The sequence below is a fragment of the Quercus robur genome, chromosome 1 (assembly GCF_932294415.1).
Source record: "Quercus robur chromosome 1, dhQueRobu3.1, whole genome shotgun sequence".
Classification (NCBI taxonomy): Eukaryota; Viridiplantae; Streptophyta; class Magnoliopsida; order Fagales; family Fagaceae; genus Quercus; species Quercus robur.
The window spans coordinates 42,821,731-42,893,819 of record NC_065534.1 but is presented as its reverse complement, the minus strand read 5'-3'; the positions used below and the strand labels follow the sequence as shown (position 1 = coordinate 42,893,819).

General features: G+C 37.8%; 2 protein-coding genes and 2 long non-coding RNA genes across 8 annotated transcripts; 1 reads left to right on the top strand and 3 right to left on the bottom strand.

The window, feature by feature from the left end:
- The first annotated feature begins 14,978 nt into the window (after positions 1-14,978).
- LOC126712352 (uncharacterized) lies at positions 14,979-15,572 on the top strand. The gene has a single exon (XM_050411654.1). It carries the CDS (start codon positions 14,979-14,981, stop codon positions 15,570-15,572), a length of 594 nt encoding a protein of 197 aa, XP_050267611.1.
- Positions 15,573-15,722: 150 nt separating this feature from the next.
- LOC126690246 (uncharacterized) lies at positions 15,723-17,748 on the bottom strand. Its single transcript, XR_007644621.1, has 2 exons — positions 16,881-17,748; positions 15,723-16,294 (listed from the first exon to the last, which is right to left on the bottom strand). It is a non-coding gene; the product is annotated as an uncharacterized LOC126690246 (long non-coding RNA).
- A 782-nt stretch (positions 17,749-18,530) lies between these two features.
- LOC126690231 (serine/threonine-protein phosphatase 2A 65 kDa regulatory subunit A beta isoform) lies at positions 18,531-38,954 on the bottom strand. 3 transcript variants are annotated; one of them, XM_050385359.1, is made up of 13 exons: positions 38,830-38,954; positions 37,735-38,150; positions 37,337-37,583; positions 28,196-28,308; positions 25,795-25,874; positions 25,271-25,412; positions 25,068-25,148; positions 23,889-23,993; positions 23,533-23,715; positions 19,934-20,026; positions 19,263-19,402; positions 19,051-19,117; positions 18,531-18,878 (listed from the first exon to the last, which is right to left on the bottom strand). In XM_050385359.1, the coding sequence occupies exons 2-13, from the start codon at positions 38,125-38,127 to the stop codon at positions 18,759-18,761; spliced, it is 1,764 nt and encodes a 587-aa protein (XP_050241316.1). In that variant the 5' UTR covers positions 38,128-38,150; positions 38,830-38,954; the 3' UTR covers positions 18,531-18,758. The 3 variants fall into 3 exon arrangements, with proteins under 3 accessions (XP_050241316.1, XP_050241311.1, XP_050241320.1); XM_050385354.1 differs by having other exon boundaries at positions 37,735-38,143; positions 38,830-38,944; XM_050385363.1 differs by having other exon boundaries at positions 37,735-38,055; positions 38,830-38,933.
- Positions 38,955-68,238: 29,284 nt separating this feature from the next.
- On the bottom strand, positions 68,239-70,889 carry LOC126690219 (uncharacterized). Of its 3 annotated transcripts, XR_007644619.1 has the most exons (6): positions 70,290-70,886; positions 70,104-70,160; positions 69,619-70,000; positions 69,455-69,526; positions 69,200-69,303; positions 68,239-69,105 (listed from the first exon to the last, which is right to left on the bottom strand). It is a non-coding gene; the product is annotated as an uncharacterized LOC126690219 (long non-coding RNA). The 3 variants fall into 3 exon arrangements; XR_007644620.1 differs by having other exon boundaries at positions 68,239-69,303; positions 69,619-69,996; positions 70,290-70,889; XR_007644618.1 differs by having other exon boundaries at positions 68,239-69,303.
- Positions 70,890-72,089: the final 1,200 nt, after the last annotated feature.

The following is a 72,089-nucleotide window of genomic DNA, read 5'->3' as shown; positions in this document are numbered from 1 at the left end:
AGGGATAGGCAATGCATCTGCCAAACGCCCTTTGGGCCTACCAAAGCTCACCCAAGTCCACCACAAGATTTTCACCTTTCTCCTTAGTCTACGGGACGGAGGTAATAAGCCCAGCAAAAGTGATGACACCTTCCTTAAGAGTCATGCAAGTACAAAAGAAAGATGAGGAGAAGGAAGTCTTCATGGTAGAAAGATGTGAAAACCTGGATGGATTAGATGAAAAAAGGGAGGAGGCCCAAAAGCGTAGCAGCAGATATAGACAAAAGATGATGGAAGCTTATGGCAGGATGACCAAAGAAAGGGTATTTGTAGAAGGACAGCTCGTACTGAAAACGGCAGACCACGTCAGACGAGGTATGGCAAGACCATCTAAATTTTCACCCAAGTGGGAAGGACCCTTTATAGTAAGGGAAGCACCTACAAGTGGGTATTACCGTTTGGTCCAGATGAATGGAAAAGATCTGATGGATCCCATTAATGGCAAATGGTTAAAGTGATATTATGCCTAAGAAACATCATGTAGTTGTTCCTTTTTCCTGTTTAGTTTTTTTTTTTTTTCCTCCAAGTGATCACCCTTACAAAGGATGATGTCACAAGAAAGTATTATAATATGTTTTCACTTGTAAAAAGTAATGAAAACATTGGAGTATTAGCAAAAACATATTGTATCATAATCATAGTTATAACCATAGCAGATGTAGTAACAGATGTATCATAATAGATTACAAACCCAAAATATATAAGTCATGTCAGACTTATCAAATAAGTACTAGAGAAAATAAAGAAGTGTATTGGGTAGAATGAAAAGGGAAAGAAAATAGACATAGGGAAAATAAATAGGAAACTACACGATGTAATAAGTCTCATCAAAGGCCTAAGATAAGGGTCTGATCTCCAAAGTGGCTAGGGCCAGCAGCACCAGAAAGGAAACGCTCGCGACGTGCCTCCAAGTCTGCCACCTCCTTCTTCAAAATCTCAATATGGGCATCTATGGTGTCCACAGCAAGCTGAATCTTCTTCATAAAGAAGGCTCGAACAATCTCATGCAGGCAATCCAACAGGAACTCTATAGCAATGCCAACTCTAATCAACTCCTGAACCGCGGCCCTCCACTGCAGAATCCTCTCAGCAAACACGGTGTCAAAAAAGTTATGCTCAATATTGTTCATCACGCTCCCCAATAGCTTGAGGAAGTGCTCCCTCATGGATTGGCCAAAAGGAAATTCCTGCATAAAGTCCTCATGGCTATTGTACACTACCTCCAAATGAGAGATACAATCTCTAGTGACCCAAAAGCCATGGAAATCAACATAAGGGGGCCTAGCACCCCAGAATTTTGCAAGATCAAGGTCATTGGTCTCAAGCTAGTCAAACCAGGTGAAGAAAGCAGCAACCTCACTCACTAGATTAGGAACTGTGGCAAAACTGCTGCCAACCTCAAATCGGGAAGACGAAGGCACTTCAACAAGAATCAGACCTAGAGAGCAACATGAAACATAGCATGAGGGATGGATAAAATGAAGGAATGAATTTGTAATGGAGATTAAGGAAGATATCGGAGAAAGAAAAAGAAAGAAAGAAAGTACTGAGACCGGTAGGAATGGAGGCTATAGGTATGGCAGAAATAGGGGCTACAGGTGTGGCAGGAATGGGGGCTGTAGGCATCGCAGTGTCTGCTATAGTCTTGGGCTCCTCAGGAATATCTTTGGCTAAAGGAATTAATATACAGGATAATCAAAGAATTGCATAAGAAAGCTATTAAAAGAAAAGGAAGGAAAAGGGGAGAAGAGAAGCTCAAACAAGGGCAAGAGACACATACCCATGGCCTCAGTATTGTGCTTACCAACATCATCATCATCAGAATCAGAAACCCTCTTCTTCATAACGGGCTCATCCTTAGAATCCTCAAGAATCTCCTCAGATCCCTCATCAAATGATAAATCTGCATCGGTCCCATGGCAGAGTTGGGAATAGATGAGGGAGTAACCACCAAGGAATAGCCATCCTTCACAGCCTGAGAGAGGGCAACAAAAGGATCACTAGCAGAGATGACAAGAGGAGTAGCAGGAGAAGCGCTCCTAATCTAAGTTGCACCTACAGAAGTAACTCATTTCTGAGGAGTAGGGATCTCGGCAGGAATGGAAGCAGACTCAACAACCTTCTCAGTCTGGGCACTCTCCTCAATAGGACCAAGCTTATGTGAAGGAATCGGAGCCTCGGCAGGAACCCCCTGTGCAGCAGTAGGAGTAGAGGCTATGGGCTCGGCCATAATATCTGCCCCATCAAAGAAACCCTCCATGGGTGTACCCATGGTAGCGGAGACCTCCTCAGTCGTAGGGTGATAAATAGAAAGGGGCTCGAGGTTAGCCTGAAAATAAAAGAAAAAGAAAAGAGGAACAAAGATAGGGGAAATAAATAAGTATGCATGTGGGGTTAGCCGTAGGAATGCCTCATAAATAAATAAAATAAAGAAAAAGTAAGGTTAGAGATAACATACTCTCCACTCAATAGTGGAAGACGAAGGTGGTGGAGATGTCTTCCTCTTGTTGCCTCGAGTCCTGATAGAAGGAAGAGCATCCGTGGATGGCCGTGGAGCAACAGGCTTAGGCTTGCCTGCTGTAGGCCACTTGCTGGAATGAGAACGAGTAGAAGAGGGAGGAGAACCCTCAAGAACTATATTACTTATGGGAGGAAGGCCGCCCTCATAAGAGACAATGTCAAAGCAAGTCTCAGAAGAGTCATCACCTCTCTTGGTAGACTTAGGCTTGGTGGATCGAGACACTAACCCCTTATTTGCAAGCGTAGGAAGGTTCACCACCTTCACTTTCTTCTCCCAACCTATAGGGTACTCACCAGCATACAAATACCGTCCTTTCTGCTTTACCTACCACTCAAATATAGCATATCAACTCTACTTCCTAGCATATGCCACCACAGACTTGGTAGGAAGAAGTAACCAAGGGTTGGCAAATATAATGGCATGAAGACCATTAGCAGGAATGAGAAAAAACCCATGGCTACCCAGCAACTCCTCCTCGAATGAAGTCATCACAGCTTGCCAATACCCATGCATCACAGCTGTACAAAGACCCTTTCTTTGAGATCCCGAAATAGTGACTACCATGAAACACCTGCTCCAAAACTCGAAAGCACCAGACCCCAACAAGGGTCGAACGGAAGGTTCGGACAGAAATAGCAAACTCTAGGATGGCAAAGAAATCATCAGGTATGTCCTGATCCAGCCCAAACTGCCTCCTCACTCTATTGGCAAAATAGTGCACAAACCGAATGCCCTCGTCAGCAAGATAAGGCAACCACCCAGCATTAGTGGCTGCCAAGTATGTAATCCCCCTCTCATCAAAGGCAGTCAACAGGGTGGTGGTCCAAACAGTATTAGTAAAGGGGCCCATGACTGAATTAGCACATGTGTAACCAATGCCCAAATTCTTGTATGCTCTCCAACAAAATCCAACTCCTTTATCAAAGAACCCCATAACAGGATCCCCAAACGGATTCAACCCAACCCAACGGTAAGCCAATGGAAAGTTAGATACAAAGTGATCACAAAAATCAGTATTAACCCTCGGACACAAATGGTACTTCTACTTAGCAAAACGAACGGACTTGCACTTTGCCAAGTGCCTAGCACAACGCTCCCATAGTAGATGCTACATAGTACTGTAGGTGGAAGTGGTGACTATATGGTAGGAACCCACCTGCTTCTCATCACTCTACAAAATATCTAACTGCACATACAGATGACCCAGAAACATAGGGGCTTATGACAAACTCACCCCGGCAAATATCTTTACGGCTAATCGGAAATAAAGAGGTTTTACAGTATAATAAGGGTGAGAGCCAATGATGAACTTACAGAGCCAGAACGTAACAAAGGCCGTGCAGCGAACTACATCAGAAGCCTTGGAGAAAACCCCAACCCAATGTGACAACTTCACATTGCTGCTCATCCCTTTCTTCAACTTGGCCTCCAAGGCCTCCTCCTCGGGAGAAAGTTCCATACCACTTGGGTCCACATCACCAAGAATGGGCAACAACAGTTGATTTGCCTCATCCTCTAAGGTCACAGTGATCTCACCTCAAGAAAGGAAGAAGATATGGGTTGCAGTGCACCATCGGCGAACCAAATGACAAAGGTTGAACAAATCCCTATAGTTGGATAGGCAACACGATGAAACAATGGCCTCCAACACACCGACCTACTATAACGCTACCATTGATAGGCCAAAAATGTATTGACCCCTTTGGGAAATTAATCAATTAATTAGCCAAGTGAAATTAATTAGATTCAATTTCATGCAATAAGTGTGGTAGCACAAACAAATCACCAGCTAAGTTAAATGCAATGGAAAATAAATTTGACACGGGAGATTTGTTTACGAATAGGGCAAACCACCGAGGCAAAACCCCACCGGGTGAATTTAAGGTCACCACTCCCAAGAATCCACTATTATCAAAACAAGCGGTTACAAATAAAAGGAATCCCAATACCTAATATCAACCTACAGTTGAACCCTTACTCCAATACCCAATTGGACTTGTGATGTAGCAGCAATCTCTTCGTTCAATGCATAAATCTCAGTACGTGACTAACCAATAATGCACAAATCCCAGTACATGACTAACTCCACAGCAACCCTTTGATTATTGTAGTTGATTTGCAGCAGCTTCATGTAGAAACATCAATAAGATCTTCAATATTGGTGCAAGAGACTTTGCTTGATTACAAAACCCAAAGGCGTACAAGAAAGGTAGCAAGAACCCTTTCTTCTATAGGAGGAGGCTAGGGTTTCAAAAAGAAAACCTTATGAAGCCCTCTAGGGTTAGGTTTTTCTTTGTCCACCTCCTTTAATTAGGAGCTTAATGGGCTCTCCTATTCCAAATATGTTTACACAAACCTTGGGCTTTCCTAGTCCAATAAAGATTATACAAACCCACAAATCTTGGGTTTTCCTAGTCCTATAAGGATTATACAAACCCATGAACAAATAGCCTTTTAGAATAAAAACGTTGCTGGCTATAGTCTAAATCCCGTAAGCTCAATAGATCGAAACATGTGTCGAGATTTAATGAATCTCAAAAAATTGAGCTCCTGTCGATGAGATATCGAGACTTGCAGATTTCACTTTTCTTGAGCAGTTCTTGAGTAATCTTTACCTCTTCAATTTAACCACTTGTAATGATCATCTTGAACCTTCTTAGATTTACCCAAATACAAGTAAAGTACGTTTTTTCAAAGGATATGCCAATTACATAAAAATATGTCCTTAACAACCATGAAACCCATATCAGCCAACTCTTCATCTACCCACTCCTTCCAACCCAACAAAGTGCCTGATCCGAACTCAAAGAGAATGGGCACGGGGAGTGAAGTACCTTGGCATATATCAAGATCGGGGATTGAAGAAGCCAAAGGGGCCTAAGACACCTCTGTGTCTCAGCAGCAAATAGAAAGCCACACGCGACCCGGTATTGGAGGCAGGTAGTCACCAGGTGCCACCGGAAAATGGGTGTGAACATCGTACCACGGGTCAATAAGGGGAGCGCGCACTCACTATCGGGGTCGTGACCCCCTTCCTCGACCTCGGCGTGCTCCAATTTGAAAAGGGGAGCGTCTTCGCCCATGATTTTGGCGGCAGGATCGTCGGCGGCAATTTCCTTCCTCTTACAGCGAGAAAAACCCTGGCCTTTTGTCGGCATCATAATGAGATATTTGGTCGGAATAGATGGGTAAGAGTGTTTTGGGGAAGAAGACACGGTGAAGAGAAAAGGGAATGAAAAGACGTTCTGCACAAATGATGGAAAGGGAAAAAGTTTAAATACTAATGACATTAACGATGACGTGAAAGGATGCAATGAGTCAGCCATCAAAAGAAGCATCGTATTAATGAAGTGGAAGTTGTGTTTCAGAATAACTGCTAAACTAGAAAATTCAAAGAGACAACATTATTCACAGCAAGATTCGAAAAAACCTGCAAACAAGAAGAAGCCCAACAATAAAGAAGGGAGAGAAGGAAGAAGAATTAGCAAAGTGAGAAAAAAACCATTAAGTCCGAGTGGCGGGAATAATGGTTCACAAGCCTATAAAATAATAATAATAATGCCCCAAAGAAAGCAAACGGGCCCAAGGGAGCCCAAAGAAGGAAGTAGTAAGCCCATGGGAATTATAAGAAATGGAAAGCAAGTAAAATGGGTCAGAGGAGCCCAAAGAAAGGAATTAGTAAATGGGGTTGGTGCAAAGGCCAACAAACCCCTGAAAGTAAAGGATATGGTATGGAAGTTCAAATATGTGTATAAAACAGCCTTGAACGTTTAGACCCCCGATTACAAAATAATCAATTCAAGTTTTATGTCAAACAACTAGTGTGCGGAAAATGAACAAAAGGTATAAACAGAATTGGTAAACAATCTAAGCCAATTAAAAACACATCCACAGTAGAAAATAAAAGGCAAAGATAAAGGGAAGAGAGATGCAAATACAAGGACAACACACAATGTGTTATCGAAGAGGAAACCGAAGCCCTCGGCGGTAAACCTCTCCGCCGCCCTCCAAGTGGTCAATAATCCACTAGAAAATGTAGTTGGGATACATGAGCAGCAATAGACCCTCCAAGCCTAATCTACCCGATGTACCTAAGCGCTCCAAGCTTCTTGCTCCAACGAGATTGTGCCGAACCTTTTTCTTTTCTAGCTTACTGGATTCCACTATAATCCATAGCATCCGCCATCCTTGGCATCTTCCAATGCTTCCCAAAGCTCCAAAAACACTCAACACTCTAAATGGGTGTGGGTAGTGTTTGGATAGAAATCTCCTCTCAATAGGTATGACAATGAGAGAGGGAATGAGAAGAGACTACAAAGATTTCTTTCTAAGATTGAGTAGCTCTCTCTAATTGAGTGGGTGTTTTGAAGAAACCTCTCTTAGGGTTTTTCTTTCTGAATAGCCAAACATATTTTGTGGGAATGAGGGGTATTTATACTGGTGTGAGAATGGAATACAAAGAGTCAGTTTTTCCAAAACAGGGTTGGCTGGCGACTTGACCTCGCGACTTGACTGAGTCGCGAGTTCAAGCCGCGAGCTAACTGAATGGCCAGTCTGGATTTTTGTCCTGTAGTGCTCCAGTTAGCATGACTGTTTAGCTCCCCTGCATGCTCTATGCGTGTGCATCTTTTGGCGGCTTGCAAGCCGCAAGCCTCCCGCGAGAACCAGCGCAAGTCCCTACTTCACTGCACAGTATTGAGCATTTCTTCATACTCTCTCACACACTACCCTTACATGATTCCCACCTAAATACAGGGTTTCTAAGTGCTGTATTACAAGCAATTTTTTCATGGAATAAAGCCAACACATGGTTGATTAAATTCAACCTTACATGGTAATTAGGCCAGGGTAGCCCAAAATATGTAGCAAAAGCCCATGGGAATGTAAGAATGGGATGGGCCAAGGATGCCCAAAGGAATGTAGCGAGCTGAGGATGCCCAAAAGAATGATATGGGCCAAGGGAGCCCAAGATAGTATAAGAATTAACCTAGAAGAAATACTAGGCAACGTGAATTGAATAAAGGAAAAGTAAATGGCAGGCCTAAAGGAGGCCCAGCAAGCACAAATCAAGTGGTAACATAGTAGAAGCAATGGAGTGGCATGGCAAGAATAATAGTCAACCCATAAACCAACAATAAAGAGAAACAGGGCCGAATTGAAGAAGAAAGGGCCCTTGCCCAAGTAAGACCCAACCCAGGAAGGAAACGAAATGCAAAGAATAAAGACCCAGACTCACCCACGTTACAAAAGGTTGAAAATAAGCGGCAGAAATGCACAACGAGACCAAACAAACTCACAGGCAATGGCAAACGCATGAATGGCATACAAACCATGGACTTAATTAGGAATGAAGCATGCACAAGGCTCAGGTACCACCCACTTGTACCCAGCCAATACAGGCGCGGTGGGCCATGGGCCAAAGGTAAGAAAGGGTATGATTTGGTGGTGGGTAGAAAGGGGAAGTCTATTTTGGGATTCCCGCCTAAGCTCTTTTAGGAAAAATGTCCTGCTGGGATGACATACCACCCAAAAGAAGCAAAGATGAGCTAGAATCACTAGGTGCATGTCATAGGAGTTAGTAAGAGAGAATACCCAACCCTTATCAGGATAGGGATGCTACGGAAAGTAAGAAAACAAAATAAAACTCTTTTGTCTAGGAATGGAACGTGGCACGGCCAGCACAGGGTAGTGGTGATGGCTGAGCAGTTGACAGACTAGTCGGTGGTCTGGGAAGGACACCGACACCAGGCCAAAAGTAGTTGAGGGGTAAAACAGTAAAACTCTTCATGGTAGGCAGTATAAAAAGGCCTAAGATGTTTACAGTAAGCAACAACAAGAACAACGAGAGGCAAGCAAAGAGTAAGGAAAAACAAGTGAGGAAAATAGCAAGAAAGAAAAATAAAGAAGAATAGAGGGAATATAGGAATAAGAAAGGAAATGGAGAGTAGAGGAAAACAGAATGGATAAAAAGGGAAGTGAGGAAGCAAGACTGTGATAGGGCATGCACCAATAGGCTACTCTCTTCTCTCCCTCTCAACGGCCTACTCTCTAGCAAGATTAAAGTATTTGAGGATAAGCCATTTAGGCCCATTCTTTCAAAGTAGGCAATTCTCATGGTAGGATTTCCCCGTGAGATTGCCCACATTGGAGAGTGGTTCCCTTCTGGAACTTAAATCTGCTAAGGAACCAAGCACAGCAAACTAATCCCCCTTTTTCTTTTTCTTTTTATTGATTGATCAAGCATTGACATCATTCCTTTTTCTTTTATTATTGTCACTAACCTATTTCTGTCGTACTCATATCACTGTGTTTTCCTTACTAAGAAAGTGGTTTAATTATTGTCTTTAGCTGGCAACAAATATATTCTTCTTATTTTATTATATTATACCCTTTTGCTATAACATTTTTGTGACAGCATCTTCTATCATAGGCACGTGACCAAGATCTTAGCAAAGGGGTCCTAGCTTGCACACAAGCTAGCTTGAGGTGAGTTTCAATCAAGCTAGTTCCGACTCTCGTGCCCTAGAACTATTGGGCTACAACGCGGCAAGAAGCAGTCCAGCTTAGAAGTACAGAAAGACCCACCACAATGTGTCTCTATATGTTATATTAATTATTCAATAAAACTCCCTAAGGTGTTTATTTTCCTAACAAGTGATATCAAAACCCATGGTGGTGTAAAGCAAAGGCAACAAGGTTCCTTTCGCATTTGGACTAGGAACAGGGTGTGTGTACTTGAAGCCTTTTCGTAAATGGAGCAAGGCGAGTCCCTTTCACAGTTGAAGCAAGGAGGGTATATTGCACCAAGAAAGCCATAAAGCTAACACAAATGATCTTCAAAAAGGCCCAACAAATGAGTATTATTGCCAATGGTGCTAGGCATGCTAGACTCACATGTGAGGGGGAGATTGTTAGGATGCACCTATGAGTGAAATCTCACATTGAATAATGATGAGAATAATAAGTGATTAATATAACATAATTGATTACATACTCATAGGGCTTAGGCTTTTGGGATAAAATGTGTATTTTTACATTATATTAATTATTCAATAAAACTCCTCAGGGTCTTTATTTTCCCAACAAATAGTAGTAAGTATATTGTTCCATGATGCAAAGGTCCAAAATATGGGACAAATAGATGTTGGGAAGAGGTGCAACATAATCAACTTGAACTTGAGAAAGAAAGGGTTTCTCTGTAGCAACGTAGGTTGGCTGTCAACTTTTCTTTGCTCAGTAGAATTGGTTTGTCCCTTCTCTTTGAAGGTGCTGTTAGTGTCTCCTTGGAGTAACAAGTTTACTCCTAGGCTAGTGGGTCTTTTTTCTAGGGAATCGAGAAACAGGGAAGTTTTTTTGGTTAGTGAATTCTTTTGAAGAGAATGGAAGACCTAACTCAAAATTGGAGTCGCCTCACCCTAACTGATAGGGAGGGTCTGGGATGTAGCCTAACTTCTGTAGACAGTTTGGAGGATTTTTCCATCATTGCTAAGTTCTTTACAAAGAAAGCTCTAAGCATTGATGTTATTGCCCGAACTTTCAACCCTTTATGGAGGGCTCGCAATGGTTTCAAGATTCAAAGCTATAGAGATCATACAGTTTTGTTCACTTTTGATAACAAGAATGACATCAAGAAAATCATCTCAAGCGAGCCATGGAGCTTTGACAAGCATTTGGTTGTGATGTAGAGATATGAAAAAGAAACTCCGGTAGGTGACGTGAATCTTGACAGGGCAAGCTTTTAGGTTCAACTCCATGGCATCCCACCACGATACATGACCATGGAAGCAGCTTTGAAGATCAGTGAAGTGATTGGGGAAGTGTCTAGGCCAAAAGACTTCAAGGAGATTGATGGTGGGAACTTCCTGCGACTAATGGTGAGTTTGGATTTAACTCTACCTTTGTGTCAGGGTTGTCTTATTACTCTAGAGAATCAGAAACAAATTTGGATAAGCTTCACATACTAATGTTTGCCAAAGCTATGCTATTGGTGTGGTCACCTCACCCATGACAACAAGGACTGTGAAACCTGATTTGACAGTGAGGGAACTCTAAAACTAGAGTATAGGCAGTACAGTCCAGGATTACGAGCTTCAGCCTTCATTCCAACAAGAAAGACGGGGATGACAGTGCCGGGCTACTACACTACAAGGAAAAAAAAACTGAAGTTACCTCCCCTTTATCACTAATGAAAGCCGAAGTGACTACTAATTCGGATAAGACGCAGACGACAACCAAGGAACTGGAGGATGGTGGTCGGAATTGCACCAACGGCCACGAAGTAGGCCAACCGTTAACCCTTGATCTGATTTGTAACGTACACACAAATGTTACCCGCGTGACAGAGGTGCAAACGAATTCAGTAAGGGGCAATAATTGCGAAGATAATTTAGTATTAAAGTCAGGTGTTAATACTAAGACATTTACTGGCACACCTCAGGAAGAGTTTGAATTGCAATCAACCACTATCATTGATCAGTCCATTAGCCACACAGATTCTCAGGGATTAAATGTGCAATTAAAGGAGATTGACACTGATTTGGAAAAAATAGACATCTCTAAAGTTACAAAATCAATCCCTAACAAACTCAAATCACGTGCCTTTAATTCAACTGCACTTCACCATAACTTAAGTGAAGCACATGACTCACAGTAGACGGCTAGGGTTTCACCATCCTTTTTTGTCAAGCTTTGAGTTCTCCCAACTTGGACACGTAAAACACGAGTAATAATAGCCAATCAAACTCTGGTTTCTGAGCACCACTCTAGTAGGAAACATGAAGCTCCAGATTCAGATTTCTCAACAGATTTTCATGTCAAACGTCATCAATTTAATCAGGACGGTAGTGATGACTATCTCGAAATGGCAGAGGCTATTCAACAGCCCCGCCAATCTCAATGAACTGCCTCAGCTGGAACTGCCATGGTTTGGGACAATCACGTGCAGTTCTTGAACTCACCGACTCGGTGAAAAAATATTATCCCACCATCCTTTTTCTCATGGAAACAAAATCAAAGGATAGTTACCTCAAAAAAATTTGTTCGAAGCTTCATCTAGAGAATGTTTTCATTGAGCCGTGGGTGAACACATGGGGTGGATTAGCTCTTTATTGGAAGGAGGGGATTGATCTCAAGGTACTGGATTCAACACCAACCTACATTGATGTTGTAGTTAACCCAGGAATGGATGACGCCTAGCAATTGATGGGTTTCTATGGAAATCCAACAACGGCCAACCAGGAACATTCTTAGGCACTACTAAAACACCTCTGCCTCAAATTGGATCTACCATGGCTATGTGTGGGGGATTTCAACGAAATTACAAAAGCTGAAGAGAAGAAAGGGGGAGCCACTAGACCGGAATGTCAGATGAGGGAATTCAGAGAAGCATTGGATTTTGTGGATTTCGTGACCTGGGATTTGTTGGGTCACCATTTATCTGGTGCAACAACCAATTTGGTGGGGAGGTGACTTGGATTCGGCTGGATAATGGGGTGGCAACTCCATCATGGACACAATTGTTTCCTACGGTTCGCATTCACCATCTTTCAAGGTACATTATTTGACCATTGTCCATTATGGTTATGTTCTGATGATGAAAATGTTAGATTTTATAAGAAATCTAGGCCTTTTTGGTTTGAGGCAGTATGGCTGAAGGATGAAAGATGCGAGGGGGTTATTAAAAGAGCTTGGAGTTGTCAAAACATTGGAGAACCAGTTGGGAGGCTAATTAGCAAGGTAGAAGCTTGCAGGTCGAGTTTACAAAAGTGGAGCAAATTGTCCTTCGGTAACATAAGGCGCATGTTAGTACAAAAAAAGAAGCAGCTTGCTCAAGCCGAGGCAATGTCAATGGCCGGAGCTCACCACCATAATGACATTCGGATCCTTAGACTCGAGGTGTATGAACTCATGGTTAGGGAAGATTGTTTGTGGCACCAAAGATCCAAGGTGGATTGGCTGAAGAGTGGAGACATGAATACGAGCTATTTTCATAGTTGAGCAACACAAAGAAATAAAAGGAATTTTATTTCCAAACTTATTTTGGAGGATGGATCAGTGGTGATGGAAGAAAAGCATATTGGGGAGGCATTGGTAGACCACTTCAAATAGATTTTCAAGTCCACCTCGCCTTCAAATTTTAATCAGATCCTCCAAGGTGTTGACTCAAAGATCACTCCAGCAATGAATTCAGATCTAACCAGAGACTACACAGTTGAAGAGGTTGAGTTTGCTCTAAAACAAATGAAACCTCTAACAGCCCCAGGCCCTGATGGTATGTCTCCCATTTTTTTCAAGTCTTGTTGGAATTTTATTGGTCAGGATGTTATTGATGCTTCTTTGGCTATCCTAAATTCGAGAAATATGCCAGCTAGTCTCAATCACACATATATAGCACTTATACCAAAAACAAAAAATCCAGAAAAAGCCAATGATTTCTAACCCATAAGCCTTTGCAATGTCTTGTACAAAATTGTGACAAAAACCATAGCCAGTCGCCTCAAAAAACTACTCCACAAGTTGGTGTCAGAATCCCAAAGTGCATTCATGTCAGATAGACTAATCTCAAACAACACCCTCGTAGCTTTTGAAACTCTCCATCACCTCAAAACAAAAAACAAAAAAGGAAAGACAAATGACATGGCCATCAAGCTTGTATGAGCAAAGCATATGATAGAGTGGAATGGGTTTTCCTTGAAAAATAAATGGAAAAAATGGGTTTTGCTAATAGTTGGATCTCCCTTGTTAGTTCTTGCATCAGATCTGTGTCTTTCTCTGTTTTAGTAAATGGTAAAACTCATGGAAATTTCAATCCCAATAGGGGCGTCCGCCAAGGGGATCCGCTATCACCTTATTTGTTTCTATTGTGTGCAGAGGGGTTACATTCACTCTTACAACAAGCTGAAATTTTGGACTCAATCAAATGAGTCTCTCTTTGTAGTCCAGGCCCATAGGTTTCACATTTGTTCTTTGCCGATGACAGCTTGCTGTTTTGTTTGGCAAACCAACAAGAATGTAGCAATGTCTTGGAGATTTTGAAGCAATATGAGGAGGCTTCGGGGCAGCAAATAAACCGAGGCAAACCCCAACTCTTCTTTAGTCCCAACACCGACCCACACATGCAAGAGGAGATAAAAAATTTGCTAGGAGTGGCAGCCACTACCAATTATGAAAAATACCTTGGCCTACCATCCTTTGTGGGGAGGGGAAAAAAGCAAAGCTTCAGTTACATTAGAGAACAAATTTGGCAAAAAATACAAGGTTGGAAAGAAAGACTATTGTCACAAGGCAGAAGAGAAGTTTTGATCAAAGCGGTTCTTCGAGCCATGCCAACTTACTCTATGGCATGTTTCAAACTCCCAAAAAGCCTATGTAAGGATATAGAATCACTAATCCGGAAATTTTGGTGGGGTTTCAAGGGGGAAGTACGGAAAATCCATTGGGTGGGATGGAAAAAATTGTGCAAGCCAAAGAGCCAAGGAGGATTGGGGTTCAAGGATATTGAAAACTTTAATTTAGCAATGTTAGGAAAGCAGGTTTGGCGGTTGCTGCATAACAAAGACTCACTCTTCTACAAGGTCTTTAAAGCAAAATACTTCCCCAATTGCACTATATTAGAGGAGGGGGTGAATGAGAGGGGATCATATGCTTGGCAAAGCATTTTACAGGCACGTAAGGTGGTCCTATTGGGGTCAAAATGGAGGATTAGTGATGGAAAGTCATTTCTGATCCGTGGTGATAAATGGTTACCGGATGCATTCCAGCCGTGTGGTGTCTCCTCAGAAAAATTTTCCAAATAATAGTCGAGTTTGTGCACTTATTGATGAAGAAAACAGATGCTGGATTGAGGACCGAGTACGTGAGGAATTTCTCCCATATGAAGCAGAGGCAATCATCAGCCTCCCCCTGAGTTCATTACCCACTAAGGACAGGCTGATTTGGGCTGAAAATTAGAACGGGTACTACACTACTAAGTCGGCATATCGACTCCTTTCAAAGGCGGTAGAAGTTGTAGGTGCTAGCACTTCAAACCCAGCTGCTCACAAGCAATTCTGAAATGAGCTCTGGCGCATTAACGTGCCAAACAAATTCCGCCACTTCATATGGCGTGCTGCTACTGACTCACTTCCAACAAAAATTAATTTACAAAAATGGAAAATTATTCAGGACCCTACATGTGAGCGCTGCGGTGATGAAGTTGAAGATACCGTCCATGCACTGTAGGGGTGCCAAATGACTAAACACGTCTGATGGGAGCTGGAAAGCTGTAGAAATTTCCTATCAGAAAAATTTGCTAGTTTTGGACCTGTACCAGGAAATTCTCGCACAAAATAACCAGAAGCTGGCAGAGTTATTTGCTTATATAGGCTAGAGCATTTGGGTTAATCGGAATGCAAAGAGGGTAGGGCCATCATCCCTGCCGATGGAGAAAATATATAACGATGCCGTCAAACGTTTGCAAGAGTTTCATTCGGTACAAGTAGAACCACTGAATCAAGCAGCGATACCACACCCAACTCACTGGTTGCCTCCTCCTCCATCAGTTTACAAATTAAACTTTGATGGAGCAACTTTCCCGGATATGGCTTCGGTGGGTCTGGGAGTGGTGGCTCGTGACTCGGATGGCATGGTTATTGCTTCCCTTTCAAAACGTATCACCCTACCACCTACTGTGGAAGACCTGGAAGCACTAGCGTGTAGGAGAGCCGTCTCATTCGCAATAGAAATTGGACTCTGGGATGTTGTTTTTGAAGGCGATTCAGAGGTAGTTATAAAACATCTCACTGCTGAACAGCCTTGCTTGGCTGCATTTGGACACATTATAGATGAAGCCCGCTCCTTATCAACAAGGTTGAGAAAGGTATCCTTCTCACACACAAAGCGAAAGGGAAACACTGTTGCAGACAAACTCGCGAAGCTAGCGAGAAATTTGTATGAGCCAAAAGTTTGGTTAGAGGACATTCACAGTAATGTAATGAGCTTTGTAATTCTTGACAGAGGCATTCTGCCTCATTAATGATAATTTCTTTACAGTTTTCTTAAAAAAAAAAAAAAAACACTTGAACTTGAGAAACAATTTGAAATCTTAGTGAAAGAATAGATTTATTATGTTATTAAACTTTTCTAAACGGTCACTAAGAAAGAAGTTTCGTCAAAAGAAAGGAGATCAATCAAATTATGATAATGAATCAAATTCTATTAAATCAAACACACCATACTCATTCTAGTTGGTACAAATTTGATTTTGCTGAATTCGTCAAGGAAAGGAGATTAATCAAATAATGATAATGAATTAAATTCTATTAAATCAAACTCACCATACTCTTTCTAGTTGGTACAAAATCGACTTTCGTTTATCAACCTTGGACATTACAACTTAATTAGAGATGGCGACCCAGTCTCCAAAGCGAACAACTTTGTATGTGGTAGCAAATAGAACTATGGTGTTGTTGAGTCACAAATAGACATTTGCATGCTTCACCAAAGTAAAAGCATCCATGCTGAAAGTTTCTGCACATATTAGAAGAGTTGTGGATGGGTTGGTCAGGTTGGTTTTTGGTTTCTGCACATATGATACCTCCCCCTTTCCTCTTTCTTCTTGGTCCGCTTTCTCTCTTGCTATAGTTGAATTCACTTCTAGACCATAAAAGAGAGCACTTTCTTGCAACACTTTGCTTACTTCTCTCTCACTCTCGCTTACCCGTGCACTAGCTTGTCACCATCTTGAAGTTGTTAAGACTTGGAAGAGACCCCATTTGCAAAAGAAAAGAGTTAATGAGTAACTTTGTGGATTCTTTCCTCGTTGAAGGAATTTTTTCTGCTTAATAAGAGATCTAGAGCTACTCTAGCATTTGACCACTTGTGGGACATTTACGTTTTGCTTTTTGCTTAATACAAATTGCACTTGATTATGAATACAAAGTTAAGAGAAAGAAAACTAGAAAAGGAAAAGCCACTCTCCCAGCAAGGCGAAAGATTCACTTAACCTGCTAACCAAGCCATAAAGAATATGCTTAAAAGAGAAAATTTCACCATGTACCAGCGATTGCTTCAACAGATGTATCTAATTTCTATAGATAGCTCATAGAGGCATTTCAACAAACAGTTAATTGCATTTCAATTAGAGCCACTTCAAAAACAGGAAGACACCCACAAAATAATGAAATACAGAGGAACCCACAGATAAGTCGCACAACAATACAAAACCCACAAACAAACCCACACAATTCCATTGAAATTTTGCTCATGCAAAATTCGGCCACCCAACAAAAAGGGAAAACACACCAACACATCAAAAAACTCCAAAAAATTAAATACAACTCACAATGGTCTGCTATCAGCATCTCTCCCTCACAGCAGCGGCATCAGCTTTGTGGTAAATAGACTCTCGAAGCCAAGAAAATCACAGTGATAAGGGCTGTTCCAAAGAGTTTGTATCACTTGGGGTATTGATGAGTTTTTGTGTATTAGAAACCACGGATAAATTGGGACAGTTGGTGGTAGATGTAAAATTAAAGAGCTTCAGAAAAAACTTGGGGTATTGATGAGGAAGAAGTTGGGGGCATTGATGAGGAAGAAGAAGGGAGATCTTCTTGCAAGATACAGTTGAAGAGAAACGTCAGATTCAAAAACTATCCGTTGCTGAACGCACTGTTTCCTTAAAAATAATCTATGTTTTTTGCTTTCGGCTATGGGCCCAATGAACAGTGAAAAGGGACTCATAAATTTAAGTAAAACGCAAAAACGCAGCAGTTTTTCAGCATGTCAAATGCACGCTTAATCCAATAGAAATCTCATAACAACCTTCCAGTCACCCAACAACTTATTACACTTGTCACTACTCCCATTGGGGCTAGGAAGTAAGCCCCACAACCCAAAGTGATGAAGAACAAACTGACCAAAACAGAAGAGAAGGAAATGGTAGAGAGACTCTGCATAATGTTCACTGAACCTCCATAATATAAAACAAGTCCTTAACGTCTTAGATTTTTTTGTTATAATACCATATCAAAAAAGATTAACATAGCTCAGGTACCATGTAGAATGAGAGCAAAATTGAATTGATGTACTAGAGAAAATATAAAGAGCAAAACAAGAAGAATGAGAGGAAGGAGCAATAGGTGAACACAAAAATTCAACATGGTTGGCTACAACCGCAGCAGAAATCTTTGATGGCTAAAATTTTGCTTTTCAGTTTTGTTTTATAATAAACACATGGTAACTAATTTATAATAGAAATAAGTTAAATCCCACATTAACAATTCATTAATCGATGGTTACAATACTTGTATTAGAAGTAAAATTAGGATTTCTTTGTTAAAACTTCAAGTAAGATTGGACAACAAACTTAGCCCATAACTACAATTGGACCTTTATATCTTTAAACACGTTTATATTTCAATAAAACCTGGTTTATTCATTAAAAAGCACATTTGCACGTTGACACATTCCTTAAAAAATAAGTTTTAAATTTTAGTGTTTTTGTGGTTCCAATTAACTTAACTGATAAAATTTATTGTCAAATAAAAGATATAAGGCTCAAATCTCACCTACATCAAAAATTGACTCAACTCTTTTCAATTGAAGCAAAGACCATAGAGTTAAAATTAGTACCTGTCAAAGAAAATTTTAGTGATTTTCCCGTGCATGTTTGCACCAAAAGGAAAAAGAAAAACCAACAACAAAAAACAAAAACAAAAAAGTTTTACTTTGATATTTTTACATACATATTCCCATCAATATTCATTCTAAGTCTACACAAATTAAATAAATATAGTAAGTTCAATTTTGAACTCTTTTTTCTTTTTTCTTTCTTGGTTCTGCTTCTATCAGAGTTGAAACATACCTAAAAATATCACAAGATTTGATAGCATTCATTCAACCTCACCAAACTCATTTTTGCCAGTTGCTGGAAACAATTTCTTGCAACAAGGAGGGCCTAAAATAGGCGAACATATGCAAAACAGCAAAAACAGAAATGAAGAATGTATCTTTCTCATATATTAGACTACACAAATTCGGTAGGCACAGATGGCCCTGCATGTGAATCACATTACACTAGCACACTACCACTCAGAACTCAGAAGCACTGGGAAAAAAGATACGGCTATTTCGGCTTGGAAAAGAAATAGCACCTCCAATAAAAAAATGGACTTCCATCCAAACGTAAGTTCAGTGGAAGAAATTGTGAGAAGAATCCTATCTAGCTAGACATAATAACATGGTCAACTGACTGAAGCGCTTGGTTGGCAAAAAATCGGACATCAACATCCGGGTCCTCACTTAGCTCGACCAAACAGGGACGAATTGTCTTCTCCACTACCTGCATTATAAGAATTCTCAGACCAAATGAGGGAAATAGCAGTAAAAAATAAATACAATAAATCAAAACAACAAAAACAATTTATGTCAAAAATAAAATCATCAAGATTTTATAGACATGCAGAAGAAAATAAAAGAGCAGATCAGAAAAAATAAATGCATAAGATACTTACAGAATGATCAACTATAGGTATGAGTGACTGGAGCACCTTTGCCACATTGAACTTGATGTTCGGTACCCTGAAGAGTGAGATTCAGGCCAAGACTCAAAACACTCAACCTGATTACATCTTTTCCATTTCTTTTTTATTTTTTTTTTTTTTTTAGTGATAAGTTGGTTTACAATTTTATCATTGGATAAACAAAGTGCAAGAAACCCAAATACCTGTCCTTTGATACATTGATAACCACTGGCAACAACTTTGAAATTGTGATTTCTGAGCCCATTACTGGGGCAAGGAGGGAAATTGCACGCAGAATGGTCATTCGATACAAATAATGTGGATTGGTAATCATCTCCAAAACCTGCCCAGATGGCATGCCAACCACCGTTATTCAAAAAGTAGTAAATAAATAAAGAAACAAACAAACAATAACAAAATGAACCCAAAAAAAATTTTGTGGAAGGTATTATGACTCAAGCTGAAGGAAAAACCCACATGTCAAACTAGTACAGGGAAAAAATTAAAAAAATAATAAAAATGAAATAGAGAGAGAGAGAGAGAGAAAAGCAGCATCCATTCAGGCATTGAAACTTTGAAAGAAGTCGGCAACAGAAGTTAACTGAAATATTTCTCAATAATGGAGGAATAAAAGGTTTTTTTTTTTCGGGTTTGTATAATCCTGGCAGGAAGATACTCATAAAAAACCATTCAGAACCCTCTTGCCTCAATGCCAAGAATTATGTGCAAATCCAATGTATTTGATTGGTTTCTTTTTTTATTAATAAAATTTGTTAAGTTACTGATCAAAAAATATAGGTTTCCATGTTTCATGCTAAATGCAATCTTACGGGCATAGCCAGACATATTTAATGGACCAAGTCATTAAATAAACCTGTGGAACTATGTGCTGCATTGCCCACTCCGGGCCAAACTCTTCTGCAAGTCGCTTCAAGTTGTTAGTAGCTGCATCACGAATTGAGTAAACCTGTGATAGACACCCCAAATAATGAGCAAATCAAATATAACATGCAACAAACAATAAGAAACAAGAGATCAAGATTGATTCTTAATCACTAAAACCTTAAAACTATGTCAATACTATAAGGTGAGAAATACATTCTCATGATAAGAGTTTTAACAAGGACTTTTTTTCCCAAATGAAGCAGATAATATACAAGTTCTTCAATCTTACACAATAACATGAATAAAAAATTTTACCCTAGTCTAGCCTAGCCAACAGCAATGAGAATCATCATAGGGTCAAACTTTTTTTCCTGTATGACTTCCTAATCACATAATACAATTGCAAGATAAATAAGAATGCTATCTTTATGACTCACATCAAATCCTCCCATTCCTACTTCTAGTTTTGTCAAAATCTGTTAGTCCTTCCACCAAAATAAAAAAGGAAAAAACATCTGTAGTACCTCCAAATCAAACAAGAATGATATCTTTAGCAGGTTTCTAAATTTAAAGACGGATCTAGGGTCAGATTCTGGCATGATCTTTGGTGCAGTGACTTTAGTCTCAAGGATATCTTTATGGAGTGGCATACATTGGCAATGGCAAAAGATGCTTCCATTACCTCATACCTAAGCAGAGGACATGTTTGGGATCCTCATTTTTGGAGGTTTTCCAAGACTCTGAATTGGAAGCTGTGGATAGTTTCATTGATTTGTTGTACTCTCACCACCCTCAAGGCCAAGGTGAAAACCAGCTTTCCTGGAGATTATCAAACATTCTTTCTATGAACATTTTAAAGAACCCAGAGGAGATCACTTTCCTTGGAAGATTATTTGGAGTGTAAAGGTTCCTCATAAGATGGCTTTCTTCATCTGGACAGTAGCATTGGGTTAAATTTTGACAGTTTAAATTCTGGCATGTAAACGTGCTCTTATGATTATTGATTGGTATTTCAAGCAAATTAGTCAATACAGTACCGGTGACCGTTTCGGGATTATTGCTATTTATATATTTGTATATATATATTAAATTTTATATATATTCATGAACACATATATTTAATTAGAAGTTCATAAATTATTATGAGTATCCAATACCCACATTCTAATATTTTGCCTAATTACATGTTCACACCACCCTAATTAATTTAACTAAATGTATACTTGCATCTAATTAATAAAAAGTATAAATAGAGTTTGACAATATAACACCAGAAAGCACACATGAAGAATCAAGTAGTACATATAATAACACTTACAAAGACCTAGGAAGTAGACCTACCCCACTGAAACCTTAAGTGAAAAAAGAAAAGCAAAAGTGGCATAAAGTAAGAAATGGATAAAAAAGTGACTGGACTGGAGTGGAGAAATGTAGAAAAGAATAAAAACTAAAAACTAAAAGATAAAAGAAGCAGCAGCAGCAGCAGTGGCAGGGGTTGACGAAGACGCAGCAGTGGCAGACAAAGAGAAGAAGAAAATTAGATGCAAAGTGAACCAGTCCAATTCAAATTTACCAGCTGTAATGGGCAAAACAGATGGAAAAGGTCAATACAGGCCAGAAAAAACCAGTACATTTCAGGGGGCTTACAATTCACTACCTTGGTTGCAAGTGCAAGAGTAATTGAAAGCTATGATGCATGGACATGCCATTTTTGGCAAAGCATCCACGTGAAACACGTGTTGGACACAGGTACTGCTCTGACATGGGTACAATCATGTCAAATATGCACCCAGCAAAAAAAAAAACAAAACAAAAAACAATTTTTTTTAATCTGGGTATGGCTCAAACACAGCAGAGCAAAAAAAAAAGGATTGACTCACCTGGTAAGCACACCATTGTTGATAACCATCTTCAAAAGCACCTAGTTTCACCCATACTCTCTCCCTCATTCTCACTCTTTCTCTCTCTCTCTCTCTCTCTCTGGCTCTCACAGCATCACTCTAGGCCTTTGGCAGCCACAGATTGGAAACCAGCGTGTCCAATCGCAGCCAACCAACCATCAACCACCAAAGCACCACGCCAGTATCTCTCTCACTTGAACTTAATGAGTCTTGCTCACATCACAGATCTAGTTTTTTTCTTTTTCATATGTTAGTTTGTTGATATAATGTAAAAATATGTTGTGAGCAATTTATTATCAGTAATAGGTTTGGTTAAGAACTTAAGGTTGTTGTTGTTAATAATATTGATTTTTTGTTATTATTTATTATTTGATATTTGTTAGTGATATAAATATAATGCACATATATGTTATTGTGGACAACATTTACTAGCATTGTTATTTATTAAATTGAATTACTCGTAGTTAAAGTGAGTGCCCCAAAGCTTAAGTTATATCAAAAATATATAAAATATACCTAAAAATAAATATTAATTAATCAATTAATTGCTGTATTCTCAACCTAGGGCAAGGGCGGCGCCACCTTAAGGCTAGGGTGGTCCCAAGACCACCCTGACTTGAATTTATATATATATATATATATATAATAATTTAAAAAAATTTATTTGTCTACCCTTCAAAAAAAATTTGGGAACACCCTCAGTTTTTTTTATGCCAATAAAATTAAATTTTGCTCCATAATTTGTTCTATATTCTTTAGATGAATGATTGCTTGGTTGTCTATATTAAAAGAGATGTAGGTCGTAGCATTGATAATGAGACTATCATGCACCAATTTCAAAATATGAAAACTCGTAGAAGGCAATTGTAAACTTTATGTATTTGCATGTTTTTTTATTGTTGTTGTCGATATATGAATTTCTCTTTTAATTAGATTGTATAATTTATGCTTCTTAAGATAATTTATGCTTCTTAAGAAACATCCTGAAAAAAATACCTGGAGCTGCCACCGAGGTACCCTAATTTTTCAAAAAAATGCCATATCCCCATACCACGTACCATGGCGGTACCCATGCAACATAGATGGAGTGTCTTTGGATCACCTTCTGTTGCAATGTCCCTTGGCAATGGACTTGTATCCATTTGTGTTTACCCTGTTTGGGGTCTCTTGGGTCATGCCAAAGACACTGACGCAAATGTTGGATTGCTAGCAAGGAAAGTCTCATCGCCATAGGCATTTGAAGATTTGGAAAGCTATTCCTTTATGTGTTGTGGACCATTTGGCAAGAGATGAATAGAAGGACCTTTAAAGGTGTTGAGTGGCCTATTCATGTACTCCAGTAAATGATTTTGAGGTCTTCATACTACTGGATAACTGTCTTATGCAGTATCCTTTCCTCTTCATTTGTAGACTTTCTAGACATTCATACTTTGATTGAGTAATTCTTTAGGAATAGACCAATACATATGTTGTGTGTTTGATCTATTTCCTCTTTTGAATAAAATTATTTTACTTCTAAGAAAAATGACACACAGACAAGTTATACATACATGTCGTAGTTACCAGGGGTAGGAACTAACATTAAATTTAAGAGAGAGAGAGAGAGAGAGAGTAAAAAACAACATGAACTAAATGCAAGAAAAAAAGTTCACACATTCTACTTATTTAAACAAGAAAAAACACAAACCTTATCCTGTAACCACTGCATGCAAAGAGCACCTAGCTTGTCATCAAAAAATCCAACACCTAATTGACTTGCCAATAAAGGTATATACTCTATTATTGCTAGCCTTACTCTCCAATGTCTATCCTCAGCAAGCTCAACAATGGCTGGTAACAAGGATTGAGAGAGCAGATCAATTCCAATGACCTGCAAAAATGGCTTATTTCAACAGGACTTGAGAAAAAAACAAATGCATGCATGTTAAAATCACATGCGCAATTGTTAAAAGCACCTACAGCATCATAAGAAAGGAGACCTGAAATGCACATAAGAGCAAAAAAATTAAAAACAAAATGTTCATCTTTAAAATTTTAACAGACCTGATTCACTTGATCAAGCTTGCTAATAATATTAAGGCGTACATCCGGAAATTCATCCTTCAGAAGAGAAAGGAAAATTGGAAGGAGCTGTTCAATTGTGGCATCCTGCATTAACCAACAGAATGGGATTCAAAAGTTCAGTGCAAGTTGGAACCCAAGAGAAAGATCACATTCATATAAGCAGAAACCAGACACTTCTAACTGCCAACTAGCAGCACTAATATAGGAAACACATCAGAGAGAAAAACCTTGAAATGAAAAATGTCCAATTTCAGCATGGAACATGATGTGCATGCCAGATTTCCATTCTCCATATGAAAGCAATACATTGAAAAAGTACAAAAATGCCAATCCAAGAAAAATATACAAGGAAATGGAAGTATTTACTTCAATTATGTATCTGCTCATAAAAGTCACAGTCATCAAAGCAGACATGGAAAAAATATGTAATTGTTATAAAAAAAAGATGGGTAAGAATGTAAAATATGTCATGGTCATCAAAGAAGACCTAAGTAACTTATTCCCATAATACTAATCTACAGACTACATACCTATTCACAAGCAAAATAATAAAGGAGCACAATGAAACTGGTTATCAAAATTGCAACTCGCAAATCAAGCATAACACCAGCAACAACAAGAGAGGCGTAAATCCAGTTCACAGGACAAGGACTTCACTGACACATTTAATTGAGGATATCATTGTTTTAAATGATAGTTACTTATGCCAATTGCTCAGCTGAATTTTGGGTCTTGAGGAAGCACCAATTGTAAATGCAATCAAATTCCTATCAAAGGGAAACTGTTGGCTGTACACTTAAAAAATTGAAGCTTGAAAGCTTTTTCTTTTCATTTTCATTTCTATAACTTATATTCTGTGTCTGAAATTTGAACAAATAACTTATAATTGGTAAGGAAATTTGACCAAATCCTTCAAATCAGATATAAATTGAAAGTAGAATGTTTGACAAAATTCAAAAAATTGGACACAGCTAATTTTTTGTTAAGAAGTTCCACCTAAAAATCAAGCTTAGATAGAAGTTTAGTTCATCTTCTTGTAATATTAGAAGGAAAATGCAATAAAAATAGTCAACAGGTGTAGTTCACAATGAGCAATGATGCTTTCATTGCTAGACTAGGATAACTGCATCAGCATTTACCAGCACACAACATTCTCACCTTTCCTAATACAGGAGCCATTCCCATTATAACTGAAGCTAAAGCAGAACGAACATGCTGGGAAGAATCTGATGACAATTCCTGCAACAATCATTGCAAGGTATTGAGATTGCTGAAATAGAAGGGCTATAGGTGAGGAGTAAATTCCTATGCTAAGAGGTAACATCATAGAGAGAAGAAAATCTTTTAAAAAGCACATGTACCTTCACACAAGGAAGAATATGCTGAATTGAAAGTTCAGGATTTAATATCCGGCAAAACTTAGTTACTTTGCCAGCAGCTGCTATGCGTACTTCAGCCTCATTATCCCGAAGCAACCGGACATATGCAGGGACCAAGTCCATCCTTAGAAGATAATTGCCATAAACAAAATATTTCAGAAGAGATTACACAAACAAACATTATTGCTACACCACCACACTTAAAAAGAGAACCTTACATAGACAAAATTGCTAAACAAATTGTCTAATATATATATATATATATATTAGACAATTTGTTTAGCAATTTTGTCTATGTAAGGTTCTCTTTTTGTCTAATATATATAAAAGTAGACATTATATCAGAAATCATGAGCATTTCAGGATGATTGTCAAAGATACTGAGAAAGACAATGAAAACATGAGAACAAAATTAAAACAATACATATGTTTACATGATACAGCAGAACAATGTCAGCTACGTAGCATAAGCAAGATACCATGGTGGCTTAATAATAAATGACTACCTAGTAGGCTCAGGTCCCACAGCTTCACAAAGTTCATATAACTGATTAGCAACCATGTAACGCACACGCCAAGACTTATCCTGTTCAGAAATAACAAAGCAAATATAAGAGCTTAATAAACAAGTAAGATAAGTGCCATGTTAGGGAGCATGTTTTATCCATCATAGTAATATAGATACTTAATAGGATTGTCAAAGAAAAAAAATTAATCAAATACCTTGCTTGACGACATGAGAAATCTATCTCAAGCATAGAACGTCCTCATTAAGCATAGCATCAATAATTATGTTAAGGGAAAATAAGACAAATGAAATCTCCACATTATGCCTGGCCCTTCCTGGAGCTTTCAAAACCAACTTTGACGACAACTCAAAAGATCACAAAAACAGACCCAACAAACTTTCTATAGGGAACCCAAATTGAATGAAATACCTCATTTTTTTTGGATGAGTAAACATGTCAAAATACTATAGGAGACATGCTACTTTTTTTCTTTTCTAGGTTCAGTAACATACAAAACACCAACAGACAATTTGGAATCAAATCATCAATTCACAATTAAATTGCATTTGACTTCAATTCAATTTATTGTGATGAAATTAATTACAATAGCCATGTATCTAGCTGATAATTGAGGTATGCAATATTGGAATCCTCAATTCACTTGATCCTTTTAGGATTAGGAATAAGAGTCTGGTGATTTTTTTTTCTTTTATTTTCTGTACTAACTTTCCATGAAGTCAAGGAGAGGATATCTTATCATCGAGTTTGTCTAAGAAAGGAAGGTTCAAAGTTTGCAAGTGCTATGACATCCAGAGAGCATCAATAGGTGTTCACTTCCCATGGAGATGCATTTGGGTTCTAAGGTACCTTAAACAGTTTTTTTCTTTTTTCTTTTCTTGGGCAGCAACAATGTATGAAACTCTTACAGTGGATAACCTCAAAAACTGACATATGGTGATTGGAGCTTGTGGTCTATGTGCAAGAATAGTGGGGAAGCCAGTTGAGCATCTTCTATTGTATTGTTCAATGGCTCGAGATATTTGATCATTTGTGTTTTCCTTATTAGTTTGGATTATACCAAAGAAAGTGTATCAGATGCTAGAGTTTCCAAGATATGGAAAGCAGTTCCACTATGCATCTTATGAATAATATGGCATGAAATGAACAGTAAATTTCATGCCATTAAACAATCGTTTTACAATCCTTGTCCAATTGGATAACTACATTGGGTAGCTTCTTTTCTCGATCTCTTTGATTTGTTGAATCTCAAATTTTAATTCTTTCAGAGTTTTTACACCCAAACATTGTGTATTTGAACTAACTCCTTTGTTTTAATAAAATCATTTATACTTAACAAAAAAAAAAAAAAAATAGAGAGGACCAAAAACAAAATTAACTACAGTTTGAATATTGAATTTCATTTGATGTGTTGTGTTGAGTATGAGTAAAATAGGGATGTTTTTGGGATTTAATAAAAAATTTCTTTAAGTAAATTGAAATGAGTTAGAAGACTGAGCAAATTTGATGCAAATTGGTCCTTTGTTGGCCAATTCACATAAATTCTAATTCAATTCAATTCGTGTGTTTGGTTGGGATTACAAACACATGAATTCAATTCAGTTTCAATTCATTTTTTATTTTAAAAACATTAATTGGGCTGAATGAATTCCAATTCAATGCATTTTGATCTAATCATGGGTTTCTAAACAAAATGTGCCCAAAAATAATAGGTACCATGCCTTTTTTTGTGGGTGTCTGTGTTCTATTTTCTCTTAGCTAAACCCACTTAAGTTGAACCCTCTAGTCCTGATCTTGCAGAACCTAAATCTGAACCAAATCCTTACTAAAGAAGTTGTTGATTTTCATTTCACATGACTGAACTCAACAAAACTTGAATTCAACTAAGATCCTTAGTCTGATCTGCCTCATAAAATCTTCAATCCAAATATATACAATAAACATGATCCAGTTCCCCAATTTCCATTTTCTTCTCCTAGCAAACATTCATTCATTGTTCTCACCTGTACGTCTATTAACTGAACTTTAGCTGAAATATTTTCACTTCGATTTTATAGGGATTGAATTTCTCAATTCCTTCCACCTTTTTATATATATACTAACATAAATGTATTTAATATATATCTTCTTTGTCAATCATTCTACAATACATGTATTAATCATCCATAATCAAGGTACAAATAAAAGTTCAAAAGGTACATCACTAGTGAAATTAAATGGAACAAAACATGATTATATATGGCAATAGACAAAAACTAAAGTATTATTATGAAAATAATCAAATAGATGCTTTGCAAAACCATGCTAAACATAAAATCTGCTTAAACATGCAATATCAATTATAGAATTAGAAAGTTAAAGATCATCTCCACTGATGTACCTGAGAGAAATTTATGATAACAGGTAGAATATGTGCAACACAGTCCTGAGGTTCCAACAACTTTCCAAGAGTGGCACAACCTTCAACGGCCAATAACCGAACAGAATCTTGATCTGAATTGGATTAATTTTAAACGTCATTTACAATATTATAAAAGAAGATTAACTTGACAATATAGTGGAAAAAGTGATTATCAATTACATGTCTTCGTAAACTCTTCTGTTTAGCGGGACGATCCCTCATCTAAGTTTCATACCTTACATGTCTTTGTACATTCTTATGTTATAAGGTTTAAACTTAAAATAAAGCAGTCTGAATAACAAAGCCAATTTCAATTGTATGAGGGTTCTTCATCAGTTGCAATGTTAAATAACAATGGCAATCTCAACCTACTTGCCACATTACATGCATATGGTAATTGGTACACAACATATATCATTTGAATTTAACATTAACAACCACAGATCTTTCTTGTTGACATGACCTTAGTGACATCAATATGTTCTTTGCCCTTCCAAACAATAGGGCCTTTCTTTTTTCTGAAAAAAAATAATTATAATTCAAAAATTGGGGGAAAGAGACGATTTGAACCCTGGATGTCTCCATTGAAAGCACTAGGAAGTGTTAGTTGAGCTACAAGGCTCTTGGCAATAATTAACTAAAAAAATTTATCAAAGAAAAGTAGGAAAACATCATAACCCAGGCACACAGGCAACAGACTACAGGTAGCTAAAAAGTCAAATAAGAGTACACAAGTCCAAAAATTCAAGCATATTAGAGAACGAATGACTACTTAAGCCAGCCATCCAATCATACATTTAACACAGAATACTAACAGTTCCAACTGCAACGGCAAGTGCTCTGTCCCTTCGAACGTTACAAGTATTAAGCTCTATTTATATAATCCACATAGCACATAAAGGCATTGCACCCCAAATATCTGCTCTGCATTGCCAACCAAAACCCCCCTTCCAACACTCCAATAAGTCCAGTACACTACTAGGAATAACCCATTTTAAACCAAACAAACAAAACACCATTGACCAAATTTCTTGAGCATAGGAACAGTGGAGCAATAAATGGTCTACCCTCCACTCCACTTGAAAATACAACACCAATCTACCAAACAAAATTTCCAGTTGCAAAGGTTATCCATAGTTAGAATTCCTCCCCTAGCGGCTGTCCACGCACAAAAACAAAAACAAAAAAAACAAAAAAAAAAAAACAAAACAAAACAAAAACAAACAAACAAACAAACAAAAAAAAAAAAAAAAAAACTTTAGTGGGAACCTTTATTCTCCATATGCTCTTCCACAGAATGGATAGGGAACCCCTAGAGGAAAGAACTTTGCAAAAAGATGTTATCTTAAAATTGCCATTTGTAGTTGGGGGGGCCAGCAAATTCGGTCTTCAACACATTGTTCCTCTTCTTCTTCTTTTTCCCTTTTTTTAATCAGTAAGTAAAAGGCTTTATTAACACTCAAAAGAGAAAGAAAAATAGACAATTAGGCAGTACAAAAATTAAGCTCTCAATAATCTGCCCAAAAAATCTAGGAGATCCACCTCTGACCTAACACCATAAGCTTGCTGTCATTCAAATAAAGAACATAATAGCTGAGATTTAAGCTGGAAAGCACAGGCGCACCCGAGTCCGATATGCACAAATGCGCCATATGGTTGTGGATGCAGCTGCACACGTGTCCGTGACCATTTTTTTTTTTTTTTCAATTTCCAATTCTGCCCGATATGGTCTGAAACAGGCCCCAAATTGGTCTGATATGGGCCGAAATAAGTGTTTAAAAAAAATTAATAAAAAATTTTGTCAAAACACACTGTTTTGACATCCTAGTTTAAAGAAAAAACCCTAAACTCATCTCAAACTCTCTTTGACACTCTCCATCTCTAACACACGGCTCTCCCTCAGACTCCCTCCATCTCTCCTTTGCCTCATTGACCCAAGCTCACCCTCCCAGCTCTTCATAAAATCTCAAACCTCGGTCTCAATTGGTATATGTTTACCATTATATGAAAAAATATGCTTAGCAATATATAGAAAATATAAATAAAAATATATTTAGTAATTTATTAATAAACATATCCTGTCACACCCACACCCACTTTTTCAAAAATTTCCAAGTCGCCACACCGCACACGAACCCGAATCCACACCCGTGCTTCCTAGGTTGAATAATTGAACATTCCTTCCCCTTAAAATGAGGCAGATTCCTTTCCCCCATTTTGTCCACATTAAACATGACAGAATAGCCCCTCAACTACTGGAAAGCATCCTCTTACCACACAGCCCCTACCAACTGAGAAACAGGTCAATAATCTTTCTAGGTATCACCCAATTAAGAACCATTAGAGTCAACATAAATGCCCAAAGATCACCAGCAACAGTGCAATGCAAAGAAAAAAGACGTTTAATATCCTCCCCATCCGCTTTGCACATGACACACCAATCAGGAATAACGAATCCCCCTTTTTGCAGATTGTTAGTGGTTAAAATCTTTCCTTTCACTGTAGAACATACAAAGAATCTGACACAAGGAGCTCTCACCTTCCAAGGAAAGGAACAATCCCCTCCCCCCCCAACTCCTCAAAAATTTGTAGAAAGAAAGTACTGAAAATCCTAGAGACTTAGAAGGAACCCAGATCAATCTATCCTCCTAAGAGGAATTAACCAGACAAAATATAATTCTGTAAAAAAAAAGGTCCATGCTCTCTAACACCCAATCATGCAATGGACAATTGAAAGTGGGATTCCGTTGATTCCACCCATTAGATACATCCAAATAGTCAAATACAGTGGCATCTCTATTTCTTGCAATAGCAAAAAGATCCTAGAACCCGTTCATTAAAGGCCCATCTCCCCACCAATTATCAATTCTTATGACATGTTCCCACTTCAAATGAGGTGTTTTTCGAAAATTCAGACCAACCCTTACTAATGTAAACCCCCCCCCCCCCCCCCCCACCCTGTTTGAAAACCAGCCACCCTTTGAAATACCATATTTAATCCCTATCACCTCCCTCCACAGAGAACCTGTCTCCATCCCAAACAGCCACAATTATTTACCTAATAAGGCGTGGTTGAATAACAGAAGATTCTATTCCCAAGCTTCCCCCTTTGAAAAGAATGACAAAAATAGAATCCCACTTAACCAAGTGGAATTTATTCTCACCACCCAAACCACCACAAAGAAATCTCTTTGGATTCTTTCCATTCTATTGGCAATCAAACTCAGGAGAGGGAAAAGAGAAAATAAGTTGGGAGACTAGAGAGCGTACTATTAATAAGAATAAGCCTTCCACCCTTGGATAAATTTATCTTGTTCCAACTAGCATGTCTTTTTCTCCATATTTTCCAAAATTCCATCCCAAATAGCTTTACTCTTAAATTGAGCTCCTAAAAAAAGCCCCATATATTTCAGAAGGGTAGAAATTTTACACCCCAAATTCTGAGCTAATCTTCCGTATGACGGACATCCCCCACAGGGACCATCTCTAATTTTCCCAAATTAATTCTCAACCCAGAGACCACCTTAAAAAGAAGCAAGGTACACTGCAAGTATCTCAATTGATTCTGATTGGCCTCACACATGATAAGAGTATCATCTGCAAAAAGAAACTGAGTAATAGCATGAACCTCCCCATTACCTCTTACAGAGAATCTAGCCAAGAAGCCTCCCTATGCCGCCTTCCAAAGCAAATGACTCAAAGCCTCACAAAAATAAACAAAATCAGCGATAGCAGATCACCTTGGCGCAAACCCCTAGAACTTGCAAAAAAACCACTAGGCTCGCCATTCACCAATACAGAGAAGTAGAGAACCCTACCATGGATATACAGGAATGAATCCACTTTATTTTACCCCAAAACCATATCTACTCGAAACATACAAAGAGGAAGTCCTAATTCACATGGTCATATGCATTCTCCAAATCTAGTTTATAGAAAACTCCTAGTTTCCCCTCCCTCAAGCAACTTTCCAAACACCCATTAGCTATAATAACTGAGTCTAGGATATGCCTTCGCTGGATAAAAGCATTCTAAGCATCGGAAATAAGCTCCCCCATAACCTGCCTCAATCTATTTAACAGAACTTTGGTGAGGATCTTACACACACTGCTGAGTAAACTAATGGTCTGAAGTCCTTAACATGTACTGCCCATATTTTTTTGGAATAAGGGCAAGAAAAGCATAATTCAATCTCTTTTCAAACAACCCACTCTCATAAAAATCATGAAAAAACTTTAGGGGGAAATTGTATTTTACCATCCTAAACTATATCCCGGATTACACTTTGTACCCTAAACTATTCAAATGCACGTTTGCACCTTAAACCATGACCTTGTTATACTTTGCACCCCAATATTAATTTTACAATGACCCTTGTTACACTTTGCACCACAACATTAATTTTACAATTATGTTTGACAAAAATTTTGAGCATGTGTGACTCACAGACGTTAATTTTGCTATTGGAATACTTATGAAATGTTATACTACACAGAGGTAAGACCTTGGTTAATTTTCCACGAAAGGAAAAAGGTCAATGTGAGCATTTGGATTTATATCTTTTGTCTTTCCATTGAGTATCAAAATTAAGTTCAAGGTAAGTCTGCACTCCTTTTTTGCAATAATTGGTTATTAAAAGGCTAATATATGGCTTTCAAGTTAATTTTAATTAAATATCTAATGCCATAAGATTAACAGCCCCACAGAATTTACGAAACCACATGTTAGCTGTTAAGGAAAAGTTTTTTCTTTGTTTTCCCTGAAGGACATGTTCAGTGGCTCTTCTAAAGTCCATTTAACCATTTATATCCAAGTGGTCAAGTTGGCCATTCGTTGCAATGGTGGAGCAGTGGTGTTGCCATTGATGATTTTGATAAGAGAGAGAGAGAGCTGGGTAAAAAAATAAAGAAAGAAGCTTTTAATTGGTTGGGAAGAGGGGGTTTTTGGTCTTTTAACTTTGTGCCACTTAAACAATACACATGTGCAAGCCAGATGCTTTGAGAATATAACAGTAAAATCAAGGAAGGCATGCCACACTAGGAACAGTTTGTGGATTGTACAACCAAGTGAAGACCTAGTGAGGGCCAGAATGGAATATTATATGGGTGTAAAGTGTAACAAGGGTCATAGTTTAAGGTGTAAAACATGCATTCGAATAATTTAGGATGCAAAACATAATCCGATGTATAATTTAGGGTAGTAAAGTGTAATTTTCCAAACTTTAGAATATAAACCTTAACCATACCCCGCTCATAGTTTGCACGGCCTGAGTAATCTCCTCCTTTGTAAAAGATTGCACAATCTAGTCAATAGTGGCACTATCCAACACATTAAACTGGGCCCCATCCAATCTCGGTCTCCACTAATCTAATTCTCTATGAAGATTCTTATAGAAATCAACAATTTCATCTCAAATCATACCCTATTCTGTAGATAAATGATCTCCCACTTGCAACTTCCTAGTGAAATTATTGCATCTGTGAAAATTGGCCATACAGTGAAAGAACTTTGTATTCCAGTCACCTTCGCAAATCCAAGTTGCCCTTGATTTTTGTCTCCAACTGATTTCTTCCATCAACATAACTTCTTCATTGTTTCTGTTGATGGATGTAGAATATTGATGAGCAAAGAAAGATTGCATAGATTCCAACTCCCAATCATAACAACATCTAATGAACACCACATCCCAATGATCATTTCCATTATGATAGCCCATGTAATTTGCCACGAAAGCTTCTTTAGCTCAAGCAACATGGAAACAGTCCAGGTAGGCTTCCTTAAGAATGACCCCTCCACACCAAGAATATGTGAGTCAATTTTTATAGTTTGTTATTTCAATATACATACAATTTTTGAAATTTTTAGAATTTAGGATTTTATTTCCTTGACTTTTGTGTTTTTAAGACTTTTCTAGTCAAATTAGAGTCCTATTACAGAACTGCCTTTGAATATGCTTACAATCTGTAAAACAAAAATAAGAAGCCTATTCTCAATGAAATTGCTATCAATTTATTTTCATTCCTCTGGTGGATTCCACAATTCTTCCTTGTGGATTCAACGAACCCCTAATGGATTTAAGGGTTTGCATTTAGCAAGAACAACATCTAGCTCTTTCATGCTTTCCATTCTACATCACCACTACAAGGAGTTTTGTAACTTACATACCAAGACACCTGTGGTCAATACTCACATGGTTTCAATCATACTTCATGCTTCCTATGAAAACCAACCTAGGCAACCCATCCTACCCATCTCCCACCCCCTTCCTCAACGCACAAAAAAGGAATCCAAATAAGTTACTATACAGCCATGCCCAAGACAATGTGAAGGAAAATCAAGCATAGTTTCAACCTAAAACATGTCTTCTTGCAATCTTTTAAAATTCATGGATGAAATAAAAAGGAAAATATGATGGGTTTAGGCACATTAAATTTATCTCCATTTTGAAACTTTGTGGCACTTCTCTTTACAAGACTCCACCTGCTAAAATAGCAGCCATCTTCACCTTCTCCCATATCCCACACCCAATTGATATCGTCTCTCCTATTTATATATAACCTCAACTCATCCACCAAAGCCTTAATCTGAATAATCTGGAGTCATATACATAAATCCTTCCTTGTCATTCTACAAGATTGGTGTTCATAAGGTGTGTGACCTAGTTCTATGCTGGTCATCAACCAATTGCAACCCTCCTTTATTCAAGATTGAGGCCAGCTACATGGATCTGATTGGTAACTAGTAAATGTTCTAGAATTTTTTCTTGACCTTTAAAACTTCATATATCCTTGTAGTTGACCTTTTCATTCCAAACTCCATGCTATGACCCACCAGCTAATACTCTAATGTTCCAAAGGAGAAGATATGTTTCCATTGGAAAAGCATATGGAAGCAAAAGACCTCTCGAGTGGCTTTCTTTATTTGGAGTGTTGTTTTGGGGAAATGTCTGAAATTGACAATTTAAGAAAAATGAAGTTTGGATATTGGTTTGGTGTTATATATGCAAGTGCAATGGCAAATCAGTTGACCATCTTTTCCTTCATTTTCCGGTTGCTATGGATTTGTGGTCTATGGTTTTTTGAGTTTATTTGGAGTAAGTTGGGTTATGCCAAAGTCAATTGTGGGGCTCCTAGCTTGTTGGCAAGGTCAGTTTGGCCATCATCAAAATAGTCATATATTAATAATTGTTCTCCATTGTTTAATGTGGTGTCTTTGGAGGGAAAGAAATAGTAAGTGTTTTAAAGATAATGAGAGATCCATATCAGACCTCAAGCTATTTTTCTTAGAACCTTAGTGGATTGGCTGTCTACTTTGCGAAACCAATCATTCACTTCTTTTCTTGAATTTCTTGATTTATGTAATTTTTTAACTTGATTTGTTTAACCCCTGTACACTTCCTGGTGTACTAGGGCGTCCCTTTTTTTATATCAATAAATCTTATTACTTATCAAAAATAAAAAGAGAAGATCTATCAAATTTAAGCGGGTAGCATGTATTGAGCTAAACAGGGTTGGCTTAATTTTACTACAACTAAGTATCATTCAAAGCAAACATCCAACCATGAGCTCCAAATGGTATATTAGCGTAGCCAATGAGCTCTAACTCAAATGGCACATACTCTCCTCATAAGAGTAACAATCTAACGCTCCTAGAGTAGCATTCTTTTCTTAGACTGCCGCTTTAGGTAAGATTCTAACTACAGATAATCTTTGGAATAGGCATATTGTATTGCTTGATTGGTGCTATATGTGCAAAAGGTGTGGGGAATCAATGGATCATCTTCTTCTTCATTGTCTGATAGCATATGAGTTGTGGTCTATGGTATTTTATCTGTTTGGTATCCATTGGGTTATGCCATATAAAGTTATTGAGTTGTTGGCTTCTTGGTAAGGCAAGTTTGGAAGACAGAAATATAGATTTCTAGAGTTTTGTGCCATATTGTCTATTTTGGTGTTTATGGCGGGAATAGAATGCTAGATGCTTTGAGGACTCTGAACCGTCGATCCTTGATTTAAAGCCATTTTTCTTCCATACTCTCCTTGAATGAGCTTAGTTTTACCTTCTTGCTCTTCTTTATCCCTCCCTGTTCTAGTTGGTCATTGTAATTTGGGTTCTTAATTTTTGCCAATGTAGTACATTTCTAGTGTACTTGGGTTGGCCATTCTTTAATAAAAAGTTCTAATGTTATTTATCAAAAAAAAAAAAAAATGAATATGGTGGAGGATGAGATTGTGGGTTCACTACCCACCAGATGTGATACTTACCCAAAATAAATAAATGGTATTTTTTTATAAGTAATAAACTTCATTGAAAAATGATGTAAGAAAATACAATGGAAACAAAGCACATAGGTCATGTGCTAGAAGCAAAAGTGAAAAAACTAAGTAACAATGAAAGTACAAAAATCAAGCATATTAGGTAAAGAAATAAAAGTAACACCCATAGCATTTGCCCAATCAAACAGGGTCTAAAAGAAGAGAAGCTTCAACTCATAAATCAATCTTTCATCCCGTCAAAAGGTACGTGTATTCCTTTCCCTCCAAATGACACCCATAAGACAATGAGGGATCATTCTCCAAAGCACCTTAGATCTAAGTCTATTGAGCTTGCCTGACCAACCTGCTAAAAGTTCCACAACACTACACGAGATGACCCAATGAACCCCAAGTAGCGAACACACCATATTCCACAACTTTTGAGCTACTGGGCAGTGTAGGAGTAAGTGGTCAGTGGTCTCCTCATTCCTCTTGCACATAAAACACCATTCCACCACCACCACCACTTTTCGCCTCCTTAAATTATCAATGGTTAAAATTCTCCCCAAAGCCGCTGTCCAAATATATAAACTAACCTTTGGAGGCATTTTTGGTTTCCACAATGGTTTCCATGGAAAAGAATCTGGGTTTGGGGGTTGTGCACTTTTGGTTTCCACAACGGTTTCCATGGAAAAGAATCTGGGTTTGGGGGTTGTATATTAAATAAATGGTATATTAAAGTCAACGATGATGACAAACACAAAAAATAAAGGAATCCAAATAAAATCAAGATGATCAACACTCAAGGGAAAAAGTTCAAAACAAAAGATGAACCATTTCAAACATTAACTAGAAATTTAATTACCATCCTGCGTAAGATCCTCAAACATTGACATGATGTCAGTTTTCAGATGAGCAGATTCAACAGTTGCAGAAAATTTTCCCAGATTTGTTGCAGCAGACCTCCTAACCATAGGCATGTCATCCTGACACAATTGACTGTATATTGACCGCAATTCTGTCTTCAGCATCTCTGGGGCACTTGGGGAGGCAATATGAAACAACCCACATGCAGAGACTCGTGCTGTAAACCATTCACCAGCTGCCAATCTCTGTAACACAACAAATTAGAACTTGGAGGTAAAAGGAATAAGGTAAAATAATTATACATTGAACAAAAAGACACAGGCAAACCATTGATGGAAATAAAGATATTATACATAAGCCACCAGTACAACATTAAGCCACACACAAATATCTAACCTTCACCAGAGGAATAAACCAGTCAACCAAGTCAGTCTCTCTCATCTGAGAGCCAATTCTACACAATGACTCCACCGCTTTTTCCCTCACACAGGTTTCCTCAACAGTGCAAAGGGTCTCTAACGGTGGGAGCAAAACATGGGCATGCTCCACTCCCCCAACATATGGAATAAACACCCCCAATTCCTCTGCCATTGCAAGAAGTACCTCATCATCGTCGTCATTGTTTTCACTCAGAAATGGGATCAGTTCCTTTCTGGTTCGCTCCTCCCCAAGAGCACGGGCAATTGTGGATAGCCTCCGAATCGAGTTCAATCGTAGCTGAATGTCATCATTTTTCAGCTCGTCTATGAGCACAGCAATTGGATATAGTGGTTCTTCAACCATAGACATTGTATTTCAAATATATCTAACAACTTCAAACAATTATATTGTCAACAGCACTATACATAATGTAACCATATTGTAGCTTGTAAAATTGTTGCAAATACAATTATAATGATAAACTCCATATTTATCAAAGGAAGACTAAATTTTAAGTAAAATAGATTCTTTAACTGCAAAAGTTAAAATTATTCCAAATTTATAATTTCCCAATAATTAATCAAAACACGTAGATTAAACCAATGCTCTATTTGGTTATTAACAATTTCAGGAGAACATGAAAGTTCTACAGCCGATAACATAACCGGCATTTGTTATAAAATTGCAAGCATTTTTCTTCGTTTCTCGGTAACCAAACAGATTAAAATGGAGGAAAGATTGCAATTAGGATCGAAAATAAGAGATCTAAAACAAACCCTAGAATTCAAATCCAAAATCCGGGGAAATTCGTAAAGAGGCAACAGATAAAAGACTCGTAACGGTATCTACATTACAACGAAAACGGTATTGAAATACAAATTTCCAAACTTAAAGGTGTGATTTTTTATTTTTTATTTTCATTTTCTGAGCTGAGCTTTCTCGGGAACCAAACATAGAGCATGAATTCAAAATCAGCCACATTGAATAATTGAGAAAGGAAAAAGAAAATAAAAGATTACTATGTGAAGCGAAGCGAATCGATGAATGTGAAAATTGGGAGTGGTCTCTTACCGATCACAATGCGTTCCAGCCGGCTGCCTCTGATCCCAGTGTCCGTGGGCGTAGAGAGAGAGACATGAATCTGTGATGTGCTTGTATGGTGTGAATGAATTGCATGAAAAGCCCATAAGAGTGAGTTTGAATTGAAAAGTGGTATAGCCCATGGGCTGATTTTGGGCCGAAAAGTCTTTTTTCATTTTTTCTTTTTTTCCTTTCTTTTTCTTTTTCTTTTTTTTTTTTTCAAGTTCCTACCATGGCTTCAAAAACGAGACTTCCTAGTTGAACGGGTTGTTCTCACAATTGAATCACTTGTTTTTATGGTTTTACCGTATCGAATTAAGAAATGATATGCCTACAATATTTTTACAACATTTTTACAACAAATCCTAAGTGGCAAGTTATTACTAGTTGTTATTATTAGGGCAAAAAAGTAATCTTAGCATTAATTTGAAATTTGAACTAATAACAACTAATCACCTGTGATTTGTTGTAAAAATATTGTAAACGTAACATCTTTTTATCGAATTAGAGTCTATTTTTGGCGGACTTGGTAAAGTAGAGTAAAAAACAAGTTGTCCTAAGGTTTTTCAAATTTATAATCCTAATCCATACTTTTAGGGTACGTTTGGTTGAAAGGGTGGAAAGTGGGAGGATAGAAAATGTTAAAAGGATAGAAAAGTAGAAAGATAAAAAAGATGCAACACCCACCTTACTTAAAAAAAAAAATATATATATATATATATATATATATATATATATATTGGAGACAATACTTAAAGTTAATTTAATTGTTTTTAGAGTGAAATTGATGAATTATTTAATTTATTTTAAAGGTGGTATTATTTTATATTATTATATTTACAAAGAAAATGTAACGTAGAGAGTTATTTTATGGATTATTCATATTAAACTTTTAGTCTCATTATCAGTTAAAGAAAAGAATAAAAGATTAAAACCTATTGGATTAGAGTTCTGGCCTATCTAAACAACCTTAATTTGAGTTTAATTGGGAATTAAAGTTTTGGAAGCTTATTTAAGTTTTACGGACTTCTTGGAGGCTAAAGAGATAAGTTTTAGAGGGTTTTAAATTCCAGCTCAAGTAATAAACGTGAATTCTAGCCCAAATAGGAAATGTATTTAACGTGTAAAGCTGAATTTATTTAAGAGTACTTATTGGAGTGGGATTGATCTACCTAGACTAAATTGGAGTGTTATTTTAAAAGTATATATATATATATATAATCAACCAGTAAGTCAGCAACCCGATCTTCACCCCACACCACACTCTAGCCAAATTTTTAGAACCTTAATCTGATTTCTCCTGAACCTTTGTGAGGCCCAACTATGGAAATAGTGAGAGTTTTGGTCTCTAACTTCTAGCCATGGAATTCTAGATCTTTGTTGCCATAATTTCTCCTCTTGAGATGGAAGAATTCGTATGCCACCCTTCAGCTGATGAACCCGATCTGCACTATCACCACTAATAGCTACCCATTCTACCTTCTTCAACTATTGCCTTTTATCAATTAGTTTGCGTACTATATTTCCAAACACCACTCTACTCCACCATTTTAGCTTAATCTAACACTACTGTAAGTTTTCTTCCACCATTGCCATGGAAACTTCCACATTTTCACTCCTCCAAGCTAATCTGACCATGGCATGACAACCTTCCTTTTCCAACCAAACTTGTTCAAATCTCCAAGGTTTCTGTCGCTTAGGAGTGATACTAAAGGGAGGATAATGAGAGGCTTATGGTCTGAAGTACCACACTTTGAGTGCATAACCTTGGTAGCTGGAAACATAGAAATCCAATCATCATTTGTTAGAGCTCTGTCAAGTCTTTCCCACATCGTAGTTTCACCCATAATCTGCCTACTCCAAGTAAACTTGCTATCTACACAAAGCCAAGGGAGATCACATCGTTGACCCAAGCTTCTCAATAAATACCAAGATTCACCATGTTTATGTGTTTCAAGGGCACCATAGAACCTAGTAAACCTCCATGCATTTACCATCCCCTTATTGATAAAAGCATCAATATGATTAAAGGAAGACGTTTCCACCTAAATATCCAAGTCACCATTCCAAAGTAGGGCCAAACCCTCACCCCGATTTTCATTAGTCACACAATGATTATGCTTAAAACTCAATTTCTTCAACACACCATGTAGCCTTGCTTCATCCATCCATATCTAGGCTATAAACATGGCTATAGGATCTTGTGCCCATACTAAATCACCGAGTTCCTAAATTTTATTTTGGTTTCCAAGCCCACGACAATTTCAACATAAAATACTCATTGCCCCATGGGACTGGGAACCAGTAGCCGCGAAACCCTTTGAATTTTCCTTGTTGCCATTGGAAACCACTCTTCTTTTTTCTTTTTCTTTTTTTGGTTGGTACCTCGTGGAGATCATTGTCAGAGGAGGGGGATCATTTCTGACCCGAGAGTGGATCAAAACTGTTACCTAAGGAAAGCTCAAATCATACCAATTTTTTCCATTTTGGGGTTTGCACTTATTTTTTCCGAGTCTTTAATTTTCTATGATTTGAAATATTTAAGAGAGCACTAATTGGGGTCAAGAGATCAAAGGGAATAGGGGGGGGGGGTTCTTTTGTGCTGAAATAGATGTTGTTACAATTGGTTCTTGGTCAACTTCCACAAGAGCCATCAAAGTAGACTCCCTAGTAGGAAAGGATTCCTCAATAATACCATCACGGTCCATAAAATCATATTTCCGTAAATCATGGTCAATCCCCTTAATTTGCATATCAAATAAATCCCCAACATTAACATTTCCCTCAAATTCTATAGGAATATCTTCGAGAATTGAATTTTTTTGGAGAGAAGGTGAATTTGAAATTACCTCAATAGGGGGAGTTTCCTTATCAGTGAACTAAACTGGGGGGTCATCTGAATTAACAGTTGGAGCCACCGGGGACAAAGGCACCTCAGGGGAGAGTCTAGTGGCTTTTTCTTTCATCTTGTCATAGAAACTCGACATAGAGATCATGGTTTTCTTTGAAGGGAAAATCAATGCTGCTTAAAGCCAAGAACCAAATTGTTGAGACTCAGTAGATAAAGTACCTGCACTATCTAGCCAAAAAATCGCAATCCTTATCAGCATGAGTGAGATAACTGCACCAATAACAAATATTCAGCAATCTCTCATATTTGAACGACACCCAGTCCCTAACCTCATCATCCAAAGAGATAACTCTCCCACAACTAAGTGGTATGGACACATCAATGGTGACTCGCACTCTCATAAAAATACCATTCTCGCCATCCATGTTCCCCTAACTGAAAAAAATAAAATAAAATAAAATCCCAACGCCTTAGCAAATGCCCTCCGCTACTTCCCTATTCATGAATCTAATAGTGATATCGTGGACTTGCACCCAAAAAGTGACCAACTTGAAATCTAAATCACGAATATGCTTGACCTTATCATACCTTTGAATTATACCAAGGTGTTTATCAAAACTCCACGGTTCGTTCGCAAAAACCTTATCAGTTTCAAGCTTATTATCAAAAATAAAAAGGAGAATATTGTTACCTAAATCTTTAATCTTAAAGCCATTCCTAGACCTCTAAAGTTGTTTGAAAGTCCTGGCTACAGCTTCTATATTTAGAGTCCGCCTTGTATAGAATTTAGCCGCAATAATAAACTTTAGAACCTAGATCTTTACGTAGATGGAAGCTGCCACCCTCCTGATCAGAGAGAGACATATGACTCCAAGTTTTGGTGATACCTTCCATGACAAAAAGTATTTCCCAAACCCCAAAGAACAAAAACCCACAAGCCCTATGGATAAACAAATATTTATCCAAGGGAACAAAAGAATCCTTACACATAAGCAACAAAATTCTATAGCTCTTGGAGAACATAGAAGCACCACCTTTTGCTAGTGGACAAAGAAACTACAGGTATCAATCAATTGAATATACTTGTGGAAGTTTTTTTTTTGGGGGAAAACTATACTTGTGGAAGTTAGTAATAGGTATATGTATTACAATTATATTTATATATGACACTATATATTTTAGAATTTATATAAAAAAATGATATAATAAGATTCTAATGGAGATTAAATATAGAATTGAATTTAAATTCAATTGAAAAATACTTGTAAAATTGTGAAGTTTTGAAAGTTTATGTAGCATAGTATTATGAAGTCAACTATTAGTCGAATTTCTTTAATTTTACATAGATTATTAAATCCTATAATTTGGAAGTAACCATGTAATTTCAAAAATAACAAATTGAATCTTGAAAATTTTAACAAGTTAAACCATATACTTTCACCCAACCTATATTAAACTCTAACATAGTGTTATTCTACTTACTACAACAAAATTGACTTTTTTCAAGGGTCAATAATCCTTCAAAAAGGTATTAAAAAACCTCAAGAAAAATTATTTTAAAAATTTAATTGACCCCTGATAACCTTCAAAACTTATTCCGTCAAAAATGAAATTTTGAAGTCCTTCATGACCCTCAAAACAAGTGCTCTAATATTATTTTAAGGGTTAAGAGACCTTTAAATAACCTTATTTACCAAGGGTTAAAAGATTTACATGTACAACCCTTGATAAATAAGGTTATTTAAGGGTCTCTTGACCCTTAAAATAAGATTTTCTTTTTAAAAAAAGAAAAGAAAAAAAAAAAAAAAAAAAACCACAATCATGCACAAAAACCACATACTACAACTAAATACATCAAAAGTCCAATGTACTATAACCAAATACAAATGTAGAAGATAAATTCATTTAGCTGAAGAATTGACTTAACAGTTTTCTAAGCCACAATTCACCATCCTCATTATAAACACAATATATTGCCCCAAGTGCTTTGGTTCGAACAGTAGCATCAGGGTTTGAAGTAAAATTAGAAATGAGAGGTTCTGAACCATTTGCTTCCATGACTAGTTATTGACTGCGAGGATTGTTTTGGACAATAGTTCTTACAACTTTTGTAACCTTTGCATGAATATTTGGGTGGGAGTTTTTTAGGTAACAAAGAAGAGGAACCAAACCACTAATTGAGTGAAGATCTGTAACATATACATTAACAGCCAAAACACGAGGCATAATACTCTTGACATAACTAAAAACAAAGGATAGGAAAAGTGTGCACAACAAGTATATACAAATAACTAGCTATACAAAAAAAACCAACCCTTCAAATTATCTTTAACTCAACTAAATCAGTAGTAAGACTGTAAGATAAAGGAAAGAAAAGTGTGCAAAACAAGAATATATAAATGGCTAACTAAATTAATTTTTATCTATCACAAACATGTGAATTCACATTTTTCCCAACTGAACTCACTCATGCTCCATCCAGTTCCACCGAGAGAGTCACCATTTTTCCCAAGTAGTTGAAGGTTTATTGAATGTCAGCCACCTAAGGTGCATTCATCTATCCATAGGATGCATAAACATAAGTTAGCACATTTAATCATTGTTAGCATCATTGAGCCATAACTTTCATTATAGAGCCAAGATATCGAGCACCAAGAGAATCAAATAGCTTAATTATTTTCTATTTAACCCAACTTCTACTAGATAAACATAAATTTACTAATTCCAAATATATATATATATATATATATATATATAGTACTCCCATCTTACTCTAGCAAATCCCAAAAAAATAATACTTGCCTTGTGCATCTAGATATACCCAAAGAAAAGAAAGAAAGAAAGGGTGAGAAAACAAACCTGGAAAGGAAGCTAAGACTAATCAAAGCAAAGCTCAATAACTTAGCCAAAATCCATCAAATATCTGCAAAGCAAAACTTGTAAATTTAAAAACAACAATAATTTTCCAAATAAAGAAAGACTATTAGAAGCAATTAAAGACCCAAATTTTTCTTAGGAATTTTGTTGAGAAAAATCTAGTAGAAGCTGTGAAAGTAAACAAACAAAAACAAAAAGGTAGATTTGAATGTGGGTGGAAGAAACAGAGAGATCTGTACCTCAATGACAAGTACCTTAACAAAGACACAAATCTTAAACTATAACAATATTTAATCAATGCAAATTAATTACATAACCAAGGAAATTTGGACGTTCTACATAGCAAGGAAGGTTGTTTTGAGAAAGCTTACATTGTATGTTTCCAAGAAGTGTTCATTTCCAACTGCAACAAACTTGTAGATTCATGTGAATATTGGTGAGATGGAAAGATGGTGATACATTTTGCAGTATTATTAGCCGAAGGCCTCCTATACACACACACACAAAAGAAAAAAAAAAAAGATGGTGTACCTTGGGACCTTGATGCAGAAATCTTAACAGGACCTGCATAATATGAGCCCAATAAAATAACAATTGAATGCATTCTAGGGTTAATGATAAAAATGCATCTGTAAGTGCCTAAATAATAATGCATGTAAGGAATAAGATGACATCAAGACTTCACTTCTGGAGCACAAAACACCTTGGTTCCAACACAAGGGCCTTCTCTTTTTTCGTTTTGGAACCCCTAGAAATATCTAAAGTAGTTAGTAGATAGAAACTTCTAAGGTAACTACTCAATGTGTTGTATCTGCCTACACACCCACGCTTTCAGTAACCCAGCACCTGCAGATTGCAGAGGCATTGGGCTCAGATAAGCAATTTCTCTGTCAATCTTGCCTAAAGGAGTAGCAATTTTTCTGTCAATCATGTGTGAGATTGGAATTAACTGATGCTCATTGTTTGGCAGCTATAAAATTTCCTCTCACAACTCACGAGTTTATCATCTTTAATTGATAGAGCAGAATTTGAATGAAGGAGAGGAACATGAAGAAGGAACCAGGCCCTAAAAGTTGGGAGGCCCAACACATAAAGAAGAAAGGCTTGGTTAGTAAAGAAGGGAAGAGCCCGGTCCACAAGGAGAAAAGAATAAAGTGTTAGGCCTTAGGAAGAAAAAGAGGCACAAAGGGAAGCATGGGCCAAAGACTTAAGCAAGAGGTGGCATCCAAGGAAGCCCAAAAGGGAGGCAAGTAGGAGCTAGGTCAAGTTGCACAGGATCCACCAGAGTCAGGGGGGATCCTTGGGAAATGCTAGAGAAAACCAACTGGGACGACAACTCAGGGTGGCATGCCTATGGGCATAAGAAACGAAGGAGGTCATGTCCCATCAATCGCCCACAATTCAGAAAAAGACTACAGGAACAGATAGTGGCTTAGGAGTCAGTATCCGATGAAGGAGCCTAGGACCTCAGGTGAAGCAGGAAAGGTGGTCCAAGAAGGAAGGTGGCTGGAAGCCTTTCTGGCTTTCATCATCAACAAAGAGGAATTTGCCCATTTAGAGGAAAAGGACAAAGTATCAAGCAATAAGAGCTCTAAGGTGTCTTTTCTAAAGACCTTGGGAAAAGCATTTGGGCTTACTCAAACATGATCTCCCATAAGAGGAAGGTCAGTTGGGGGTTAATGGTTGCCAAACCTCAAAAGGGAAAATAATGAGAGAAAAAGGAAAGGACCGGCCACCAATGTTACAGACATAACATTGGTTCTTTTTTTTTTACTGAAAGGGTAGAACATAACATTGGTTCTAGTACCTAGACACCAAAAGAATGGATCAATGGCTTGGAAATACCCTAGAAGTAGCACTGTAAAAGGGGCTAAAGCTCTAGCCAAAAAGGGGATTCAGCAAGAAGCACTTAATATACTAGAAAATGCACTAGAAAGTGAGTTGTGAGTTTGAAATAGAGTGTAGAGTGAGGTACTGTGAAGGATCCTACAGAAAATACTTAAGGATACATTTGGATTCAAAGGGATTCAAATTTCACAAGTCTTGGAAGTCCAAAGACAGCTATCTAAGTTTGTGATTTTTGAACTTTATTGAACCTTGTGATATATCCCAGCAAAGTAGGACTCAATGTATTCAAATTCTTGATATAATAAAAATAATAATCTCACTCTATTTTGAGGATCCCTGATGGTCTTTTTACTTACACTCTTTTAGAACTTTCACTATTCCTTAGTTATTCATTTAACAAATATATATATATATATATATATATGTGTGTGTGTGTGTGTGTGTCCATGTATATTTGTGTTGTGGTGCCCATGTCTTGTGCACAAATTGGCTCGTAAACGGTCCAACAAAGCCCAATCCACCAACTATCTATACCATCCTTTGGAGGCCCAGGATCCCCTTAGCCCGTTAGGCCTGGGCTCTGTCCAAAGAAGGAACCCACATTAAAAGGCGACTCTACTAAGGACTGGGAAAATGAGAAGGGAGAAGAAGTCCCTTCGCGTGCATGGCTCCAAGACTACCAGCAAAGGTACTAATATGCCACCTGCAGCATCAGAACCCATAGGAGAAAATGAAGTTCTCTCTAGAAAAAGGAACGAGAGAGAAGAACCAGATCCTAGCCCTTTCAATAGGGGAGAAGTAAATTTTTTGGAGACTATGTTTTATGATGAATTAGCCCCAGATGATGAGTTTCTTATGCCAGGGACCCTAGGGGCTCTTATCTTGAAAGAGGAAGAAGGAAGCAATACCCTTGACCTGAGGGATCTCTAGGATAGAAAAAGACCGAAGAAGGAGGCCAATTCGTCAGGATCCTAGGAGTGTGTGGTTGTCTGAGAGCCTTGGGGAAGGTTGATATATCGTTTATGAAGGTACGCGGGACTTAAATGCATCCCGTAGGAGGGTTCTGGACCACCAAATTGTATGATGGCTCAAGAGGAGATCCTAGAGGACATGGAGAAGGAAGCACAGATCCTACCTAAAAAGGAGTTGGAAGAGGTAAACCTGGGGGCTGACCCAGGAAATCCTAAGCCCGTTTTTATCAGCAGTCAACTGTCAGCACAAGAAAGGGAGCAATTACTGGAGTTATTGAAGAAATATGTAGATGTATTTGGATGGACTTACGATAAGATGCCCGGCCTAGATCCTAGATTGGTGGTCCATTCTCTTAACGTTAATCCAGTAACCAAACTAGTAATCCAGCCAACTAGGATCTTCCTCACTAAAGTGGAAGCATAGATCACTCAAGAGGTGAAGAAATTGTTGGCAGCAAGATTTATCACGCCCATCTAGCATCCTTGATGGCTTTCTAATACAGTTCCTATAAAGAAAAAGAATGGTCAGATAAGATGCTATGTGGATTTTCGCAATTTGAACAAAGCATGTCCTAAAGACGAGTTCCCCTTGCCTAATATTGATCTCCTTGTAGATTTAGCCACAAAGAGCTCAATGTTTTCTTTTATGGATGCATATAGCGGGTATAATCAGATATAAATTATAGCTAAGAATGCGGAGAAAACAGCATTCAGGTCCCCAATTGGAAATTTCTATTATACTGTAATGCCGTTTGGCCTTAAAAATGCAGGAGCCATGTACCAGCGTACCATGATAGTCAGCTTCCACGATATGATGCATCAGGAGATGGAAGACTATGTGGATGATATTGTAGTAAAGTCAAAGAGCAAGAAAGGGCACTTTCAGGTCCTTGAACGAGTCTTTGAATGATGTAGAATGTACAAGCCGTGCATGAACCCACTAAAATGTGCCTTTAGAGTGTCCGCTGTAAAGTTCCTTGGTTCCTTAGCACATCACAGAGGAATAAGCGTGGATCTGACCAAGGCCACTACTATAGCAACCATAAAGAGACCCACCATGGTTAAGGAGCTCAAGAGTTTCTTGGGAAGAGATCCTATATCAGGCGATTTATACCAGGTCTGGCCTCAGTCACTCATGGACTATCCAAACTATTGAAAAAGGGAACTAAGTTCATGTGAGGAGTTGAGCAGTAGGATGCCTTCCATAAACTCCAACAAAACATGAACCATCTGCCTACCCTATAAGCACCAGTACATGGAAAGCCTCTATTGTTGTATCTGGCATCCAACTCCCAAGCAATCGAAGCACTGTTGGCTTAAGAAGGTGACAAAGGAAATGAGCATCCCATTTAATATGTGAACAAAGCTTTAAAAGATGCAAAGACAAGGTATCCTAAGATAAAGAAGGCATGCTTGGTGGTCATTTATGCCTCTCAAAGGTTGAAGCGTTATTTCTCAGCTCATCAGATTCTCTTAGTAACAAGGTCTCATCCTATAAAAACTTTCCTTCATTAGCCTTTACTAACTGGAAGAGTGACCCAATGGTTGGTGTTGCTTTCTCAATATGATATAGGCATGAGGACCCCCAAGGCTGTTAGAAGTTAGTCCATAGCAAACTTGTTGGCCTAGTTCCCAAGAGAAGAAGAATGTCTGTTGAGTAAGGAGATCCTAGGAGAAGTAGTAGTGGTGGAGCTCCCAGGCAAGAAGTGGACCATAAGGCTTGATGGATCAGCAATATCAACTTCGAATGGCATAGGGATTGTGCTAAGTTGTAAGGATGGGGGAACCATACCATTCTTCTTCAAGTTCGAGTTCCCTTGGTTAAACATTGCTGCTGAGTATGAGGCATATCTGACAGGGCTAACCATAGCCCTTAGCATGGGAATCAAGCATGTGAGAGTACTAAGAGATTCCAACCTTGTGGTTTCTCAAGTAAGGGGAGATTTTGCTCTAAAGGAGCCAAGCCTAGCATCTTATTGTGCTTGGGCATAAGATAGGCCAAAAATGTATTGACCCCTTTTGGCAAATTAATTAATTAATTACCTAAGTAAATTAATTAAGTCATTTTAACATGCAATAGCATAGTAGCACAAACAAATCACCAACTAAGTCAAATGCAGCCAAAAATAAATTTGACACAGGTGATTTGTTTACGAATGGAGAAAACCATCGAGGCAAAACTCCACCGAGTGAATTTAAGTTCACCACTCTCGAGAATCCACTATTATCAAAACAAGGGTTACAAATAAAAGGAATCCTAGTACCTAATACCAACTTACAGTTGAATCATTACCCCAATACCCAATTGGACTTGTATTATAGTTACACACTCTCCTTTCAATGCACAATTCCTAGTATGTGACTAACCAATTATGCACAGATCCCAGTACGTGACTAACACATCAACTTGAGGAAGATGTTGGCTGCAAAGTTCTTCAGTTCATCCAACAATGAAGATCAGGAAGCTCCTTGGTTACAAAACCCTTGGCGCAAAGATGCAGTAACTTTTACAAAGAATATGATGAACTAGGGCAAGAATGTCTCCGATCACAATATGCGTTGTAACAACAATTGCAACAACCTTTGCATCACACATGACTGCCCTTAAAATAATCTTTATATATTTCTAGGGTTATGAGAAAAGAATTTTGTTGAGACATCTGTCGAGCTTTAATAAACCGCATTTCTTCACTTATTTCTTGGTCAAACTTGCATGACTTCAATACTAAACTTGAACACTTGTTTCTTGAAGTTCTAAACCCTTCCTAAATCTACCAAATTACAAATAAAGTGTGTTTTGTCAAATGATTAGCCAATTTACATCACATATATCTCTAACAATTCCCACATATGTCCTAATAATCTCCTCCTTTTGGCAATCCGTGACAAAACCACAACAAACAAATGAATCGTGAGAGAAGTCTTAAATCACTAAACTTATAACCACTTGTTGGAACACAAAAAAATCTAACCCTAACATAAACTCTTGAAAAACTTTGCAAGAAGAGAGTTCATGGCAAGATAGATTTTCACAACCTAGCTTTTTGAAACACTTTAAACAAAACTCATCAAGGCATCTTAGTGTGAAACAGAAATAAAGATTACATACATAAAGAAACATGTGTATAAACAGAGAAAAGAAACAACACATGAAGAGATAGGAGAAGAACAACATACATCATCATATATATATATATATATATATAAAGATCAGTAAAATGTATGTCAATAAATGGTCACAAGACTAGTATACATGTGGCTAAAGCAAAAGAAAGAAAAAACATGTAAACCTCACTACCTCCCTCAAAATGTATAAACACTCCCCCTAACAAAAATATCCTATGCTAACTCTCCCCCTAAGTACAAGACTACTCTCATCCCAAAATTACTCCCCCTTTTTGACACGAATGACAAAGGGTAAGTCACCAAGAGGTCGTCATCTCATCATCACTGGAAGAGCTAGCAACGTCCTCATCATCACCATCATCGGATCCTCATCCTCAAAAGCCTTTAGAGAAAGAGATGGAGAAGCGGTGAAACCGCCAAGGCGAGCTTGTCGTCGTGCTATACGACCGACATGGGTGTTCACCTGACACAACTCATCAGAGAGAGTGTCAAGGCGAGCATCCATACGCTGAAGCTACACCATGATAGCCTTGAGGGTTACACCACCAACCGAGGAAGAAGGAGCAAAGGTGGAAGGAACAACAGAAGCCGCAGGATCGGTAGTCTCCACATGTGGCCGCTTCAATCGAAGCTGGGCCTCACTCCACCTAATAGAACCAGTATCTATGGCACCTAAGGTGGTACAGTAAGAAGAGTCAGGAATGGGGATGGAAAAACGGTGAAGGATTCTTGTGATAGTTAAAGGAAATATGAGCTTATCATGGGTCGTCATATCCTAATAGACATCAAGGATAAAAGTGATGAAGTGAGAGGGGAAGTCAATAGAAAGATCCTCTAAGAGGGACAAGAGAAAACAAGCACGAGACTCTGTGATAGAGTTACAGTGAGACAATGGAGTAAGAGTGAATGTCATCACCATGTTAAGGAATCTCGGACCTTTTGCAAAGCCTGAGCATGGGGTGTTTTGTTTCCTACCCCATATGGAAGGTGTTTCATAGAAGTGAGATAGAAGCTCGTCTCTGGACACAATTTGAAGACACTCACAGTCGAGGTAATCAGGATGCGATACCCTTAGGACATGTAGTACCTCGGATATAAGATTCGGGGTAACTACGGCATGTGTACCTCGAAATGTCATGGCAAACCAAGGTACATAGTTATTGATATCGTGTATATTAGAGTAAAACTCCTGTATAAACACAATAGGACACCTCAAGGGTTACTTCATAAGAGAATCCCAACCTCGAGTCTGAATGATACTAGGTAGAGGAGTGTCGGAAAAGTCCGACAAAACAACATGACGCTCCTAATGAACGCCACGTTTCTGAAAGTTCTCAAGGAAGTCCTGTTGGGCCTTCCCATCATGGAACCAAATATGAAAATGGGGGATAAAATCAGAAGAGGAAAAGGAACCAGAACCTTGAAAAGGATTCCAACCTGGAATAGATTTGCACTTAGGTGCCATAGCACAGTCTATTTGTGAAAGAGGGAAAGAGAAAATACAATCACAACCAGATATAGGAATGAAAGGATACGTATGCGTGAAACATGCATGAACATGTGACGTGCAAAATTGAAATTACATCATGGGTAAAAACCCAATCCAAACCTATCAGCACACATCTAAATGCATGAAACATTGTTAAAATGCAAGGAATATGCAATGCATGAGCATATAGAATTAAATCAAAACAACCTAACCCAAAAATTTCATAAAAATCTCAAAAATCCAAAAAAATTTCAAAAACCCCAAAACCTAGGTCTAAAATGCATGAATGCATGCAAATGAAGGGATTTAGAACAAATACCAAGTAATCTGAGCCTGATATAGGCCGAAAATGAAGTGGGTAGAGAGATTTGAATGAGGGAGAAGTGTTTGGGGTGAGAGAGGAGAAAATTTGTCGAGAGAGAGAAGTGAAAAAATGAATCTGACTTCATGTTCAGCATATAAATAGAAATCGCAGCTCGATGGATCGAGGAGCTATCGAGATCTATCGAGCACTAAATCTCGATAGAAATGAATCTGTCGAGGTGCTATCAAGGATTTGTCAATGGCAAAGACACCTCGATGGATCGAGAAGCTGTTGAGAATCTATCGAGAAGAAATCCAGAAACCACGATGGATCAAGATTGTGATAAGGTCTATCGAGAAAAGAAGAAAGAGGGGCGCGATATAGTCCATGAGATGCATAGTATGCGATTTATTTGAAAAGTCACAGAAGATATAAATCACAAGTTCTTTGTAAACTCAGAATTATAGTTCGTAGTCGGTGATGAAATTGGACATTTCATCTGCGAAGACTATAACATATTAACTAAGAAGATTTGTCTTGATCATGGAAGTGGAAACTTCTAGTTGATATATTGATATAATTTAAGAGTTAAGACATATTGAACTGGACCGCTGTGAGATTCATTATTCTCCTAATGTCTGTCAATTGAATAATAAATCTCACGACTTCTATTTATATAAACTCTTAATCCTGAGAAAATAATGGACTTGATCATGAAGTGTAAGTTGTTTTGATATATCAGGAATGAGATCTAAAGTAACGGTCAAAACCTCAATATGTTGGGCAGTCACATTTAGTGTTGATGGAATATATATTCTCAAGATGGAATTCATAGTCTCTTAACAGAAATATAAAATATTCCCTTGAGATAAGTTTATTGGGTACGGTTATTCAGAGTGTTAGGCCTAACCACTTTAGTAAGAAATTACTAAAATATATATTTATAGAATTGGATTTCATAAATATATGATGAATAACTTAAAATGATTAAACTGGATACTCAAGGATTAAGATGTAGTAATCTACAAAGTGGCAGTCTTCATTTATGACTTTGTATTACTACGAATATTTTATGAAGGGGTTGCATGTATAATAAAGTCTTGGGATATAATTTATTAATGAGACCTAGTGTGCAATTATATTTATATAGTGGTATTAAATATAATTAATGGTAACTTTGGACTTATCAAGAGTTGACAGAAAAGCCCAAGGCCCATTAGAGCTAGTGTCTTATTTGTTCCCTTTTGGTCCCACTCCAAGCCACATACTAAAACCCAATTGGAAAGGACTAAAATGCTAGCCCAATTAGATAATTAGTTGTAAAGGAGAAACATACAATTTTTTTTTTTTTTGTATGAACATGAAATGGTGTATGTGAGTGTTGGACACTCATTCATTCTCCTTTGAACAAACTCATAGAAACTGATTGAGAGACCACACTTCTTGGGCGTTAATGGAATTGGAGTGAAGATTAAAGGTGTTCTTAAGAACTTCCGATCTTTAGTTTTGAATTTCACCACACCAAGATACACTCTCTTATTCTTATATTTTGAAACTTACATAGCACATGTTATCAATTACGAATGAAGTACATTCGTTAATTATTCATTGCGTACATGCATATTTCCATCAAATGGTATCAGAGCGGTCTTCAATTTCAAATTGTATAACCTGTTTTGTGAGTTTTGGAATTAGAGGTTATAATTTCATGTTGTTAGAAGATTACATATTTAATTTTCTGCATGGTTGTTGAAACTATGATTTGATAAAAACTGATATTGATGTTATGATGTTGTTTAAATTTGAATTTAAGTATGTTAAATTGATCTTTAAGGCTATAGCATCAATGAAATTCAGTTTTGATATCAATCTCTATCTATCATGTTCATATGTTGGTTGTTTGTTCAGGAAAAACCGTAGAAAACTACCTTAGAAAATTTCTGGAAATTCGAGTTTCACAAGTTTCGATCGGTCGAAAATTGCTTTTGATCGATTGAGTGAAAGAGTGACCAATCTTTTTTAATCGATTGATATTCAATTGCTAGTCGATCGATAGAATTTGCCTTTTGATCGATTGAGAAGCGATTGAGTACCGATCGAGCCAAGCAGACGGTCAGGTTCGAATTTTTTAATTTTTTCGATCGATTAAGGGGCACAATCAATCGATCGAAACCTGGGAATTCAAAAATTTTTCTAAGTGTTTTCACATGTATAAAGAGCAAGGCTATGTGTAATTAGATTATGCATGTTTCAAAATGAAAAACCTTTCTTTTAAAACATCTAGTGGGAGAGAGATACAAGGGTTGGATTTCACGGCCTCCATTGTCGGTTCATAGTAGTGTGGAATATATACTTTGTCTTTGCCTCGAGCTTAGCATTCCATGCAGAGAGTATTTATTTCATGGTCCTACAAGATTGAAGTTCTTGGTTTATAGTGGTTTGATCAAACACCATGTCTTAGCTTCGAGCTTTGCATTCCATGCAGAGGGTGTTTTGTATCATGGTACTACAAAAAAAGCCTGTTAAGGGGATGAAATGTGGCTACACATGATTCTAGACAATGGTATACACTAGACTAAATATTATAGTATCCTCTATACTGAGTTCTTACTATTATTATTTAGAGGCCAAATGTATAACGACATATTATTAGTGTCTGATAAGAGTTATCATGATAGCATTAATAATGAGAATAGTTCTCAATCAATCATAGTATTTAATGTTCACTCTATGCTGAGGGATATTGAATATGGGATTGGGTTGTCGTTGCATATATTATATTATGGTTTCATTAAGGTTCCATACTATATGTTTATATGCTAAATTGATAATATCCAGTTTACTTATTATATTCGTGTTTATTATTTTCAGATTTGAACATGGCATCATTTAGCCCACTTGTTACTATTCTTAATCAAAACAAACTGATTGGATCCAACTATGTTAACTGGAAAAGAAATTTGGACATTGTTCTTATAGCTAAAGAGCACAAATATGTGCTTACTCAACCATGTCTTAGCTTTCCTTCATTAGATGCTCCTTTTGAGGAAGAACAACGATATGATCGTTGGCAAAAATCTAATGAGATGGCCAAGTGCTACATCTTAACATCTATCTCAAATATTCTACAACATCAAATGCAGGATGTAGAGCTAACTTTAGACATCATGCTAAGTCTGAAGGAGATGTTTGGTGAGTAAGGCCGTTCTGCAAGGCAAGAGACCATGAGGCAAATTTATAATACCAAAATGGCTGAAGGCAGTTCAGTGAGAGAGCATTGTCTTACAATGATCTCTAATCTAAATACATTGGAGGTTTTAGGTGCCGATATTGATGGAGAATCTCAAGTGGATATGATACTCCAGTCACTACCAAAATCATTCAAGGAATTCAAACTCAATTATGATATGAACAAAAAGATTTACTCTTTGTCTGAATTAATGAATGAATTGGTAGCGGTGGAAGGCATTCTTGGTACTTCTAGTGTTGATGCCAATATCGCTGAAGTTTCTACTTCTCAACCTAAGTCGAAAGGAAAAGGTAAGAAAAAGAAGAAGAAAGACTTCACCAAGCAAGAGGGTAAACAAATTGCCTTAGGGGTTGCTGATTTCCACTGTGGTGAGAAAGGACAATAGAAGAGGAATTGTCCAAAATTTAAGGCTGCCAAGAATAAGTGTATGAAAAATACATTCCTTCTTGAAATATGTTTGGTACAGAATCTCACGGATTCCTGGTGTGTGGATTCAGGTTGTACTAATCATATCTGCAATTCCTTGCAGGGGTTCCAGGAGACTAGAAAGCTTAAAGAATGGGAGTTGTTTCTTACTTTGGCTGATGGGAGCAGGATTCCGATTGTAGCTATTGGTGTTTATAATTTATGTTTTGAGTCGAGTTTTAATATTGGAAGATTGTCTATATGTACCTAATGTTCATAGGAATTTAATTTCTGCTACTTACTTAGGTAAACATGGATATTGTGTTATCTTAATAAAGACAATGTTGTAATAAAGAAGGGTAAAATGTTTATCTGTTCTGGTAATACTGTGGATGGTCTTTATATTTTAACTCCTGATAAGCATGAATTATATAATTCTGAATTAGATAATGACTCTCATGTAAAATCATTAAAGATAAAGTTTCCTTTTACTAGTAATGCATATCTTTGGCACTTGCATTTGGGTCATATTAATTCAAACAAAGACTGATCAAAGATGGACTCTTAGAGCCCATGGACTTTGATGAATTTCAAGTTTGCGAATCTTGTTTGGAAGGTAAAATGACCAAACAATTTTTTAATGCAAAAGGTAGAAGAGCACAAGATTTGCTAGAGCTAGTGCATTCAGATGTATGTGGTCCTATGTCAATCTAGGCAAGAGGTGGCTATGAGTATTTCATTACATTCACTGATAATTACTCTAGATCTGGTTATGTGTACCTAATGAAACGGAAGTTTGAAACTTTTGAAAAGTTCAAAGAATTTAGGGTTGAAGTTGAGAATCAATTGGGTAAACGCATAAAGGCCATTCGATCTAATCGTGGTGGCGAATACCTTGTTGGGGATTTCAAGGGTTACTTAACTGAAAATGGGATTATATCCCAATTGACTGCACCTGGAACTCCACAACAAAATGGTGTAGCAGAAAGAAGGAATATGACTCTTTTAGATATGGTTAGGTCCATAATGAGTTATTCAACTCTACCTATTTCTTTTTGGTGATATTCCTTAAAAACTGCAATGTATCTTCTGAATTTAGTACCTTCAAAGTCTGTTCCTAAAACAGCTGTAGAGTTATGGAATGGGCATAAGCCTAGTATGAGACATCTCCTTATTTGGAGTTGTCCGGCACATGTGTTGAAAGGAAAGTCTGACAAGTTATAGTCTAAAACAGAAGTGGTTTTCTTTGTAGGGTATCCAAAAGGAATTGTTGGAGGTTTATTCTATTGTCATAAAGATAATAAAGTGTTTGTTAGTACAAATGTCAAATTCTTGGAAAATGACTATATGAATGATTATACTCCTAGAAGTAGAGTTGTTTTGGCTGAAATGAAAGAACTTATAAATGAACAACCAATAGATGAAACTAGGGATGATGTGGCTGTATTAGATACACCACAAGATACTACTCATGAGATGTCTAGTACACAGGTGCCTCGTCGTAGTGGGAGAATTGTTCGGCTTCCTATAAGATTCATAGGTTTGGGAGAAACTTATGAAGCTATCTTAGAAGAGACTGAATCAGATCCCTATACTTATGAAGAGGCAATGAATGATATAGGTGCACATCATTGGGTCAAAGCTATGAAAACTGAATTAGATTCTATGTATTCCAATCAAGTTTGGGATCTTGTAAAGGTGCCTAACAACATTAAACTTGTTGGTTGCAAATGGGTTTACAAGAGAAAGAGAGGGATAGATGGAAAGGTTGAAACCTTTAAAGCAAGGCTAGTGGCAAAAGGGTATACACAAAAGGAAGGTATTGATTATGAGGAAACCTTTTCACCAGTAGCAATGCTTAAATCTATTAGAATTCTCTTATCCATTGCTGCTCATTATGATTATGAGATTTGGCAAATGGATGTCAAGATTGCATTTCTCAATGGCAATCTTGAAGAGGAAATTTATATGATGCAATCGAAAGTTTCATAGCAAAGAACCAAGAGCATATGGTATGTAAGTTAAAAAGGTCCATTTATGGACTTAAGCAAGCATCTAGGTCATGGAACATCAGATTTGATCAAGCAATCAAGTCATTTGGTTTTGAGCAAAATCTTGATGAACCATATATGTACAAAAGACATCAAGATAAAGTAGTAATGTTCCTAGTGCTTAATGTTGATGATATTCTACTCATTGGAAATGATGTAGGAGTAATGTCATCAATAAAGGTTTGGTTGTCAAGCCAATTTGATATGAAGAACTTGGGTGAGGCTAACTTTATTCTAGGGATCAAGCTTTGGCGAGATCGCAAGAATAAGATGTTAGGCTTGTCACAAGTTGGATATATAGATAAGGTTTTAGAACGGTTTAACATGCAAAACTCCAAGAAAGAATTACTTCCTTTCAGACATGGAGTTCCTCTGTTTAATGACCAAAGGCCTAAGACTCAAGAGGAAGTAAATATGATGAGACAAGTTCCTTATGCTTCTGTAGTGGGAATTCTCATGTATGCCATGCTATGTACTAGACAAGTTCCACTTCAGGATGTGTTTTCACCTTGGGAGGTGGAGCCATTAGTTGGCAGAGTATTAAGCAATCTTGTATTGCAGACTCCACCATGGAGGCAGAATATGTTGCTGCTTATGAAGCGGCAAAAGAAGCTGTCTGGCTCAAGAAATTTCTTTCTGACCTTGGTGTAATGAGAATGGAGTAAGTTCCAATTACATTGTTTTATGACAATAGTGGAGCAGTTGGACAATCTAAAGATCCAAGGAATCACAAGAAAGGAAAGCACATTGAGAGGAAGTACCACATTATTCGAGATATTATTACTCGTGGAGATGTGGTGGTAGCAAAGATTGAAAGTGCAAATAATCTAGCAGATCTATTTACCAAAACCTTGCCTCAAAGGACTTTCGAGTCACATTTGGAGGGAATGAGAGTTAGATTAGTGCACAATAGTCTTTAGGGCAAGTGGGAGATTGTTAGGATTAGTACCCATAAATCCTATTGTATGATGTTATGTATGATATTAAGTATGACATTATGTATTACATTATGTATGACTTAATATTGTGATTAATAATTTTTTTTTTATTATTATCTGAAATAATGGTAACATGAATATTCAAACATTATCATATAGTCCATGAGATGCATAGTATGTGATTTATGTGAAAAGTCACAGAAGATATAAATCACAAGTTCTTTGTAAACTCAAAATTATAATTCGTAGTCGGTGATGAAATTAGGCATTTCATCTGCGAAGACTAAAACATATCAACTAAAATGATTTGTCTTGATCATGAAAGTGGAAACTTCTAGTTGATATATTGATATGTTTTAAGAGTTGAGACATATTGAACTGGACCGCTGTGAGATTTATTATTCTCCTAATGACTGTCAATTGAATAATAAATCTCACGACTTCTATTTACATAAACTCTTAATCCTGAGAGAATAATGGACCTGATCATAAAGTGTAGGTTGCTTTGATATATTAGGAGTGAGATCTAAAGTAATGATCAAAACCTCAGTATGTTCGACAGCCATATTTAGTGTTGATGGAACATATATTCTCAAGATGGAATTCATAGTCTCTTAACGGAGATATAAAATATTCCCTTGAGATAAGTTTAATGGGTACGGTTATTCAGAGTATTAGGCCTAACCACTTCAGTAAGAAATTACTAAAGTATTTATGGAATTGGATTTCATAAATATATGATGAATAACTTAAAATGATTAAACTAGATACTCAAGGATTAAAATGTAGTAATCTACAAAGTGGCAGTCTTCATTTATGATTTTGTATTACTGCGGATATTTTATGAAGGGGTTGCATGTATAATAAAGTCTTGGGATATAATTTATTAATGAGGCCTAGAATGCAATTATATTTATATAGTGGTATTAAATATAATTAATGGTAACTTTGGACTTGTCAAGAGTTGAAAGAAAAGCCCAAGGCCCATTAGAGCTAGTGTCTTATTTGTTCCATTTTGGTCCCACTCCAAGCCATATACTAAAGCCTAATTGGAAAGGCCCAAAAGGCTAGCCCAATTAGATAATTAGTTGTAAAGGAGAAACATACATATATATATATATATATATATATATTTTGTATGAACATGAAATGGTGTATGTGAGTGTTGGACACTCATTCATTCTCCTTTGAAAAAACTCATAGAAACTGATTGAGAGACCACACTTCTTGGGTGTTAGTAGAATTAGAGTGAAGATTAAAGGTGTTCTCAAGAATTTCCGATCTTTGGTTTTGAATTTCACCACACCAAGGTACACTCTTTTATTCTTATATTCTGAAATTTACATAGCACATGTTATTAATTGTGAATAAAGTAGATCCGTTAATTTTCCGCTGCGTACATGCATATTTCCATCACAACATTCCCAGCCCAGTCTACATCAAAATACCTAACTAAGACATCATTGGTGTCCTTGCTATAACACACTCTGAAATCAGCAGTGGATTTGACATATTTTATAATTTTTTTTAAAGCAATCATATGAGACTCTTTGGGGATAGCCTGATATCTAGCACACACTCCTACACTATAACTAATGTCAGGTCTACTAGCATTAGGGTACAGGAGACTACCTATCATGCTTTTAAATAAAGCAGAATCAACACTTTTGCCTAACAAATCAACAGTGAGTTTAACATTTAGACTCATGGGGGTTTTAATAGGACTAGCATATTCCAATCCAAACTTTTTTACAAGATTTTTAGCATATTTAGATTAAGATATGAATATATTTGACTCTTGCTGATGAATTTGCAATCCAAGGAATTGATTCAACTCTCAAATCATGCTCATCTCAAACTCGACCTGCATAAGCTTTGAAAAATTTTGAGCAAGTTCATCCTTTGTAGACCCGAAGATGATATCATCAACATAGACTTTAGCTACTATTAACTCGCCATTCTCATTTTTGATAAAAAGAGTTTGATCAGCTTGTCCTGTTGTGAAGCAATGTGAGACTAGGTATTCTATAAGCCAATCATACCAAGCTCTAGGTGCTTGCTTTAATCCATAGAGAGTCTTCCTGAGGTACAACACATGATTCGAAAAGTGTGGATCAATGAATCCTTTTGGCTGAGCAACGTAGACATCTTCTTTAAGAAAACCATTCAAGAATGCAGTCTTCACATCCATTTGGTAAATCTTGAACTTCAAGTGACAAGCCAGGGCTAGGTGAACCATGATGGATTCCATGTGAGCTACAGGAGCAAATGATTCATCAAAATCCACTCCTTCCACTTGAGAGTATCCTTGGGCCACCAGACGAGCCTTGTTGCGGATCACATTTCCCTTCTCATCAGTTTTATTGCGGAATATTCACTTTGTGCCAATGATGTGCTCTCCTTCTGGTCTAGGTATGAGGGTCTAGACATCATTCCTTTGAAACTAGAGTAGTTCATCATGTATGACCTCAACCAAGCTTTCATCCTGGAGAGCATCCTCAACCTTAGTGGGTTCAACCTATGACAAGTAGCAAGAATACGACACAAAGTTAACAACACATTTATGAACTGTATGCTTTCTTAGTGTAATTTCATTCATATTTCCCACAATAACTTCAGGAGGGTGATTCAGCTTGATCCTTGAGGATGGTCCTTTCTCTTCATGAGATTCAGACTCAGGTGATGTAGGAATATCTACTGAGACTTCTACAACATTTAGAGTACTTGGAAAGACAGGCTCTTGATCAACTTCTTCTTGAACAACCTTAGGCTCTGAAGGAAGAATTGCCTTAGGTATTTCCTTACTAATTTTCTCAAAACCAGAATCTGAAGCTTCATCAATAACAACATTGACAGTTTCCATCACTTCTTGGTTTTTTTGTTGTACACCCGATAAGTTTCGCTTGTGGAGGAGTATCCCAAAAATATTACTTCATTGCTTTGAGAGTCAAACTTTCCCACATTCTCTCTATCTTTAAGGATGAAACAAGTACTTTCAAAGATTCTGAAATACTTCACATTTGACTTTCTTCCCTTCCATAATTCATAGGGAGTCTTCTTTATACCGGGTCTGAAATATACCCTATTAATCGTATGACATACGATGTTGACTACTTCTTCCCATAAATTTCTAGTCACATCTTTATTGTGTGATAGGCCAAAAACGTATTAACCCCTTATGATAAATTAATTGATTAATTAGCCAAGTTTATTAATTAATCAAATTAACATGCAAAAGCGTGGTAGCACAAACAAATCACCAATTAAATTAAGTGCAGTGGAAAATAAATTGACATGGTGATTTGTTTTCGAATGGGGAAAACCAACACAAGTAAAAACCCCACCGGGTGATTTTAAGGTCACCACTCTTGAGAATTGACTATTATCAAAACAAGCGGTTACAAGTAAAGGAATCACAGTACCTTCTACCAACCTATAGTTGAACCCTTACCCCAATACCCAATTGGACTTGTTCTGTAGTGACAATCTCTCCTTCTGATGCACAACTCCTAGTACGTGACTAACCAATTGCGTGGATGCCAATACGCGACTTCAATCACCAACTAGAGAAGGTTGTTGGCTGCAAATTTTGATGCACAACTCCAGACGATGAAGATCAAAAAGATGCTTGGTTACAAAACCTTATGGTGTACAACCACAACAACTTCTTCATAAGAACGATGAATTAGGGCAAATTCTGTCTCCGATCACAATTTTCTTGAACAAACTTTGCTCAACACTTATGCAATTTGTGTCACCTTTGACAGTCCTTAAAATAATCATTTTATCTAGGGTTGTGAGAAAAGAAAGCCCAAACACATAATTACGGATTAGTGTCAAAACAGATCTGAAATTCTATTTTTCATAAACCTCGACAGATAGCCATCTGTCAAGCAGCTGTCGAGCCATGGGACTGGAACAGCTTTCTCAAGCTCGATAGATGCTAGCTATCGAGATTTAATGAACTTGCACTTTTAAGCTTGAATCTTAGTCAGACTTGTATGGCTTTAACACTTGATCTTGAAACAAGGTTTCTTGAAGTATTAAACACATTCTAGATCTACCCAAATACAAGTAAAGTGCGTTTTGTCAAAGGATTAGCCAATTACATAAAATATTGACATATGTTCCTAACATGTGAAACACATATGTCCTAACATTGTATAACATGGCTCTAGCCATCTCCTGAATGACTTTGTTCTTTCTTTCTACTACACCATTTTGCTATGGAGTAATAAGAGCAGAGAATTCTTGAGATATACCAGATCTAGCGTAGAAGGATTCCTGTATGAGTTCTTGAATTCTTTACCATGATCACTGTGAATTCGATCAATCTTCATATTCTTCTTATTCTGCAGTCTTGTACACAAAGCTTCAAATGCTCAGGAGCATTCGACTTGGATCTTAGAAGAATGACCTAAGTGTACCTGGTGAAATCATCTACTACAACCATGATGCATCTCTTTCTTCCAAGAGATTCGGTTCTAGATGGACCCATGAGATCCAAATGTAGTAGCTTTAAAGGTCTAGATGTCTGAGTGCCTGGATGTTTTGCTTTTGTTTGTTTCCCAAGCTGACATGGTCCACACACAACATTGCTAACCCTGCTGAGCTTTGCTATTCCTAACACTGATTCATGCTTAGATACAATTGATAGATGTTTGTAGCTAGCACGTCTCATCCTTTGGTGCCATAAGTTTTCATTTGGAAAACGAATACAATTGCACACAATATTAGCATCAGGTACCAATTCTTAGTAGTTATCTAGAGTGCGGACTCTGCTTATGAGTTTCTTTACAGACATTCAAAATGAGACATTTTCTTTTTGAGAATAGCACCATGAAGTCTTGATCACATATCTGACTTATGCTCAACAAGTTCACTCTCAGACCTTCTACATACAACATGTTTGTAATATTTGACAATCCAAGTAGAGAGATGGTTCCTTTCCCTTTTATTTGTGATTTGCTCCCATCACCGAAGGTGGCATTTCCACTTTTCTTAGACTCAAAAACCTTAAAGAGAGAACGATTTCCAGTCATGTGTCTTGAGCATCTATTGTCAAGGTACCATAAACATGTGTCCATTACTTTAAATGCAAACTTCATCATAAAACACACTTCATGCTTGCTTGACAAATCAGTAGGAATGGTTTTCTCTCTCATCTGCCATTTATGTACAACACCTTTAATTTTTACTCTTCTTAGATGAACTCCTTTGCACATTTTCATTTTGAGACAGTCTAATTTCTTCCTTATCACATTAAGACCTTTTTCAACAATCTTTAAGATAGCTTTCAAATAACTTTTAGACTTACATTTTCTGAAACACTCAATCAAATAGAGATTAGAAAAGCAAGATGTATTTGAAATAAAAGATCTTTTCATGCCGCTTGTAGCCAAGACAACAGGGGTCAATGGATCACACAACAAATATTAAACCTAATCAGAGTGTGCCCGCTTTGATACCACTTGATAGGCTAACAATGTATTGACCCCCTTTTGGCAAATTAATTAATTAATTACCTAAGTGAATTAATTAAGTCAATTTAACATGCAATAGCTTGGTAGCACAAACAAATCACCAACTAAGTTAAATGTAGTAGAAAATAAATTTGACACGGGTGATTTATTTACGAATATGGAAAACCATCGAGGCAAAACTGCACGGGGTGAATTTAAGGTCACTACTCCCGAGAATCCACTATTATCAAAACAAGCGGTTACAAGTAAAAGAAATCCTAGTACCTAATACCAACCTATAGTTGAACCCTTACCCCAATACCTAATTGGACTTGTATTGTAGCGGCAATCTCTCCTTTCAATGCACGGTTCCTAGTACATGACTAACCAATGATACATGGATCCCAGTACGTGATTAACACACCAACTTGAGGAAGATGTTGGCTACAAAGTTCTTCAATTCATCCAACAATGAAGATCAGGAAGCTCTTTGGTTACAAAACCCTTGGTACAAAGACACAGTAGTTTCTACAAAGAATATGATGAACTAGGGCAAGAATGTCTCCAGTCACAATATGCATTGTAACAACAATTGCAACAACCTTTGCATCACTTTGCATCATATGTGACGACTCTTAAAATAATCCTTATATATGTCTAGGGTTGTGAGAAAAGAAACTCTACACAAATACTCATGGATATGCGTGAAATCAGATCTAGAAATTCTAATTTCGTAATTCTCGACAGATTCAGCTTCTGTTGAGCTACAACATCAAACCTCGATAGAAAGGATTCTATCGAGACATCTATCAATCTTTAATAAACAGCACTTCTTCACTTGTTTCTTGGTCAAACTTGCATGGCTTCAATACTAAACTTGAACACTTGTTTCTTGAAGTACTAAACCCATACTAGATCTACCCAATTACAAGTAAAATGCGTTATGTCAAAGGATTAGCCAATTTACATAACATATGTCTCTAACAATTCCCGCATATGTCCTAACAGAAAGTAGAAAGAAGGTTCCAAACCTTCACTGTGGAGTGTGCTCAAAGGAGTGAGAATCAATTTCCTAATGCACTAGCCACCTTGGGATCCCAAGTCCCCTTCGAGAAAGAAAGCACACTAATAAGGGTCAGCAAGTAGCAGAGTTCCATTATGGAAACTCTCAAGAAGATGTTTCCAAAGGAACCAGATGGAGAAGATTGGAAGAACTTGATAAAGGAGAAGGTAGAGAAGTTAGAATGTGGAGGAAGTGTCCAGGATCTATAGGATTATACTCTGATAGATAAGGAACTATACAGAAGCCTGCCCAGAGGAATCCTATCAAGATGTGTTAGTGAGAAGGAGGGAAAGCAGACTTATGGAATCATAGAAAAGGTCAGCCTACACCGGAGAATTCAGCTCATGGGATACTATTGCCCTAACATGAACAAGGATGTTGTTGTAGTATAAAAGAAGTGTGAAAATTATCCACTTTCAATGGACAAAGAGGAAAGTTATGCAATGTTTGTTGTAGAGGATTGGAGGACTGCATTCATTAAGTACTTGGCCCAAGGAACCCTACTAGCTGAAAGGAAGTTGGCCTATCAATTAAGGAAATTAGCCTTGAGATATTTCTTGTAGAATGGGATCCTGTTTAAAAGAGGATATAGTGGGGATCCTCTAAGGTGCTTAGGGCCAAGGGAGTCTAGAGGTGCAGTAAAGGAAGTCCATTTGGGTGAATATGGAAGTCACCTAGGGAAAAGAAGGCTCCATAAGCAACTGTTAGCACTAGGATACTATTGGCCTACAATGAAAAAGGATTTCGAGGAGCTGGTCAAGACCTACCATGAATGTCAAGTACTAGGAAATTCCATACACACTCATTCGAATGTGTTACAGGATATGACTACTCCATTGTCGTTCCATACTTGGGGGCTAGATCTTATAGGACCTATTAATCCCCTTTCCAATGGCCATGTATGGATTCTGGTAGCTACTGAACACTTCACAAAATGGGTGGAAGCCATTCCTTTGAAGAAACCCACTGGGCAACAGTCTCCAATTTCATCCGTGAGCACATTATAAACTGGTTTGGGATCCCCAAGAGGTTGATCAGTGACAATGGGAGATTCCATACACACTCATTTGAATGTGTTACAAGATATGACTACTCCATGACCCTTCTATACTTGGGGGCTAGATCTTATAGGACCTATCAACCCCCTTTCTAATGGCCAAATATGGATTCTGGCAATTACTAAACACTTCACAAAATGGGTGGAAGCCATTCCTTTGAAGAAAGTCACTAGGGCAACAGTCTCCAATTTCATCCGTGAGCACATTATCACCTGATTTAGGATCCCCAGGAATTTGATCAGTGACAATGGGACCCCATTTGTAAACAAGGATATGAGGAGTCTGCTGGAGAAGTATTGCATTAAGCACAGGAGATCTACTCCATGCTGCCCTTAAAGGAACGGCCAGACTAAGGCAACCAACAGAGTTATATTGAAAATCCTGAAGAAGATGAAGCATGACTACGAGGGAAAGTAGAGCTCCCACGTGACAGATGTGCTCTAGGTATGCAGGAGCTCCCTGAAAAACAACTACAGGATTTTCACCATTCTCTCTTGTCTATGAGATAGAATCTATTACTCTAGTAGTGTTAGCTATCCCGACACCTAGAGTAATGATGGAGGAGATCCTAGGAGATTCAGATAACATGCATGCCGAGGGAAGGGTAGTCGATCTAGAAAGCTTAGAGGAGAGAAAGGAGTTGGCAAGAAGGCAAAGCCAAAGGTATCAGCAGAAGATGGCTAAGGCATACGAGCAGGTCATTCATTTGAGGATCTTTACACAAGGGCAATTGGTGTTAAGGGCTGCGGAACATGTAAGAAGAAACATCCCAGGACCCTTGAAGTTTACCCCAAAGTGGGAACGTCTTTATGTTGTCAAGGAAGCCCATGACAGTGGATACTACTATTTGGCAAAGATGGATGGGACCCCTCTAACAAATCCTATAAATGGAAAATGGCTTAAGCAATACTACACTTGAAGTTCCAGGTACCCTTCCACCTCTTTTGTCATCCTTTTATTTTGAGTACTTTTATTCAATACCCCTTGTCATCCCTTACATTTTTCAATATCCCATGTCGTCTTTTATTTTATTAAGTACTTTAGTTAGTACCTCTTTTTGTTTGATGACATGTAAGGGCCACTCTATGTTTAAAGTGGGTTCACCCCTAGTAAGCAAGTCTTTAAGTTATTTTGGCCATTATGATGAATTATAATGAAACTTTCTCTTTTGAAAAATGAAGTTGAGCAAACTATGATTTTTTTTTTTTTTTTTTTTTTTTTGTAAAAAAATTTACTATTTAAGAAACACATGCATTGCATAAACACACACTATTTTGCAAGGCCTAGAATTTGGCCAAGAGTTCATTCTAGTACCTAGCTCAGCACTTGGTTCCTCCAAGTACATGACCCAAGACTTGCTTACCAAGTGCATGGCCCAGGACTTAGGTCAAGAATAAATTTCCTAAGTATCTGGACCAGGACTTGCTCTAGAATAAGCCCTCTAAGTACATGGCCTAGGACTTAGACTAAGAATGAATTTCCTAAGTACCTGGCCTAGGACTTGTGTAGGAGCAAACTTCCCAAGTACCTAGCCCATGATCTCCTCCAAAGTGTATTTTCCTAGATCCATGGTCCAGGACTTGCCCCAATAGTCACATAAAAGAGAGAAGAAAAAAAAGTACATAGCCCGGGATTTGGACCAAGGCAGGAATGCTAAATACATACTCCAAAAAAAAAAAAAAAAAATAGAAGAAGAAGAAGAAGAAGTAAGGAATACCAAGCATAATTAAAAGGTTAAGTCAATACAAGGTCAGAAGTTCATGTAAACCACAAAAAAAAAAAAAAAAAAAAAAAAAAAAAAAAAAAATTATAAGAAGTGTTCAATTACAAGGCCAAATTGGCCTAAAATGGCTAAAGCAGGAGGCCAACGAACAAGGAACCTTCTGGAGGAACCAGAGGAGAAGATAAGGTGGTTATGGCTAAGAAAGCTTGCTTCCTCCAAGCTTCCAAACAAGCCAAGGCTTCCCTGGCAACACCAATATCAGCATCAAGATCCTTAGTGGCCCTCCTCTGGAAGAACGCCTGTGCCACTGATTGAAGATATCCCAACAAGAAAGACAAATTGAAATTTGCTTCCACAAGATCCTACACTATCCCTCTCCATTCCAGAAGCTTTTCCTCAAACAAAGAATCAAGCGAAGTGCTCTTTAGGGAAATCAGTACAGCACAAAGGAGCTCCAGCAAGATATTCCCCAAGAGTACACCTCCTCTAAACCTGGCAGTGAAGTCCCCATGAACCTTAACTAATTCCTCCAAGAGTGGGAGACCTTCAGTAGGCATAGAAAAGTGAAGAAAACTAGAATAAAATGCTCCAAAGCGACGAAAATGGACCACAGGAAGGCTGTTAAACTCCAACAAATCAAAGCAGGATAAGAAGGTAGGAAGCCAGCACTAGGATCCACAATGGCAGCATATAAAGGATCTCTCATTACTATATCTCTCTCCTCAGGAAGTGAAAGGCTTGCAGCTCTAGGAATACTTGAAGGATCTCGGCCTAGACCTCAGCAACTTGTACAAATGATGGAGACCCCCAATTTCTTCAACAGTCATAGACTCAGGCTCCTTAGTTCCCATCTCAGTATCTGAAAAAAAAATAATAATGATGAACCATCAGTAGAAGGAAGTATATGAAGCAAGGAGAAGAGGGAGAAAGAGAAAAGTCAAGTACTTGCTTCATTTGGTGCATTCAAAGAAGCCTCCTCTTGAATTGAAGGGTTGCCCCTATCACCTCAGGAAGTCCACTTGCTTGTTCCCTTGACTCCTTAGCAGGATCTGTAGGAGAGCATTCAATGTAAAAAAATGGGGAGGGAGGGGGGGAGGGATCCTAGTAAAATGACTAAAAGCAGAAAAGGACAAGAGTATTTTTCTATATTAGAATCAAGAGGAGGAAGAAAAGAAGAAGGATCACGAGAGGCAAGCATACCTTGTTGGATTTCTACTTCTAAAGTTAGGTCAATAATCTCGCTCTCAGGAATGACTTGGGGCCTGACTTGGCCTATAAAACAAGGGAGAGAAAGGATCTCAAGAAAAATAACAAATACAATTTACGTCAACCAAGGAAAAATGAAAAGGTGAGGCAGGGCATACTAGTTATCACGGGAGGAGTTGTAGCTTCAGCAGACTCCTTGGTCACCATAGGGTCAAAAACTTGTTCAGGCTCAGGAACCGTGGGGGTCTACTCAGGCTCCGAATCCTTTGCTATTGTGAGATTAGAAACTTGTGCACCTTCAGGATCTAGGGATGTTGAAGGATCAAGGACCTATACACCTTCAGGATCCCGAGTTGTTGAAAGATCAGGAACCTGCTCAGACTTAAGATCCTTGGCCGCATTGGGATCAGGAATTTCCCTAGGTTCCTCAACTACCTCTTCACCTGCAACTTGCCAACTCATGTTAGGATCAATTGGGTGTTGGTCCATTGCTGCCTCCCCTGGCATTGTATCACCCATAAGAGGAGGAGAAACCTCTACCTGGGAAAAAAAAGGGGGGGGCGGGAGGGAAAAGCAGGAGAAATGAAGCAACTTAATAGGAAGAATTAAGATAGACGAAAAAGGAGATAAAGGAAGATCATACAACTTCATCACCCGAGGAAGGACTCTTCACCCTTTTAGGATCAACTTTACGTTTAGACTGCAAAAAGAATATACATTTGTGAGTAAAAGAAAAGAAGAACATTGACAAATAGCAAAAATGGGAAAGGAAGAAAACAAATGGCTAAGGGAAAGCAAGAGATCTCCCCCTAGTAGCAACAGAAGCCACCTCTTCAAACTCCTTAAGGGTAGGAAGCCGCTTGGAAGCTGTAGAAGTCTTCCTTTTCTTGGTGTCTTGGCCAACCTCAAGATCCTCAGTGCCTTTTTCAGTCTCTGGTTTCCCCTTGGCACCCTTCTTGCCTTTCTTTTCTTTCCCCTTGCCAAGAGGAGTTGCAGATCAAATCTCCTCAACTACTCATTTTCTAGGGGGGACACCTAAGGAGGAACCAATAACTAACTCGCTGCCAGGCCAAGAAGATAGGAAATCATTGGCATAGGACATCCAACCATCCTTGGACTGATTCCATTTCATAAAACCAACACTACTACTTATAGCAGTAGACACAGTGCTAGGAGTAGGGAGGGCAAGGCATTTGTTGAGTGAAGGAATGGAGGAAATACTAGGATCAGGGACCTCCCTCACTTTTCGAGAACCAACATAATTGAGGAATGACTTTTGGATCCTCCTCCAATAACTATGGAAGCCACTAGATCTGAAGGCTCCCCTATGAGAATTTGGTACAATGACTTGGGGGCTCCTACGAGACTAGTAGGAATAAGCCCGAAGCCTCAAGAAGGGATCCAAGGAGGGAAGGGAGGGAACGACCTCCTTAAAAACTGGAGGGACATCCAGATCAAAGCCGAATTGCCTAAGTACCCAGTGTGAAGGATAGTGGGTGTATTGAGGACCCCCAGAAAAAGGAACTGGGATCCACAAGGGATTGATGCAGGCAAGGTATACCATGCTATTCTCATCCCCTCGACGAAAGTCAAAGGTGTGGCCAGCAGAGTTCAAAAGAGATGATAGAGCGAAGTCACAAGTAAACTCAAGTGGCCTCTCTAATCAAATAACTCTATGAGATTGGTGTCTACCCCCTTTAGATTAGCCTAACAAAATATAATGGGATGCCTATTAGTCAAGCTCCCACATAGCCCCTTTATGATGTTTGGGGATCCTTGAAATTTGTCCTTCGCATACTTCAGATTTCTAAACATTGCCAAAGTAATTTTGGAATGCTCCCACACAAATATTTGCAACATTGTACAATGAATAGATGAAGTTATAATGTAACAGGAATTACCTTCCAACTCATCGGCATGTAGAAGGTCCAGTTAGGAATATAAATGCCCTAAGAACATAGGGGCTAATGGAAAACTAATGCCTCGTGCTATTCAAATTGCTAAAGGAAAAAATGCAGACTTAACCCCATACCTAGGGAACTCACCAAACAAGAAATTGCTCAACCACAACGCAATGAACCCAACCTGTCTCACTAATTTCTCTTCTCCAGAAACGGTCTTGACCTATCTCCCCATCCTAGCTAGCTTGCCCCCAAGAGAAGCAGTACGCCCACCAAAATGCGTGAATAGTTTCCCCTCGACCATGAGATCATTCGCAAAAAGTTGGATGTTGAAAGGACTCTTATCCCCAAAAATGGGAAACAGAAAAGTGTTCACCATGTCCTCTAGGGTGACAGTAAGCTCACCCACAGAGAAGAAAAACATGTGAAGAGAAGGAGACCAACCCCGAGCCAAGTGCCTGAGTCCCTTAACATCACGAAAGCTGTCTAAATTCCTAGTCATTACAATTGACTTCAAGACACCAGCACACTCCAAACACCTAACGAAGTTAGCATTACTTAACTCCTTGTCCACCCACTCAACACAACTAGTGATCTTCCCAACAAAAAAAAAAATCAAGGAAGATAGGAACTGCTTCACAAGATCCCCGTTTGATTTGGAGATCCAATATCTCTTTTGAGTCTAGGACTTGTGCAGAATTGGAAAACCCAGGCTCACTAGAGAAAAC

What these genes read in the sequence shown, in the direction of transcription:
- LOC126712352 (XM_050411654.1), top strand. Translation starts at nt 14,979, where the DNA reads ATGGAGAAAATATATAACGATGCCGTCAAACGTTTGCAAGAGTTTCAT.
- LOC126690231 (XM_050385359.1), bottom strand. Translation starts at nt 38,127, where the DNA reads ATGTCTATGGTTGAAGAACCACTATATCCAATTGCTGTGCTCATAGAC. An exon ending in GTGGGACCTGAGCCTACTAG is followed by an intron (nt 25,413 to 25,794) that starts GTAGTCATTTAT and finishes TTATCTTCTAAG; the next exon opens with GATGGACTTGGTCCCTGCAT. An exon ending in TACCTATAGTTGATCATTCT is followed by an intron (nt 18,879 to 19,050) that starts GTAAGTATCTTA and finishes CTTATAATGCAG; the next exon opens with GTAGTGGAGAAGACAATTCG.